This window comes from Onychostoma macrolepis, chromosome 22, assembly GCF_012432095.1.
Source record: "Onychostoma macrolepis isolate SWU-2019 chromosome 22, ASM1243209v1, whole genome shotgun sequence".
Lineage (NCBI taxonomy): Eukaryota > Metazoa > Chordata > Actinopteri > Cypriniformes > Cyprinidae > Onychostoma > Onychostoma macrolepis.
In genome coordinates, this window is record NC_081176.1 from 10,538,284 (window position 1) to 10,610,372 (window position 72,089).

The 72,089-nt window shown below is 38.7% G+C and overlaps 1 protein-coding gene, 2 long non-coding RNA genes and 1 pseudogene across 4 annotated transcripts; 1 reads left to right on the forward strand and 3 right to left on the reverse strand.

The window, feature by feature from the left end:
• Window positions 1–14,296: 14,296 nt before the first annotated feature.
• Window positions 14,297–18,402, reverse strand: LOC131530684 (globoside alpha-1,3-N-acetylgalactosaminyltransferase 1-like; annotated as a pseudogene).
• A 5,438-nt stretch (window positions 18,403–23,840) lies between these two features.
• Window positions 23,841–26,250, reverse strand: LOC131531131 (uncharacterized). Its single transcript, XR_009268575.1, has 3 exons — window positions 26,096–26,250; window positions 25,455–25,520; window positions 23,841–24,500 (listed from the first exon to the last, which is right to left on the reverse strand). It is a non-coding gene; the product is annotated as an uncharacterized LOC131531131 (long non-coding RNA).
• Window positions 26,251–32,610: 6,360 nt separating this feature from the next.
• Window positions 32,611–34,608, forward strand: LOC131531122 (uncharacterized). Its single transcript, XR_009268572.1, has 3 exons — window positions 32,611–32,652; window positions 33,238–33,303; window positions 34,266–34,608. It is a non-coding gene; the product is annotated as an uncharacterized LOC131531122 (long non-coding RNA).
• A 26,074-nt stretch (window positions 34,609–60,682) lies between these two features.
• Window positions 60,683–66,442, reverse strand: LOC131529717 (globoside alpha-1,3-N-acetylgalactosaminyltransferase 1-like). Of its 2 annotated transcripts, XM_058759567.1 has the most exons (7): window positions 66,152–66,442; window positions 65,615–65,644; window positions 65,473–65,508; window positions 65,261–65,305; window positions 64,990–65,025; window positions 64,165–64,299; window positions 60,683–63,186 (listed from the first exon to the last, which is right to left on the reverse strand). In XM_058759567.1, exons 1-7 carry the CDS (start codon window positions 66,226–66,228, stop codon window positions 62,496–62,498), a joined length of 1,050 nt encoding a protein of 349 aa, XP_058615550.1. In that variant the 5' UTR covers window positions 66,229–66,442; the 3' UTR covers window positions 60,683–62,495. The 2 variants fall into 2 exon arrangements, with proteins under 2 accessions (XP_058615550.1, XP_058615551.1); XM_058759568.1 differs by lacking the exon at window positions 64,165–64,299 and having other exon boundaries at window positions 66,152–66,440.
• Between the last annotated feature and the right edge of the window lie 5,647 nt (window positions 66,443–72,089).

The following is a 72,089-nucleotide window of genomic DNA, read 5'->3' on the forward strand; positions in this document are numbered from 1 at the left end:
ATCATGTCTGCGGGTGTTTCTGCTGAAAACACACTGTTAAACAGTTCTAGGAAGATGTTGACCGCTGAAGTGAAAACAAAAAAAAATGTGTGACAGAGAATCTGAGAAGACAAACAACTGACCACAGACACACGGTCACAAAAATAAGTGTGTGAACATTCGTCATTTCTTCAGTTTATATTCCACTCTGCTCTAGTTTGATCTTTATCTCTCATCAGGACTATTTTACCATTTGTTTTTTCATACATGTTCTGTTAAATCCCATGATCTACAGATGTTGGATCTCTATTGTGTTCAGCTGTTATAATCATTGTTTGGGTCATTGTTCCTCTGCTTCCCACAAACCATAATCAAACTCCAGACCAACTAAACCACAGACACCAGCAGCATCAGTCACTGAATCACCATGAAAAGAGTTCAGCAAGAGATGAGTTCACTACAACAATCTGAATGATTCACATCAACAAAACATGTATTTTGTGTGAATATAGTAGCAAGTGATCAATTGAGAGCAGATGAGAGAGAAGAACTGCCAGCGTAGAGACACTTTAATCTTTAAACACACTGTGGTTTAATGAGCTTCTGCTAAAACAAATGCTGATAAACAGTCCTTTAAGAAACTGAAGCTCTCAGGAGCCAAAAAGATCCTGATACTTTATACATGTGAACATGTGAGAGAGAGATGGAGTGTGAAAACCAGAGAAGAAACTGAGCAGTGTATTTGCAATTTAGTTTTTAATAATAAACAATAGCATTCAGATCTGCATTATATCAAATCTGGTTGATATCACATTTGTTTTAAATGACAGAACTGTACAGAACAGTTCACAGATAATGAGAGCTTGTACAGGATCAGGATCTACATCTGTGTGAACTGAAGAGATTAACGAGTTCTGATGATCATCATCACTAGAAGCTGCTGTGAAAATCTCAGTATATTATTCAGTGATCTGTGTTTGATGAGGAAATATCAACAGACTTGTTATATAGCAGCTCAGTTTCCTCACTGAACTCTGATTAAATCTCTATCATAGTAAAAGTCATTAAAATCCTCTGTTTTGAGATGGATATATAATATTTGGAGGATTTTCACAGTTTATGTATTTTCATGGCTTTATTGTGTGTATTGTTTTCTCTCTTCTCTTCCGGTCCATGATCGCCTCTGCTGGAAGATGCTGTAACTACACTATCTGGAGACACAGAGCATCTTCTTCTTTGAAGGCCATTCAAACTCCCTGGGGGTGTGTATGTGTGTGTGTGTGTATGTATTCATTACTCACTGCTGTGTGTGTTCACTTGGATGAGATAAATGCAGAGCTCATGGTCACTTTCACTTTCTCTCTCCTGCTGAAGCTGCTGTATCTCCCTCTTGTGACTGAATATGAAAATCACTGCTCACTCTGATATTTTAGTCCTTTAGGAGTTCATATATGGAAAATCTGTTAATTATCACTTTACCTCTTTGATCATTTTTCTACTGATTGACAATCATGTCGATATCTTTCTCTTGTATTGTTTTCATTTTATCAGAATTATCCTCTTCCTCGTCCTTCTTCTTCTTCACTGAAAACGGTTGTGTTGCTTATTGAAATCTAAAATCTGTGTTTTTCAAGTTTTTGGTGATGAACCGAAATAGCAATGTTTATTAATTGTAAACGTCTGTACTGTTTTATTATTATTATTATTATTAATAATAATTTAATTACACAATTTGCACATTTGCAATACAAGACGGACTTACTAACATTATACATTTCTGTTTTCTTCTACTGCCATCGTGTGCTGAAAAAGATGAAGTGCATATAAAAGCCTTTTCATTGCAGCATTTGAATTGCAATAAAAGCATATCTAGATGTCTAGTCTACATTTAAAATAGTAAAATAATAAACAATAAATGTAATAAATATATAATTAAAACGTCACATTTCAACTGACACACAACCATTATTATTATTATTATTATGCGTTTTATTCAGTGAATAATTAAACACAATCTCATTATATAGCTCCCTGGGTGCTTGTGATTTACAACTAGAAAATAATTTTATGTATTTTTCCCCCTCAACTATATCTGGTCATATTCAGTTTACTCTGTAGATCTGATTTTGTAAATCAATCATAGAACATACAGTATGCAGAAACACATTTCACACAATTTGTCTTTTTATATTCAGGTACATTTTCATGCATTTCATGTGAAAACAGTTGTTAGGAGGCAAATGCTGTATCAGTGTTTGTCCACTAGACGACAGAAATGATCAGACATTAAGATCAGCCGCATATCAACATCTTGTGAATATTTATTCATCAAGCAGATGTTTTCGTCAAAATTAATAAAACAATACATTCAGACTTCAGCATGAATACAAAGGCACTATAAATTCAGATTGATTTTACAATTTAACATTCAGATCTGATTAAGACTAGAGGATGAGAAGTGTGTGTGTATGTTTGCTTGGTCACGTGTCACATCCTTTCCTTCAACTGTTGATGATGTCAGAGTGATTGACACTGGTGGGCGGGTCTTATATTATTAAAGTGAACTCTTCCCCTCCTGATCATTCACTACATCCACATCCTCTCCATTCAGTGGAACTTATAAAGTGGAATAAAAGTGGAATAAAAATACACAGATAATGAGAGAAAATAAAAAGAAAAGATTTGGAGGTCAAACTACAAATAAAATGTGCAAAATCATTTCAGTGTCATATTGTCAGTAGATCATTTGCTGAAAAGCTCACAATAAGCATAGAAACATATAAGTAGATGTCAGGACGTCTCTCTCTCTTCTCTGCTAGTTTTTGTTTTCATTTCCCCTCACGCTCCAGATGTTCATTGTCTCACAGCTGTCTCTCTCTTCTTGATTTCTCTGCTTTATATTCTTCCCCTTTGTCAGTAAGATTTGTGCTACTCACATTCTCAGTTCACACAGTCCAGCCTGTATATCATCATGTCACATCCTCATATAAACTATGCATATTTTAATCAATTAAATTTACTCAAACAATTCTTCCTAGGCTATATGGAGAAAAAAAGTAGCATGTTGATTTGCCAGTCATGTGTCTTTCATGCAAGTTCTTACTAAAAATCAACCATGGTTTTATTATAGTAAAAGTGTAGTAAGTGTATTTTTTTTTTTTTTTTTTTTGGTAAAATAAATAAATAAACAACCTACAAAAAAACAAGAAAAAAAAAACAGTAAATGGCAAAAATAAAACAAAATAAGCAAACAAACAAACAAAAAACAAGTGATGTTAGTAATCGTATGCTTTATAAAAGTCAGATGTTAATTATTAACAGCTCAAAAGCTTTCAGAGCGTCTCGGCGTCAGTCTCGCGAACATCCGCCATATTTGTAGTTCTTTTTTTCGTGTTTGTACTCCTAAACCAAATCAATCCTCCAAGCGTTGTGGGAAATATCAGCTGAGTGTGCGCGGATCCACACTTCGAAAACACTTCCGGTAGTTTTGGCATACTCTATTCAACTTACACTATGCTCTGAGACACATTCTGATCGCACATACTTAGACATTTTGCACATTGAGATGCAGAGTTGCACTCACTCACAAGCCTCTTCTCTTTCTCTACACGTTTCGATCATCATCCTCAGCAGAGCCTCTACAGACCCCTAGCGGTGCATTTCCACATTGCATATAAAATTAACTATCAACGTTCTCAACACAATACTCACATTGACAGCTTTTAATTTAAAAAAGGATCACGACTGTTTATATCAGCACAATAACATCAGAGAAACATCTGTCATTATCAGCGACTCCACAAAGTTCCTCATCACCAGAAAACTGTGTCGTCCAGCTGTGAAGTGAACAATTCAACAGTAAAACAGGCTGAGGATCTCAATGCAGATCCAGATACAGGTACGTCAGCTGTGATGTTTCAGACTCTTTGAATTTTTACCAGACTGATCTCTCATATCAACAGTGATATTGAATATTCCCTTTTTAAAAATCATATCATATCTAAATCAGGTAACGCAAGGCTATAAAAAGTTGATTAGAGACTAAAATCACACTGATTGTTTTGTCCAAACACAGCCTAATATTCATATTATTACATATCCATGGATGCTTGAGCTTTGAAAGAGACCCTAAATGCATAATTCAGATTCAGTGCTCTTTGTCTTTCCAGACTGTAAACTTATCAGACATATAATTATATAAATATTTCAACATTAATTTTAGCCATTTACTATTTTGATATATATATAAAAAAAATACACCTGATTTTTTTCTTTATTTTTTAGATAAATTAATTCTGATGAATGAAAATGACTTTCTGCAGTATTATTGTTCTGAACATGATTTTATGTGCATTTTGTATAATTCATAATTCCTCTAAGTGATTTTTGATGCATTTATAGTGATCTTGAATATCACTGTGTGAATGATTTACATCACGCACACACAAATCATCATGGGATATTATAAATGAATTCCTATTATGTTTAATGAGTGAAAGACATGATAATCTTTTTTTTAAATGTTCAGATTCAGTCATTTCAACTCAGTCGGAGAGCCAACAGGTGAACAAACATGGAAAAACAAGGCCTTAAAAATTTATTTTTTTAAAACACTCTGTATAATATTATTTAAATATTTCCAGTATCTCCTAAAATCTATAATTTCCTAAATGAGTTATGTGAAATATTAATGGAACATAAAACATATCAATTCTTAATATTATATTAATATTATATTACATTTTACCAGTGATTTTTTTTACGCTTTCAGTTATGCAGCAACATGACTCTCCTAATGAAGATGACATTTCTTTAGCTCCTCCTGGTGACTGAATATGGAAAACACATTCTGTTTTAAATGGCCTTTAAGAGCTGATGTGGCAGTTTCAACAATAACCATTTGCTTTTTCAAACATTTGTATATTAATTAACAAACATCTTTATGTGTATCACTTGTTTTTATTTTTATAATAATATACCTACAATAAAATATTAATAAAGTCAGAAACTCCATTCGCTTACTGCTGATCTTCCTCATCAATGTATTGAAGCTGTCGATGCAATTACAACCTAAAGCAATAGAGAAGGGGAGGGAGAAGGGCACGAGCCTTTAAAATATCAACAATCTGTTCAAACATTTTGTCTTAAGGCTTCTACAGCTGAAGCAGATTTTGCAACAATCCATCTGGATTCTGCATTTAGTTACATTTATTCATTTAGCAGACACCTACTATCTATAAAATATACCAGGCCATTAAAAAACTACTAGATAAAAATAATAAACTGGGTTATTTAGTGAATTTTCATTACAAAATAATAATAATAATAAATAAATAAATACTCTATTAAAAGGTGACAAACATAGACGCTGATCGAACTCTTGATCAAACTGTGATTCTGTTTAAGTGTTATTAACTTTCTAGAACCTGAATGCTAAATATAGGTGTTTTTGTTTCGTGTTTTTATTTTGTGTATGTTTGCATTGTTTTCAGATTCAGTCATGTTATAAAGTGTATACAGACAGTCCTGTGTGTCTCTGATACAGATGAACCTGATGGAGCGCCAGCTACTGGATGAACTTGTTATTTCACTAACATCTCTCTCCCACTGTGAAATTTTATAGTGATATGCAAGATATATCTTTTTGCTTTATGTCCCTTGTGTACTACATTTAAATAAACGTAGATATTTATTCTTCAACCTCATTATTGGGTTCTGGGGCAAAATAACTTTAGGTTTTCAAACAGCAACCCAACACAACATGCTTTTGTTCTGCTGTCTGTCATGGGCAATGCTCACAGTGTGTGTGTTCAGATGAAATGCAGCACACTGAATCATGCACATGGCCGTGGTGAAACATGAATGGCTGACTGTAGTTTGAATGGAAGTTCAAGTTGTGAATTTATTTCACGAGTTCACACTTTCATATAATAAACAGAGTAAAGGTTATGCATATTTGGGTGCTGTCCGAGGAGAGGGCTCCGAGCTCGGTAATTACTCCTGAACCCGTAGCACTCCCCCCCACTATCCAAGGACAGGGCTCCAAGCTCGGTATTTAGCTCCGACCCAGAGCGCTCCCCCCAAAATATGCAATTAACGCAGGACTGCAGTCAAAGCGGGGCGATGATAACCCTCCAAACTTGCAGAGCTTAAGGCTGGTGGGGTGCTGGATGTCACTTGGAGTAGAATTGTTGTGGCGTCCTCTGAAAAGAGAAAGTGGCTTCTGCGGAAGCAGGTTCTATTATTGGACTGCCTGTAATCACCTTTCATTTTTGGTGTCCCCGTTAAGAAAGAAAGAAAGATGGAGCAACAGTTTTTTTGACCGGAGTTTATTTTGTTTCTGTTTTGTACAAGAAGTCAAGAACATCCGGTAAACAGCTGAAACTTGAACAAAGAATGCCTGAAAAAATGAAGACAGATTATTGCTATAATATATACATATTGTTGAAAAGCTGTTATGTATAGTCAAGTTACCTTTATTTATAGAGTGCTTTATACAATATAATTTTTTTTAAAGCCGGTTCATCATTGATTCAGCGATGTCATCGTCCAGCTCACTTTAGTGTGTTATTATCTGTTAGTATTTATTATCTGTTAGTTATTATCTGCTTATTTATGTTAAGATGTATATTCTTCAAGTCTTACAAATATAAACAATACAATACAATTAAAAGGAATCATAATATAATATATATATATATATATACAGAGGTGGACAAAGTACACAACTTCATTACTTGAGTGAAAGTACAGATACTCCTGGTCAAATTCTACTCCACTACAAGTGAAAGTTGTAAAGACAGATTTTTACTTAAGTAAAAGTACGGAAGTACATGTTTTTAAAAGTACGTAAGTATCAAAAGTAAAAAGCAAATGCATTGTTTTATTGTCGCATTGTTGTATACTTACAATACCTTATGCCACTAATGCAACCTACTGAATACACTGATTAGCTTGTATTATCTCTGGAATTAAGAGCTTTTATGTTACCAAACATACTGAAATGGAACAACTGAATGAAGATAATCGTCTTTATTTTTTTTATTTAAAACTCCTACAACTACACTGAACTCATTTTAATATTTGTTTAAAAGTTACAAAGTTCTTTTTGAAAGAGATACTGAAGTCTATGATATGATTCGTTTTATGCAAACATTGAAAAGAAAACAATCCTTTAGTCTCTTCAGAAAACTGGAACACACTCTCTCAACTATCATTTTGAAATCAGAAATCAGTGAACTTCACAACATGTGGCTAGGGTTGGGTATTGTTTTAATTTTATCCATTTCGATTCTGATTCTGCTTATTGATTTCAGTTCTTATTGATTCCCAGTTTAGATTCCAAAGTTTTAATTTAGCCTACTTTTTGATCATTTGTTTGCAAAAAAATGTAAGTAGCTATTTATGTGCAGTGTTTTGACAATAAAATAATGGTTTAATAATGGTAATTTTAGATGACCTTTCGGATGTATTTAATTATAAAACACTTTATAATCTATAATTACATTTATTAACAACGTATTTAACATTTTCTCTAAACTTTCTTGTATATTTAGACAAGCACCTGCAATTCTGGCCAAATTAAAGATACGTTGTGTGTGAATTTGCACACATTACATTGCAAAAACGTTTGCAGTTAGTTTTTAATATTACATTCTTGAGGACTCTATGCTTACATTTCTTTTCAGGAGCACTAGAGCTCCTACTTAAAAAAATAAATAAAAATAAAATCTAAATACCCCACATCATTGGGCACAGATCAAACCTCCAAAAAATATTCATCATATTTTAATATATCATATTCAAAATATCATATTTTCCCACCTCAGGCATTAAAGACCTTTTATCAATTTGAGTTTTTTTCCAGCTTTTTTATTTTTGGGGAACCAAAATGGGATTGGTTTAAAAAGGATTTTACACAGAAATCGTTATAAAACAAACATCTACCTACTGCTCTTGTGTCCCTGATAACAATTTAACGATAACAAATGTAACATTTATCATCATTTTCACATTTTTATAGGACTGAAGCTAAAAATACACAAATTGTTTGTCTACAGTTGTCAGGGTTGGACTGAGAGACAGACACAGGTGAGTCGAATTACTTTTCTTTAATTCTCTCTTTACAAACTTAAACAGATTCGAAGGATAACAGAACCAAGTAGTAACAGTGCTGGAATCGTTTTCAACATAAGAGGTGAGTCCAACATAAAGACATTCTTCTTTCTTTTCAAACAGGTCTGAGTGCAAGGCTTACGGCACGGAGGAGTCCAGGAATCCAAGAGGTAAGTGAGGGAAGATGATAAGCTTACGACCTTGAGACCAACCAACGAAGGATTGTGGTGAGTGACTTTATGTAGGGTGTTTGGTGATTGGAGTCAGGTGGTAATCAGTATTCGGGTGATTGTGAATGGGTGTTGATGGTTGGTGTAGGTGTGGTTGTGGGCGGATCCGTGACAGTACCCCCTCCCCATGGGCGTCTCCCGCGCCTGGGACCGGGCGGCGAGGGCGACTGGCCCTCTTGGGGCTGGGCAGTTGGGGTGTGACTGGTGAAAGTCGGAAAGGAGCAAGGGTCCAGTACATCCTCTCGGTTCACCCATGACCTCTCCTCGGGCCGAATCCTCCCAATCCACTAGATATTGAGTCGGCCGCCCGCCGCCGGGAGTTTAGGATCTCTTTAACTCGGTAGATGGTTTCACTGGGTTCGGCTTCGGGAGGAGGAGGCACCGGGCTCTGTGGATGGAGGGAGAACGGGGTTAGTGAATGGTTTCAGTAACGACACATGGAAGGTAGGTGATATACGGTAAGTTGGGGGAGTTGGAGCTCGTAGGTGACTTCGTTGATTTGTCTTCGTATGGGGAAAGGGCCGACGAGCGAGGGCTTAGTTTCTTGCAGGGTAGACGAGGCGGATATCCCGCGTGGAGAGCCAAACTTGGTCGCCAGGTTGGTACAGCGGGGTAGCGGCGCCGAGAATCCGCATGCAATTTGTGTCTCCGTATTGCTTGTTGGAGGTGGACATGGGCCGAGTTCCATACCCTTCGCTCTCTCGAAACCAGAAGTCCACCGAGGGACTTGGAGGGTTCTCGGTCCAGGGAAGAGAGGTGGTTGAAATCCGAGGAAGCATTGAAATGGGGTTAGACCGGTGGTTTCCTGCCGCATTGAATTTTGGGCGTATTCGGCCCAGGGAAGGTATTGGCTCCATCGGTCTTGGTGTCGATGGCAATAGGCGCGGAGGTAACGTCCAATCTCCTGGATCTTCCGTTCTGTTTGGCCATTGGTTTGCGGGTGATAACCGGAGGACAGGTTTACTGAGACTCCCAACAGACGGAAGAAACTGCGCCAAACCCTGAGGTAAATTGGGGCCCTCGGTCGGAGACAATATCTTCGGTAAGCCAAAGTTCCTAAAGACGTGCTGGAAGAGGGCTTCCGCCGTTTTGAGGGCCGTGGGTAAGCCTCGTAATGGGATTAATTTACAAGCCTTTGAGAATCGATCGACTACAACCAGAATAGTAGTTGATCCATTTGAGGGGGGTAAGTCTGTGGCAAAATCAACCCCGATATGGGACCAGGGTCGGCGAGGAATGGGTAGTGGTAGCAGTTTGCCCTCAGGTAAGTGACGGGGGGTTGAAGTGATGGCACAGACGGAACAGCCTCGAACATAACGGGCCACATCCTGCTTCATGTTGGGCCACCAGTACTTGTTCCGGAGGAGCATGAGAGTGCGTGTGCGGCCTGGGTGACCTGAACCTGGAGACGTGTGGGTTGAATCTAGAAGGGGGATTCGAAGAGTGGTCGGGACATACAGTTTCCCTCGGGAGTTTCGGAGGAGCAGGTTCCTCTTGAGTGGCGGCACGGATCTGGTCATCCACCTCCCAGATGATGGGACAAGCAAAGATGTTAGGCGGCAGGATTGGCTCTGGGTTCTCAGGTGAGGGGTCTGGTTGGTGCAGACGAGACAAAGCGTCGGCTTTGAGGTTCTTATGGCCTGGACGATAAGTGATGGTAAATTTGAATCTCGTGAAGAAAAGGGCCCAGCGGGCTTGTCGGGGATTTAGGCGTTTGGCTTCCCGAAGGTATTGGAGGTTTTTATGATCCGTAATCACCTCGAATGGATGTTGGGCGCCCTCCAGCCAGTGCCGCCACTCCTCCAGCGCCAGCTTGATGGCCAGTAGTTCGCGGTTCCCGATGTCGTAGTTTTGCTCGGCCGGTGACATCTTCTTAGAGAAGTAGGCGCAGGGGTGAAGTACTGGGGGTTCGCCTTTCCGTTGGGACAACACTGCCCCCACTCACACTGTTGAAGCATCCACCTCTACCACGAAGCTGTGATCGGGATCCGGATGGGTGAGTATTGGAGCGGTACAGAAGGAGGATTTTAACTTTTCGAAGGCGAGTTCCGCTTGAGACGTCCAGGTGAGGGATTTCGGTTTCCCTTGAAGGAGAGAGGTTAAGGGGGCTGATAAATGGCTGAACTGGGCAATGAAGCGCCGATAAAAGTTGGCGAAGCCAAGGAACCGTTGGAGCTCCTTGATAGTGGACGGTTGAGGCCAGTTCTTTACGGTTTCCACCTTGGCCGGGTCCATTTGCACCCCATTCGCGTCGATAATGTACCCTAGGAAGTGAACCTGGGTCTGATGAAACTCGCATTTTCCAGTTTAAGGTATAGGTGGTGCTGGCGGCGTTGGAGGACTTGACGGACATGAGCGTGGTGTTCTTCAAGGGTGGCTGAGTAGATCAGGATATCATCGATATAAATGAGTGTAAATCGGTTGAGCATGTCCCGGAAGATCTCGTTCATAAAGTTTTGGAATACAGATGGTGAGTTGGAAAGGCCATACGGCATAACCTGGTATTCGTAGTGCCCGGTAGGTGTAATGAAGGCTGTCTTCCACTCGTCTCCTTTGCGTATTCTAATCAAGTTATAGGCGCCATGGAGATCCAGCTTAGTAAAGATTCGGGCCCCACGAAGCTCTTCCAAGGCTGCTGGCACCAGTGGCAAGGGTAGGCGAACTTGATTGTCTGGGCATTGAGCGCCCTGTAATCTATGCACGGACGGAGGCCTCCGTCCTTCTTGGCGACAAAGAAGAAGCTGGATGCTGCGGAGATGTGAAGGACGGATGAACCCCTGCTGCAGTGCCTCTTTCACGTATTCCTCCATGGCGGCTCGTTCTGGGATCGAGAGGGATAGACGTGGCCTTTAGGCAGTTTGGCCCCGGCAACAGGTTAATGGCGCAATCCCATGGTCGGTGTGGAGGAAGACGGTAGCGGCAGTTCTACTGAACACATCTTCATAAGAGAGGTAAGCTTGGGGAATACGGATTGAGGTAGGTGTGGTAGGACTCTCTATAGTGGTGGAGTTGAGTGGGAGAGATGGCACATACTGGTGAGGTACTGGGAGACCGGTGAGGCATTTTTCGAAGCATGAAGCACTCCAACGAAGGATTTCCTGAGCGCCAGTGCAAGTCGGGGTGGTGCTTTGCTAACCAGGGACGTCCCAGCACAACTTCCACAATGGCGCCTCCAGGATAAGGAAAGAGATTGGTTCCTCGTGAAAGTTCCCCATGCGGAGCGTGACCTCCGGGGTGCAGTGACGTACCAGCCCCTTACTCAGTGGTCTGCCTTGGATGGTGGAAATCCGATAGGAGGTGTTGTTTCGGAGCCGGGGTAATTGAATACGGAAAGGCAAGTCAAGAGATGAAGTTTCCGCGGCTCCAGAGTCGATGAGGACCTTTACTGGGAAGGAGTGGTGCAGGTGTAGTATCAAAGCATGACTATGAGGAATTTCAGAAACATCCGGTGAAGGCGAACTGTACCCACCGTTGAGTTCGCGGGTCGAACGGGGCAGGACACCAGAACGTGACTTCCTGAGCCGCAGTGCATGCACAGATTGAGCGTTCGTCGACGAGACCGTTCCTCCGGAGAGAGATGGTACTGGTCCACTTGCGTGGGCTCTGGTGCAGTTGGACATTGCTGGAAGGTAATTCTCGGGGTGGTATCTGAGCGGCAGGCCGTTAACTGTTGTGAGACATGTAACGCCTTTTGAAGCAGACTCTCCAAGCCCACCGAATCTTCGATGACCGACAATTGTTGTCTGATGGTTGGTTCCAAACCCCGTCGATAGGTGGCAAGAAGTGCCGTTTCGTTCCACCCACTGCTAGCGGCCAGAGTGCGAAATCGTATGGTATAGTCGTGAACGGACATGTTTGCTTGTCGCAGCTGAAACAGCTCTTCATGAACTGAAATGGAGGAGGCTGACTGACTGAATACTTCCCGAAAGTGGTCGACGAAGGCATCCAGGGACCGTACTAACGGGCTGTGGGAATTCCAGAGCGCTCCGGCCCACTGTAGGGCTCTTCCGGACAGCAGGGACATGATAAAGGCGATTTTCGCCGATCATTCAGGAACTGGTAGGGTTGAAACTCAAGTACAGCGAGCACTGAAGTAGGAAGCCGCGACAGGTGGCCGCCTCGCCTGAGTAGAGGTAGGTTTAGCCATGGGGCACCCAGATGGAGATGGCTGGGCTGGAGGTGGTTTCAGGGATTCACGGAGAGCGTGAACTAGCTCGGCGAATGGATCCGGCGTTGGGAGATTTTGACCTTCCATCTCAGATTTGCCACGTCTCAATATTTCTCTTTGGGGTTGGTCTTCTGTCAGGGTTGGACTGAGAGACAGACACAGGTGAGTCGAATTACTTTTCTTTAATTCTCTCTTTACAAACTTAAACAGATTCCGAAGGATAACAGAACCAAGTAGTAACAGTGCTGTGATCGTTTTCCAACATAAGAGGTGAGTCCAACTTAAAGACATTCTTCGTTTTTCAAACAGGTCTGAGTGCAAGGCTTACGGCACGGAGGAGTCCAGGAATCCAAGAGGTAAGTGAGGGAAGATGATAAGCTTACGACCTTGAGACCAACCAACGAAGGATTGTGGTGAGTGACTTTATGTAGGGTGTTTGGTGATTGGAGTCAGATGGTAATCAGTATTCGGGTGATTGTGAACGGGTGTTGATGGTTGGTGTAGGTGTGGTTGTGGGCGGATCCGTGACAACAGTCTCTTTATTTTTGTAAAAAAATATTTTTAATTTAAAATTTTAACTAAAACCACAATTGTATTGTTTTAGCCCTTAACATGTCAGATGGTAATCAGCAAGAAATACTTTTGTTCTTAATTGTCTTCCCTATATTTTTCTAAAAATATTAATGTGACAAGGTGTGATGGGGTTGAAGACTGTAACACATTTGAAGGGATACATTGCCTTAAATTTACATTTTTGGTTTTGTTTCTCTCTGCATGGCCAACACTGTTTTCTGCTGCAAATGTAGGCACAGTTTCTGATGTATGATGCTTGTCCACGTTTAAGTGGACATATGTCAAAAATTCTATTTAAAACTAAAATATGAGTTGTCATGATTTTGGAGTATATACAGTATATTTACTGAAACCATAACTATTTTAACTATTTTATATTTTTTCATTAAAATTATTAATAAATGAAGCAAATAACTCAAACCTGTCACAAGTTTACAACCCTGTAACAGTCAGAAATACATATATTTGTGATGGGGTTGAGTGTGACGGGGTTGTGGCCACTGCTGCTCATGTAGCATAGGAGAGTAGACCATATATGGCAGCAATAAAATAAAACACATTGTATATACTTATGAATGAAAATAAAATGTTGTAAAAGTAATAATTTTCCATCTTAATTTTATATGACGGGGTAGAGTTGTTAAGCTTGACAGTACCCTCCCTGACCATGACATGCCTCAAAAATATGAATAAAAAGTATGATACCACTAACCATTTTCTGCAGCACTATTAAAGAGACCTGAATGAAGTCACATATGAGTGGAGACTAAATTATGGGTGAAGAATGGTTAGTGTGACGGGGTTGAGTTCAGACTGAGAGACATAACTTTACAGTCTGTTTTTTTTAATCAAATATTTTGCTTTTTTTTTTTTATATATATATATATATTTTTTTACAAGAAAGGAACACAAGTAAGACTGAAATATTACCGAATCCCAGGAATGACCCAGAAGTTAACCTTCCTATTGTTATTTGACTCCTTGAAGTTTTTATTTTTGTTTTTTTAAAACCTTTGTAATGTCATTTTCTAACCTTATTAAATGTATGTCATCTTTTGTGCCAAAACATTTAGATATATAAACTTTTATCAAAAAAAATTAACTACACAATAAATTCAATTAAAATAATAAGATATAACAATAAAAATCAGGAAGAATAAGTTTCCAGTCAAATGAAATCAGCATCAACAATTCATCTTTGCATGGCACAGAAGAGCACAAATGTGGCATTAAACAATATTTACAGAATTTAAGAAATTTTTGACAAGACTCAGAGGTGGCATTAATGCATCTCATAATAACAATGTTATGAGATTAATGTTTTAAATATAGAAATTTCAATGAAATAAATGACTCAATTTATACTTTAAAAATGAAACAGAAACTGCCAGTAGGTGGCATCAAGGCACTGTCTTTATCACTGAATCATTCATTCAATCGATTCGTTCAAACGGCTGATTCGTTTAGGAACGAAGCAAGTGACTCTCTTCATGAACGGGTCATTGAATCATTGACTCACTAGATTTGTTCAAAAGCAAAGATTCATTCATAAACGAAACAGCGCTGTGTCAAAGACTTGCGCAGAGGCAGCTGTGACTTTGTTTTTTAACTATATTTTTGTTGACGAAATAGAGCAAAATAGACAGTGTTCCTAAAATGCAAGTCACTTAATATTAACTTTTGTATAAAATCAAAAATGTATAAACTGTTGTATAAATTCAATTTCACATTTGCAAACTCTCTATAATCATTAAAAAGCTGTTACCCTCCGTTCATCGCTATCTCACAAACTTCCATTTTAATGTAAAAAGCTCTCTACACAGCACACTTAATATATTATTTACATCGTCTCTACACTTTGTTTGTTACAATGAATGACAACAACTGCAGTCTGCCTTCACGGTCTGTGCTGTGAGGAGCAGCACGCGCAGCGATAGAGAAGCATTTCTATTGGCTGCAGTCTGCAGATATTAAGCAAAAGACCGCATTGTGCAGCGAACCATAAACACAGCGCTACATTTACTGGGATCGCTTTCGTAGTCTTTTGAATGGATATAATATAGAAATCACTTTAATTTCCAAATAAACCTAACCAGTTGGAAATGAAACGCCGTCCCCTCTCGAAATTCACTCCCCGGACTCCACATTGTGCTCATGAAGATCTGTAGATGTCTGTGATTATTCATTTTCTTGGTGGCAGATGTCGACTTCCCTGTTGTCAGTATTACTTGTTAACAGATTAACAATGTCTTATGGGAGGCCTGTGAGAACACACCATGTCAGTGTAGCTGAATACTGGCAACAGTTGCTACGGGTTTGGACGAACTTCAGCATAGTTTTTAGGTACATTAGTGAAGCGAATTATTTTTATTTGGGCTGCACCTTCATTGATGTCCCTCCACATATATTCAGGAGAGAGCAGTTTACTAGGTTTGTTCAAAAGGAAATACTTGTTCAAGTGAGACTCCTCTTGCCATACCGCCTCAATGGATCTTGCAGCATCAATGTTCAGGTTCTCCCTGCAGGTTTTGGTGAGATGATGTACATCCTTCAATGAGCCACCAAATGCAGCACCAGCATAATAATAATCACCTTCCTCAGCTGGAATGTATGCTTGAGACACTGGTCTACGTTCATATGTGAATCGATCCTTGGAGCATCAAAGAACCAAGGATGTATCACGCCTACCAGACGACCTAAAGACTCCGCACCCCAACGGCCATAGAACTTTGTATCTATGTCAAGACAAAAATATAGTCGGCCTCACTGGACAGTTCATCCTCTATTAGTTTTTCCAGTTTTTCCATCCTGTTCATACTGATGTCCTGCCATCGGTTCAAACTCGGGACCTTCGAACTGTCAAACTACGGTTTTCACCCATCTTCACTTCAGGAACTGATTCTGGTTTATCTGTGAACAAGTAGTAATGCACTCGAAATCCAACAAAATAATACTTCTCTGCTGACTCCAGAAAATCTTTGACAAAACGTGTATATCTAACAAACAGAGAAAACAAATACAGGGAGATATATTATGGTTAATTCATCATTTAATCATTACTATTTCCATTAAAAAAAAAAGGAAAAACAAAGGAGGGGAAACAAATGAAAATTATTAATACAAGATGAGAGGTATCATGAAGACTTACTTTCCCAAAGCAAAAACAGTGGTTGCTATGGTCAGATTTTGATGTTTGTAGATAGAGTCGATCAGTGTGGAGTCAAAGGTTCCCTCCCAAATTATTGGAGCTGACCATGGTGTCACAGGAGCAACATCTGTCCGACTTCATTAAAAACACGCATGGGTCATTTTTCATTTGTGGTGGCAAGTGTGTCCCTCTACTTTATAACACTTGAAATTAACTTTAAATACCAATAAAGTACATTCTTTCTCATTAATTTTCTTCTTAGCTAAAATTTTAAGTTAGCTACATTTCTGACAATTTCATGTGTCGCACTTTATTAGTGTCTGCGGTTTTATGTTGATAACTTGCAGATCTGACATATTTTAATCAAAATTTTGATAAATACAAACTTATTAATATTTCCAAAATGTCCCCTGATCTTGAAATCATCATGATGGCAGCCTCCGTTTTAGAAAAGTCTGGATTTATGCTGATTTGTTTGTGGAGTTACTGTCTTTTCTGGTAACACCACGGAGCCTGTAGTAACTTGAAATATAAAGTCTGAGGTGTTACTTCAGAATGACAGACATAAGTGGCTGTGTCATTGGTGTTTGATTTAAATTGTTTAAAAATCAAAATGTTCTTAAGCTTTCGTTTTAAAGGATATAGCATATTAAACTAATTTTAAATGCATAGCAATACATTTTATTAGAAAAAAACAAACAAACAAACAAGCATTTTTACAAATTCTGCCTCTCATTTGTCACCCCAATTGAAGAATGGCCCACATACAGAGCTGCAATCATTCCAATCATGAGTGGAAACGGGCTATAACAGGTTGATACTAAAAACATAATACTCACCCTAGTACCAAAACACTCGGCTGGTTGTAGAACAACCTATAATAAAAATGAATAAGCAGAAAGAACTACAGACATTTTATTTGTTCATAAAGTTAACACACATTTAATACATGGATTTCCCAGTTTTTTATTTCCATCTATGAACTGAAGACATCATCATTTAACTCTCACACAACCACAAAAACAACCATGAACCAACAATGTTTTTCTCTTGAGCAGTAGTCCTCATTAACTCTAGAGCCACTTAAAAATAATGTCACTTTTAAGAAGATGAAATTTTACACACCCTGACGATGAGCGCAATCCAAAGGTCTTTTGCTTCCATTTTGACCTGATAATAACAGAGTCAAACTCTTACTAATTTAAATTTGATTATGTTGTGTGTGTGTGTGTTGATGAATATGAGCATGCACATAAATACTAGCATATGTGTGCATTTGTTTTTGTTTTTTTGTGTGTTGAAGAGTGATGTATGTGTATGCACAGCATTACTCACTTGATGATGACTTGTTCTGTTATCTGCTGATTGCAGCTTAAAAGAATAAAACGTAAAATAATTCAATAATGCAATCTTCTCAAATCAAGAGAACAACACACACTACATCTGCACCATGTTTTTCTAACTCCACTAGACTCACCTGCACTGTATATTGTTCAGGTAAATCAGCCTGCAAAGAAAGACGCATAACTTTATGAGGAGAGATCTCTGTAAATGCGTAACTGTTTACTCTTCTTCTCATAGTTTAGAGTTTTATTTCTTATAGTTTTCATGTATACATGTATACACAGACAACGCAGAGTAATGAATTGCTTTATACTGTAGGGTTGAAAATCAACCAAGACTTTTCCTAACCACCCTTAATATGATACATCTTGAGAATAGAATAAAAATGAAAATTTTTTAAAGGGGTCATAAAATGCAGTTTCAGAAATGTATCATTTGCTTCTCAAGGTTAGTTCATAAAGATTTTTGCATTAAGCATAAGCAGAATAGAGTGGCAATACTATGTTTAATACTTCATGTACTCCTCCTGGACACATGTCTAGCAGTGGCAATGCTACCAACTTGAGAAATAATACTGCATTATTATAACATCAATTCACAACCCAAACACAAAGGCAAACCATCTAATATTTCTAAAGAGTAATTACATACCCACTCAATACAATCCCAAAGAAGACAAGAATGATGAGAAAATTCTGACGGAGCAGTATTATTCCTGGAATATTCATCTCTTTCTGATATGAAGTTAGAGACTGAAGTGTGTTGTGGCAAATTTCTACTTCAATGAAGGTATGAAAGTCTTCAAGTCTTTTGAAGATTTATTTTTCTGTACTGTCATACAGCCGTTACAGTCATGGCTGCGACCAAGAGAAATACGTTGACTCAGCATTTATACCCTAATCAAATCCGATGCTTCTGTTTTATCCAATCATAACACATTTTCAACATATTTGTCCATTTAAGGTATCTAACTATGTATCTAACTATGTCCCCTGGTTGCATTTCTAAGTATTTATTGCAAATCATTTCTTAGAAATGAGCATTTAGGAGCTGTAAAATAACACTTTTTTTCCCTCACCCTCAGCTACACACCCACACACAAACATGCATTTCCTGTTAGTCTTTTAGCAAATCAAAATAACTCACTCATACTGATGAAGCATTTAGACAGTTTAAAAGAACACTATTTAGTAAAGCAAATAGTACCTATAATAATAAAATGTCCCTTACAATCCTCTTCCCTTACTTTTTTATCACTCTTTGATAACAATAAAAACAGAAATAATAATACAATCTTCTGAAATTTTTGCTCACCGTGCTCTTCCTAATGAATTTTCAAATAGGAGGTTGTTAATGAGAAAAACTCAAGTTTTGCAGTTTAACCCTAAAACAGGCAACGTGCACCACGAGATACATAACCTACTCTTTAGCAGAGGTGGGCAGTAACGAGTTACATTTACTTCGTTACATTTACTTCAGAAAAATTTTTGGGTAACTAATACTTTTAGAGTATATTTAAAAATGGGTACTTTTACTCTTACTCAAGAACATTTTAGTGAAAAAACGGTACTTTTACATCGTTACTGTGGGCGACGCTCCTCTCGTTACTTTATCTTAATGCAATACAAGTTAAAAATCCTTCAATTTATTCCAAGCGCGCCGTCTACTTTTTTTCTGGGCAATGAGCGATGCCCGTTCGCGAATGATTCATTCTTTTGAGTCGATTCTGTTTGAAGGCTTGATCAAACCAGTTCGCAGACCAGTGAATCGGTTCGTGAATCAGTTTGTATGATTTGTTCAGGTCCCTGTCCAGTTTGTTGTACCTTACACATTAGATACATTGCATAATTTATTCATTAAATAAGCTGTCACAGAGTATGAAATAAAGGAGGAATGCCTTGCCTAGACACAAATAATATTGATATTTTCACAATATTTTTACGCTTGCAGAAATAAAGGCTACATTAATTTAATTTAATTTAGCGATGCAAATCAGAATTTTTATCAGCTGTTACTCCAGTTTTCAGAGTCACATGATCCTTCAGAAATCATTCAAATATATTGATTTATTACCAGTGTTATTGAAAGAAACAGCATATGCTGGTTAGGTATGTTTTGAAGCTGGGATGCTGGTTTAAGCTGGTGTTTAGCTGGTCGGACCAGTTTAGGACCAGCACATGACCAGCTTCAACCAGCTCAAACCAGTATACCATGCTTCAAAACATACCTTACCAGCATATGCTGTTTTTTTCAACAGGGAACAGTTTTGCTGCGTAATATTTTTTGGAACCTGTGACATTTTGTTCAGGATTATTTTATGAATAGAAAGCTAAAAAAGAACAGCATTGATAATAAATCAGGCTGATAAAAATGATTTGCATCACTGAAATAAATTACATTAAAAAACATTACAAGTATTTTGAACGACAGTGTGTGTGTGTGTGTGTGTGTGTGTGTGTATGTATATATGTATGTATATATAAGTTTTATCTAAATATCTATATATCTAAATAAAAATAGACTATATTCAATATATGATCCAAGTAGTTACTAAATACTTGAGTAGTTTTTTTTATCCGATACTTTTTTACTCTTACTCAAGTAACTATTCAGACTATTACTTTTACTTTTACTTGAGTAAATATTTCTTCAAGTACTTTTACTTTTACTTTTAGTACAGTTTTTGGGTACTCTACCCACCTCTGCTCTTTAGTCTCTTGTAGGAGGCACGAGGAAGAATTTTTCATCCAATACTGTTATCATTATCATAGTTGAGGTCAGGGACGGACTGGCCCGCTGCCCTATATATATTAGAAATTGCCAATGTGAGGTCACGGCACACTCACTGTGCGCTCATACTGTGCTCAATGTGAGGTCACTGTGCACTCACTGTGCGCTCATACTGTGGTCACTGTGTGCTCATACTGTGCTCAATGTGAGGTCACTGCACACTCACTGTGTGCTCATACTGTGCTCAATGTGAGGTCACTGCGCACTCACTGTGCGCTCATACTGTGGTCACTGTGTGCTCATACTGTGCTCAATGTGAGGTCACGGCACACTCACTGTGTGCTCATACTGTGCTCAATGTGAGGTCACTGCGCACTCACTGTGTGCTCATACTGTGGTCACTGTGTGCTCATACTGTGCTCAATGTGAGGTCACTGCACTCACTGTGTGCTCATACTGTGCTCAATGTGAGGTCACCGCACGCTCACTGTGCGCTCATACTGTGGTCACTGTGTGCTCATACTGTGCTCAATGTGAGGTCACTGCACACTCACTGTGTGCTCATACTGTGCTCAATGTGAGGTCACTGTGCACTCACTGTGTGCTCATACTGTGGTCACTGTGAGGTCACCGCACGCTCACTGTGTGCTCATACTGTGGTCACTGTGTGCTCATACTGTGCTCAATGTGAGGTCACTGCGCACTCACTGTGCGCTCATACTGTGCTCAATGTGAGGTCACTGTGCACTCACTGTGTGCTCATACTGTGGTCACTGTGTGCTCATACTGTGCTCAATGTGAGGTCACTGCACACTCACTGTGCGCTCATACTGTGCTCAATGTGAGGTCACTGTGCACTCACTGTGTGCTCATACTGTGGTCACTGTGTGCTCATACTGTGCTCAATGTGAGGTCACGGCACACTCACTGTGTGCTCATACTGTGGTCACTGTGAGGTCACCGCACGCTCACTGTGTGCTCATACTGTGCTCAATGTGAGGTCACTGTGCACTCACTGTGCGCTCATACTGTGGTCACTGTGTGCTCATACTGTGCTCAATGTGAGGTCACGGCACACTCACTGTGTGCTCATACTGTGGTCACTGTGAGGTCACCGCACGCTCACTGTGTGCTCATACTGTGCTCAATGTGAGGTCACGGCACACTCACTGTGTGCTCATACTGTGGTCACTGTGTGCTCATACTGTGCTCAATGTGAGGTCACGGCACACTCACTGTGTGCTCATACTGTGCTCAATGTGAGGTCACTGCGCAGAAAGAATTTCTACAATTCAGTTTCAGTTGTTTATTTTTATTCATTTTCAGTTTGGTGTTGGTATTTGACACAAACATTTCAATTTGACAGATACATTCTGCTTCTGGTGTTGTTTTGGTGACTCCTTTTCGATTCTTAACTTCTATTTCTTTGTCCCCTTGGAAAGACTTCACACATCCTGAAACACACAGTAACACAATATGTCATTGCAATCAGTTGCTAACAACCTAACAGGTAAAAATAATTAGTTAAAATATGAAACAAATCATGCATCCATGCTTCCACAAAACATGCTTGTATAGTTACTGAAATATGATCCTGAGTTAGTAATGTAGTCTAGTAATGATCTGATATGGGAAGTATAACAAATCATAAATACTGATATGCAACCTAAAGCCAGGAAACACTTACGAAAACACTTAGCTAAAACATTCTAACAAGACTGAACTGAACACAATTATGATTTTAAATGCTGACTGTAAACACTGACTGAACTTGCTCTGACAAGTTTGGGTGTGATCAGTTGTAAGTATCAAATTACATTCACAATCAGTCTAATAGTTGTAGTGTGTTCCTGGCTGAGCTGGCAAGATGGCTGGTTCACATGTACCTGGCTAATTTGCTAACCTGGGGTCAGGCCGCAGTGCATATTGGCATTATAATATCATATCAGCGAATGTGAATATCAAATAAAGAAACCACTCACCATTGCTCCAGAACAAAACGGCAATTCCACGGTCAAAAGACTCTGACACAAATGTAAATCACTGTAGTGATGTTCAATTCATGAACGAATTGTTCTTTAAGCCTGTTCATTCATAAGTAACTGAACTGAATCAAATTTTAGTTCGGGCTGATGACGCAAGACGCACACCTGACGTTTGCTGACCCGTTCGTTGAGTCGTTGATCCGTTGATAAATACAATTTTATTAAAACCTTCAAGTTCCTGTCGTCACCGATATCTGCGTGGGCAGCGCGCCAACATACAGCGCTGTGCGCTACGGGTGTCTCGAGTTCGAAGACCGATCCCCCTTTCCACTTCAGATCTAGTGTCCTATCATAAGAAAGGCAAAAACGCCTAAAATAAGTCTTGAACAAATACCCAGCAAAATGATTTATGTAAATGAATGTACTAGTTTGTGCAGATTAGGCTATATTTTAAGTTGTTACACGAAATCAAGGAGCTTAAGGAGTTTATCCCTCTATATACTTTAGACATGTAGAACATATCAGCGTTTCTGCATCAATGTATGTAATGTGTGCTGTAGGTGCGAAACTTTTAGGAATTTTTTCCAAGATGTAGACCCGGGGGCCAGTCGCGGATAGTTGGAACGCAGTGACAGCCAATGAAATTGAAGCATTTCAACAGCTAGCCAAAGAGCGGAAATGATGTCACAGCCAATCAGATTTTGTCATGCATTTATTTGGACCGGGTTGAATCCCACTCACGCAGGTCTAAACCATTACACAAACACAGCTTTGTGCTTTTTATCAAACACAATTGTAAAATTTAACATTACAGCTGCAAAGTATTTTAAATTTGTGTATTATGAATAGATGATTAGTATTAAAAGAAATACAGTAAAATAATAGTATACATTACATGGTTATATCATATGAAAACATGAATTATATAATAATGGTTATATTAAACATGAATGGTCTCTATTAAATGGCTTTTGAAATGAAAATAAGAGGCATTTAAATTTGACTCAAACTAAGTAATATTCAAGTACTAAATGAAAATTGATTGAGAGATGGAATAATTTAAGTCACACTTAAGTTAAATAATCAATTAAGTGTTTCCAAAACCATATTTGTCCTATGAAAAAGAACACAGCACTGATGAAGCAATTTGTAATTTTCAGTTGTTTTTATTAAATGCTTTAAGCACTTTTTAAGATTAGTAAATACTGATCCAAAATAATAAAGTATAAAGAAAAATAGAATTCTGACAAAATATACATATTAGTCTCACACTGAACAATAAACAAATCAAAATATACAGTATATACATGAGTTAAATATTATTAAGGGGCAAAAGATCAAGAAATGTCATTTATTTTATTTTTTTCTGCCACCCATCTCAGACTCATTCAACTCTTTCCAGGTCATCTTTCTGCATGTCCTGAGGTTGGTAAATGTAAAATACTTCAGCAGGGCAATGAACATATTTCCTGCTACACCAGGAAAGCCTGTGTGTATGTGAGGACTGTTTGGACCCTGCTTCAGCTCCATTTTACAAAATCTGCTGGCGACTAACGTGTTCAGTTTCAGGCCTTTTGTGTTTTTGCTGTCCTTTCTCCTGCACCCGTTTCTTTGTGTCCTCAAGTTCACTCTTAAATAACTCTGGGGTGTGTTAGTTCTTAATCACTGTAAGCATTAAAAACCTTTGTGGAACAGTAGAAGTACCTGACAGGATCTTGCTGATTAAGGAAAAAGTGGATAGAGGAACCATCTTTGGCTGTCCACAAGCAAGACAAGTCTTCTCCTGCTCAGGTTGCTGCTGCCGCTCCATAACACAATTGTCTCAATGGTCTCATGAGTTAGGAGTGTGGTCAGAGCAGGTGCTGGTGGTTTTACATCCGCAGGCTTCATTATAACCACTGGCACACTGGTTGTTTTACTGCCCGCTTTCAAGACGTTTCTCTGGAGTTGTTTAATGAAGAACTGGTGTTCTGCAGTTTGGCCAGGTGCTTGACATACTGTGAAATGTGCAGTTTTGTGGTCGAATGGAGCATGCTGTTTGGATCAGTAGAGGAATTGTGGAGCACTGCTGCATGCTCCTGAGGATGTGCTTCTTCCCACAGTGTTTAAGCAAGTTGTCAATTGGCTCTGTGTTTGTGCTCCAGTACATACACCCTGCCACCAGTCTTCACAGGACCAGGGGGTCTCAGGTGAGGCCAGCAGAGGCAGAGGTGGTGTATATGTACTTCCTACACAGAGGGAAAAATGAATTAATTTCTGCATTCTGATAATTCTGATAGAAGCTCCACATGAGAACAATGATATGAAAACAGCGAGGGCACGGGCAGTGTACCAGTGGTGTCTGCAACAAGTTGAATATTTAGTTTAATGTGTAAGAAAACAGAGTTTCTGCAGGTTTTATGAAGGTTAAGTTAAGACATTTTAAGACCAAGTAAAGCAAATTTGAGGAACAAATGAGAAAAACAAAAATATGTTTTGTAGAACGTAAATGTCTGGAGAGAAACATAATGAGTTGTATTAACTTCAGAGTTTGAAAGTACAATTTCAACATATATTCATAATTTTTTAATTCATTTTACAAAAACGCACTGAAACACTCTGCTCCAGATGCTAGAATGTGGAAATATCTTTTACTGCAGCTTCAGATCATGCTGCAAAAAGTGCTGTTCTTCCTCAGTATTTTTGTCTTGTTTTCAGTGCAAATGCCTAAAGATTCTTAAATAAAATACATTTAATGGAGAAACAAAATAACATAAAATACAAAGTCTTGTCTGAAGTGATTTAGTGATTAAAACAAGAACTAATATCTGCCATTTGGCAAAAAGTAACCTTAATTTAAAGAGAGGTTTTGATAGCTCATAGACTGATATTTGTTATTGTTTTAAGAATAAACTCATTTAATTTCATTACATTTTTCAAGACTTCATTAATATTTGCATCTGAAATAAACATATCTTAATTGAAAGATGCTTGATATTTGTATTGGAAGACAAGACAAAATACAGAGGAAGAGATTCATTCACTTTTTGCTTTGCATCCAACATTTTATGAATTTAAGACTTTCTGCTCTGATTTAAAACTTTAAGGCATTAATTTGTGTACGGGTAAATTAAGACATTTTAAGACTTAAAAACCTGCAGAAACCCTATGTGCATGATGTAGTTGATGTGTCCAATATTTACCTGCATCTGACTGAGGATCTGCATGGGTACCAGGAGAAGATGACAGCAGTGTAGAAACAGTGGTCTCTACAAGAACATCACAATAGAAATATTACAAAAAAGCAATAATTCTATTACAGACACACACACACACACACACGTGTCTGGTTTGCTGTCCTTGTGGGGACTCTCCATAGTCGTAATGGTTTTCTACTGTAAAGACCGTATATTCTATTGTCCTACACCAACCCTACACCTAAACCTACCCCTTACAGGAAACTACAGGTGTTTTAGATTTTCAAAAACTTAATTCAGTGTGATTTATTAGCTTGTTTATTTATTTATTAGCCGTGACACGAGTCCCCATGAGTCTGTGTGTATTCAGGTTTAAGTCCCCACCTGAATAGAAAAACAGGTGTACACACACACACACACTATAATACTTGTAATCAACAGATGACGTGTTAATGATGACAAACAATACACAGAACCGTAAATTACAGCCATGTTCATTCATAATTTGGCGTGCAAACAATCAACCTACGATAAGCTATGGTAAACAAAACAGGACAGGGTAAAGTTTGAAACGAACAAAGTTTACTAATGTGATTTCAGCATTAACGGTAACAAAACGTAAACTGATGTCACATAAAGTATCTCACCTTTGACAGATGCGCTGAGAATGCGTTGAATTAAACAGTCGTCTTCTTCTGCGAATTCAAACTTCCCGCGGTGCCGAAACACGGAAGAGCGCCACGAGAGCGCTAGCGGCCGAAAGTATATTGCATCCGTAGTGGTTTAGCACTACCATTGAGAATGAATGGGAAACGGTTTAGGGCCGTTTAGCTAAAGGGAGCAGCGGAGTTTGCCAAAGACGACCATCAGCCATCAGATTCAGTGGCGAAGATGGTAAACCGTGTGTCAAGCTCCTTTTGACACAATCGACCGGGGTTCGAATCTGCCTTATGGCGAACTTTTTTCTCCCTTTTCAAATTTCAAATCACATCAGAAAAGCATTTTTTTTTTTAATATATAAAAATGAAGGAAATAATCAAAAAGTTGAAAAGAAAGTATCGGGTAGGGTTAGGGTAGGTGTAGGGAAGGCTTTGTCCCAATAAGGTGGCATCCATTGAAAAATGTAAAATAAAATTTAAAAATCACACTCAATAAGTTATTGCATACTGATTTATAATGTATTACAATGCTGAGTGCAGATAATTGCCACTATTTGCAATAAGTAATTAGCAGAATACCCTGCTATTTTAACATAGAATAAATAGAATATAAAGCTATTTGCACTGTGTAAATAGCATATCACTAAAAAATACTGCTATTTTCACTTAGTGTCGATAGCCCCCAACCCCACCCACATACATGGTGAGGATCATAGTATGAGGATCACATGAACTCACAATGAGCTCACGCTTTACTCACATAGTGAGGATCACAGTATGACGATCACGTGAACTCACAATGAGCTCACATACTACTCACATGGTGAGGATCACAGTATGTGATCACATGAACTCACAATGAGCTCACATACTACTCACATAGTGAGGATCACAGTATGACGATCACGTGAACTCACAATGAGCTCACATACTACTCACATGGTGAGGATCACAGTATGACGATCACATGAACTCACAATGAGCTCACATACTACTCACATGGTGAGGATCACAGTATGAGGATCACATGAACTCACAATGAGCTCACATACTACTCACATGGTGAGGATCACAGTATGAGGATCACATGAACTCACAATGAGCTCACATACTACTCACATGGTGAGGATCACAGTATGTGATCACATGAACTCACAATGAGCTCACATACTACTCACATGGTGAGGATCACAGTATGAGGACCACATGAACTCACAATGAGCTCACGCTTTACTCACATGGTGAGGATCACAGTATGAGGATCACATGAACTCACGCTTTACTCACATGGTGAGGATCACAGTATGTGATCACATGAACTCACAATGAGCTCACATACTACTCACATGGTGAGGATCACAGTATGAGGATCACATGAACTCACAATGAGCTCACATACTACTCACATGGTGAGGATCACAGTATGAGGATCACATGAACTCACAATGAGCTCACATACTACTCACATGGTGAGGATCACAGTATGAGGATCACATGAACTCACAATGAGCTCACATACTACTCACATGGTGAGGATCACAGTATGTGATCACATGAACTCACAATGAGCTCACATACTACTCACATGGTGAGGATCACAGTATGAGGATCACATGAACTCACAATGAGCTCACGCTTTACTCACGGTGAGGATCACAGTATGACGATCACATGAACTCACAATGAGCTCACGTTTTACTCACATGGTGAGGATCACAGTATGAGGACCACATGAACTCACAATGAGCTCACGCTTTACTCACATGGTGAGGATCACAGTATGAGGATCACATGAACTCACAATGAGCTCACGCTTTACTCACATGGTGAGGATCACAGTATGTGATCACATGAACTCACAATGAGCTCACATACTACTCACGGTGAGGATCACAGTATGACGATCACATGAACTCACAATGAGCTCACATATTACTCACACGGTGAGGATCACAGTATGAGGATCACATGAACTCACAATGACCTCACGCTTTACTCACATAGTGAGGATCACAGTATGACGATCACGTGAACTCACAATGATCTCACGTGTTGACTGGGAATGTTTATAAGCAGAAATTGACTTTGGCATGCAAAAGACTGATACATTCATTATGGCATGGCTGGTTCAGTCGACAGAAATACGGGACACAGGGGCCTATAATTCACTGCTGAAATGTTTGCGGGGCAAATCTCAGGTAAGTCTGAGCGCTCATCCCAGTCAACACGTGAGATCACGCGATGATCACAGTGACATCACACAATCCTCATACTGTGATCCTCACCGTGTGAGTATGTGAGCTCATTGTGAGTTCATGTGATCCTCATGCTGTGATCCTCACTATGTGAGTAAAGCGTGAGGTCATTGTGAGTTCATGTGATCCTCATACTGTGATCCTCACCGTGTGAGTAGTATGTGAGCTCATTGTGAGTTCATGTGATCACATACTGTGATCTCACCGTGTGAGTAGTATGTGAGCTCATTGTGAGTTCATGTGATCCTCATACTGTGATCCTCACCATGTGAGTAAAGCGTGAGCTCATTGTGAGTTCATGTGATCCTCATACTGTGATCCTCACCATGTGAGTAGTGAGCTCATTGTGAGTTCATATGGTCCTCATACTGTGATCCTCACCATGTGAGTAAAACGTGAGCTCATTGTGAGTTCATGTGATCGTCATACTGTGATCCTCACCATGTGGCGTGAGTTCATGTGATCCTCATACTGTGATCCTCACCATGTGGCGTGAGCTCATTGTGAGTTCATATGGTCCTCATACTGTGATCCTCACCATGTGAGTAGTATGTGAGCTCATTGTGAGTTCATGTGATCGCATACTGTGATCCTCACCATGTGAGTAGCGTGAGCTCATTGTGAGTTCATGTGATCCTCATACTGTGATCCTCACCATGTGAGTAGTATGTGAGCTCATTGTGAGTTCATGTGATCATACTGTGATCCTCACCATGTGAGTAGTATGAGCTCATTGTGAGTTCATGTGATCCTCACTATGTGAGTAGTATGTGAGCTCATTGTGAGTTCATGTGATCCTCATACTGTGATCCTCACCATGTGAGTAGTATGTGAGCTCATTGTGAGTTCATGTGATCCTCATACTGTGATCCTCACCATGTGATCCTCATACTGTGATCCTCACCATGTGAGTAGCGTGAGCTCATTGTGAGTTCATATGGTCCTCATACTGTGATCCTCACCATGTGAGTAGTATGTGAGCTCATTGTGAGTTCATGTGATCGTCATACTGTGATCCTCACCATGTGAGTAGTATGTGAGCTCATTGTGAGTTCATGTGATCCTCATACTGTGATCCTCACCATGTGAGTAGTATGTGAGCTCATTGTGAGTTCATGTGATCCTCATACTGTGATCCTCACCATGAGTAGTATGTGAGCTCATTGTGAGTTCATGTGATCCTCATACTGTGATCCTCACCATGTGAGTAGTATGTGAGCTCATTGTGAGTTCATGTGATCCTCATACTGTGATCCTCACCATGTGAGTAGTATGTGAGCTCATTGTGAGTTCATGTGATCCTCATACTGTGATCCTCACCATGTGAGTAGTATGTGAGCTCATTGTGAGTTCATGTGATCCTCATACTGTGATCCTCACCATGTGAGTATGTGAGCTCATTGTGAGTTCATGTGATCGTCATACTGTGATCCTCACCATGTGAGTAAAGCGTGAGTTCATGTGATCCTCATACTGTGATCCTCACCATGTGAGTAAAGCGTGAGCTCATTGTGAGTTCATGTGATCCTCATACTGTGATCCTCACCGTGTGAGTAGTATGTGAGCTCATTGTGAGTTCATGTGATCGTCATACTGTGATCCTCACCATGTGAGTAGTATGTGAGCTCATTGTGAGTTCATGTGATCCTCATACTGTGATCCTCACCATGTGAGTAGTATGTGAGCTCATTGTGAGTTCATGTGATCCTCATACTGTGATCCTCACCATGTGAGTAGTATGTGAGCTCATTGTGAGTTCATGTGATCTCATACTGTGATCCTCACCATGTGAGTAGTATGTGAGCTCATTGTGAGTTCATGTGGTCCTCATACTGTGATCCTCACCATGTGAGTAAAACGTGAGCTCATTGTGAGTTCATGTGATCCTCATACTATGATCCTCACCATGTGAGTAAGCGTGAGTTCATGTGATCCTCATGCTGTGATCCTCACCATGTGAGTAGCGTGAGCTCATTGTGAGTTCATATGGTCCTCATACTGTGATCCTCACCATGTGAGTAAGCGTGAGTTCATGTGATCCTCATACTATGATCCTCACCATGTGAGTACAGCGTGAGCTCATTGTGAGTTCATGTGGTCCTCATACTGTGATCCTCACCGTGTGAGTAGTATGTGAGCTCATTGTGAGTTCATGTGATCGTCATACTGTGATCCTCACCATGTGAGTAGTGAGCTCATTGTGAGTTCATGTGATCCTCATGCTGTGATCCTCACCATGTGAGTAGTATGTGAGCTCATTGTGAGTTCATGTGATCCTCATACTGTGATCCTCACCATGTGAGTAGTGAGCTCATTGTGAGTTCATGTGATCCTCATACTGTGATCCTCACCATGTGAGTAGTATGTGAGCTCATTGTGAGTTCATGTGATCCTCATGCTGTGATCCTCACCATGTGAGTAAGCGTGAGTTCATGTGATCCTCATACTGTGATCCTCACCATGTGAGTAAAGCGTGAGCTCATTGTGAGTTCATGTGATCCTCATGCTGTGATCCTCACCATGTGAGTAGTATGTGAGCTCATTGTGAGTTCATGTGATCGTCATACTGTGATCCTCACCATGTGAGTAGTATGTGAGCTCATTGTGAGTTCATGTGATCCTCATACTGTGATCCTCACCATGTGAGTAGTATGTGAGCTCATTGTGAGTTCATGTGATCCTCATACTGTGATCCTCACCATGTGAGTAGTATGTGAGCTCATTGTGAGTTCATGTGATCGTCATACTGTGATCCTCACCATGTGAGTAGTATGTGAGCTCATTGTGAGTTCATGTGATCCTCATGCTGTGATCCTCACCATGTGAGTAGTATGTGAGCTCATTGTGAGTTCATGTGATCCTCATACTGTGATCCTCACCATGTGAGTAGTATGTGAGCTCATTGTGAGTTCATGTGATCCTCATACTGTGATCCTCACCATGTGAGTAGTATGTGAGCTCATTGTGAGTTCATGTGATCGTCATACTGTGATCCTCACCATGTGAGTAAAGCGTGAGTTCATGTGATCCTCATACTGTGATCCTCACCATGTGAGTAAAGCGTGAGCTCATTGTGAGTTCATATGGTCCTCATACTGTGATCCTCACCATGTGAGTAGTATGTGAGCTCATTGTGAGTTCATGTGATCGTCATACTGTGATCCTCACCATGTGAGTAGTATGTGAGCTCATTGTGAGTTCATGTGATCCTCATACTGTGATCCTCACCATGTGAGTAGTATGTGAGCTCATTGTGAGTTCATGTGATCCTCATACTGTGATCCTCACCATGTGAGTAGTATGTGAGCTCATTGTGAGTTCATGTGATCGTCATACTGTGATCCTCACCATGTGAGTAGTATGTGAGCTCATTGTGAGTTCACGTGATCGTCATACTGTGATCCTCACTATGTGAGTAGTATGTGAGCTCATTGTGAGTTCATGTGATCGTCATACTGTGATCCTCACCATGTGAGTAGTATGTGAGCTCATTGTGAGTTCACGTGATCGTCATACTGTGATCCTCACTATGTGAGTAGCGTGAGCTCATTGTGAGTTCATGTGATCCTCATACTATGATCCTCACCATGTATGTGGGTGGGGTTGGGGCTATCGACACTAAGTGAAAATAGCAGTATTTTTAGTGATATGCTATTTACACAGTGCAAATAGCTTTATATTCTATTTATTCTATGTTAAAATAGCAGGGTATTCTGCTAATTACTTATTGCAAATAGTGGCAATTATCTGCACTCAGCATTGTAATACATTATAAATCAGTATGCAATAACTTATTGAGTGTGATTTTTAAATTTTATTTTACATTTTCAATGGATGCCACCTTATTGGGACAAAGCCTTCCTACACCTACCCTAACCCTACCCGATACTTTCTTTTCAACTTTTTGATTATTTCCTTCATTTTTATATATTAAAAAAATGCTTTTCTGATGTGATTTGAAATTTGAAAAGGGAGAAAAAGTTCGCCATAAGGCAGATTCGAACCCCGGTCGATTGTGTCAAAAGGAGCTTGACACACGGTTTACCATCTTCGCCACTGAATCTGATGGCTGATGGTCGTCTTAGGCAAACTCCCGCTGCTCCCTTTAGCTAAACGGCCCTAAACCGTTTCCCATTCATTCTCAATGGTAGTGCTAAACCACTACGGATGCAATATACTTTCGGCCGCTAGCGCTCGTGGCGCTCTTCCGTGTTTCGGCACCGCGGAAGTTTGAATTCGCAGAAGAAGACGACTGTTTAATTCAACGCATTCTCAGCGCATCTGTCAAAGGTGAGATACTTTATGTGACATCAGTTTACGTTTTGTTACCGTTAATGCTGAAATCACATTAGTAAACTTTGTTCGTTTCCAAACTTTACCCTGTCCTGTTTTGTTTACCATAGCTTATCGTAGGTTGATTGTTTGCACGCCAAATTATGAATGAACATGGCTGTAATTTACGGTTCTGTGTATTGTTTGTCATCATTAACACGTCATCTGTTGATTACAAGTATTATAGTGTGTGTGTGTGTGTGTGCACACCTGTTTTTCTATTCAGGTGGGGACTTAAACCTGAATACACACAGACTCATGGGGACTCGTGTCACGGCTAATAAATAAATAAACAAGCTAATAAATCACACTGAATTAAGTTTTTTGAAAATCTAAAAACACCTGTAGTTTCCTGTAAGGGGTAGGTTTAGGTGTAGGGTTGGTGTAGGACAATAGAATATACGGTCTTTACAGTAGAAAAACCATTACGACTATGGAGAGTCCCCACAAGGACAGCAAACCAGACACGTGTGTGTGTGTGTGTGTGTGTCTGTAATAGAATTATTGCTTTTTTGTAATATTTCTATTGTGATGTTCTTGTAGAGACCACTGTTTCTACACTGCTGTCATCTTCTCCTGGTACCCATGCAGATCCTCAGTCAGATGCAGGTAAATATTGGACACATCAACTACATCATGCACATAGGGTTTCTGCAGGTTTTTAAGTCTTAAAATGTCTTAATTTACCGTGCACAAATTAATGCCTTAAAGTTTTAAATCAGAGCAGAAAGTCTTAAATTCATAAAATGTTGGATGCAAAGCAAAAAGTGAATGAATCTCTTCCTCTGTATTTTGTCTTGTCTTCCAATACAAATATCAAGCATCTTTCAATTAAGATATGTTTATTTCAGATGCAAATATTAATGAAGTCTTGAAAAATGTAATGAAATTAAATGAGTTTATTCTTAAAACAATAACAAATATCAGTCTATGAGCTATCAAAACCTCTCTTTAAATTAAGGTTACTTTTTGCCAAATGGCAGATATTAGTTCTTGTTTTAATCACTAAATCACTTCAGACAAGACTTTGTATTTTATGTTATTTTGTTTCTCCATTAAATGTATTTTATTTAAGAATCTTTAGGCATTTGCACTGAAAAACAAGACAAAAATACTGAGGAAGAACAGCACTTTTTTGCAGCATGATCTGAAGCTGCAGTAAAAGATATTTCCACATTCTAGCATCTGGAGCAGAGTGTTTCAGTGCGTTTTTTGTAAAATGAATTAAAAAAAATTATGAATATATGTTGGAAATTGTACTTTCAAACTCTGAAGTTAATACAACTCATTATGTTTCTCTCCAGACATTTACGTTCTACAAAACATATTTTTGTTTTTTCTCATTTGTTCCTCAAATTTGCTTTACTTGGTCTTAAAAATGTCTTAACTTAACCTTCATAAAACCTGCAGAAACTCTGTTTTCTTACACATTAAACTAAATATTCAACTTGTTGCAGACACCACTGGTACACTGCCCGTGCCCTCGCTGTTTTCATATCATTGTTCTCATGTGGAGCTTCTATCAGAATTATCAGAATGCAGAAATTAATTCATTTTTCCCCTCTGTGTAGGAAGTACATATACACCACCTCTGCCTCTGCTGGCCTCACCTGAGACCCCCTGGTCCTGTGAAGACTGGTGGCAGGGTGTATGTACTGGAGCACAAACACAGAGCCAATTGACAACTTGCTTAAACACTGTGGGAAGAAGCACATCCTCAGGAGCATGCAGCAGTGCTCCACAATTCCTCTACTGATCCAAACAGCATGCTCCATTCGACCACAAAACTGCACATTTCACAGTATGTCAAGCACCTGGCCAAACTGCAGAACACCAGTTCTTCATTAAACAACTCCAGAGAAACGTCTTGAAAGCGGGCAGTAAAACAACCAGTGTGCCAGTGGTTATAATGAAGCCTGCGGATGTAAACCACCAGCACCTGCTCTGACCACACTCCTAACTCATGAGACCATTGAGACAATTGTGTTATGGAGCGCAGCAGCAACCTGAGCAGGAGAAGACTTGTCTTGCTTGTGGACAGCCAAAGATGGTTCCTCTATCCACTTTTTCCTTAATCAGCAAGATCCTGTCAGGTACTTCTACTGTTCCACAAAGGTTTTTAATGCTTACAGTGATTAAGAACTAACACACCCCAGAGTTATTTAAGAGTGAACTTGAGGACACAAAGAAACGGGTGCAGGAGAAAGGACAGCAAAACACAAAAGGCCTGAAACTGAACACGTTAGTCGCTTGTGCAGATTTTGTAAAATGGAGCTGAAGCAGGGTCCAAACAGTCCTCACATACACACAGGCTTTCCTGGTGTAGCAGGAAATATGTTCATTGCCCTGCTGAAGTATTTTACATTTACCAACCTCAGGACATGCAGAAAGATGACCTGGAAAGAGTTGAATGAGTCTGAGATGGGTGGCAGAAAAAAATAAAATAAATGACATTTCTTGATCTTTTGCCCCTTAATAATATTTAACTCATGTATATACTGTATATTTTGATTTGTTTATTGTTCAGTGTGAGACTAATATGTATATTTTGTCAGAATTCTATTTTTCTTTATACTTTATTATTTTGGATCAGTATTTACTAATCTTAAAAAGTGCTTAAAGCATTTAATAAAAACAACTGAAAATTACAAATTGCTTCATCAGTGCTGTGTTCTTTTTCATAGGACAAATATGGTTTTGGAAACACTTAATTGATTATTTAACTTAAGTGTGACTTAAATTATTCCATCTCTCAATCAATTTTCATTTAGTACTTGAATATTACTTAGTTTGAGTCAAATTTAAATGCCTCTTATTTTCATTTCAAAAGCCATTTAATAGAGACCATTCATGTTTAATATAACCGTTATTATATAATTCATGTTTTCATATGATATAACCATGTAATGTATACTATTATTTTACTGTATTTCTTTTAATACTAATCATCTATTCATAATACACAAATTTAAAATACTTTGCAGCTGTAATGTTAAATTTTACAATTGTGTTTGATAAAAGCACAAAGCTGTGTTTGTGTAATGGTTTAGACCTGCGTGAGTGGGATTCGAACCCCGGTCCAAATAAATGCATGACAAAATCTGATTGGCTGTGACATCATTTCCGCTCTTTGGCTAGCTGTTGAAATGCTTCAATTTCATTGGCTGTCACTGCGTTCCAACTATCCGCGACTGGCCCCCGGGTCTACATCTTGGAAAAAATTCCTAAAAGTTTCGCACCTACAGCACACATTACATACATTGATGCAGAAACGCTGATATGTTCTACATGTCTAAAGTATATAGAGGGATAAACTCCTTAAGCTCCTTGATTTCGTGTAACAACTTAAAATATAGCCTAATCTGCACAAACTAGTACATTCATTTACATAAATCATTTTGCTGGGTATTTGTTCAAGACTTATTTTAGGCGTTTTTGCCTTTCTTATGATAGGACACTAGATCTGAAGTGGAAAGGGGGATCGGTCTTCGAACTCGAGACACCCGTAGCGCACAGCGCTGTATGTTGGCGCGCTGCCCACGCAGATATCGGTGACGACAGGAACTTGAAGGTTTTAATAAAATTGTATTTATCAACGGATCAACGACTCAACGAATCAACGAACGGGTCAGCAAACGTCAGGTGTGCGTCTTGCGTCATCAGCCCGGAACTAAAATTTGATTCAGTTCAGTTACTTATGAATGAACAGGCTTAAAGAACAATTCGTTCATGAATTGAACATCACTACAGTGATTTACATTTGTGTCAGAGTCTTTTGACCGTGGAATTGCCGTTTTGTTCTGGAGCAATGGTGAGTGGTTTCTTTATTTGATATTCACATTCGCTGATATGATATTATAATGCCAATATGCACTGCGGCCTGACCCCAGGTTAGCAAATTAGCCAGGTACATGTGAACCAGCCATCTTGCCAGCTCAGCCAGGAACACACTACAACTATTAGACTGATTGTGAATGTAATTTGATACTTACAACTGATCACACCCAAACTTGTCAGAGCAAGTTCAGTCAGTGTTTACAGTCAGCATTTAAAATCATAATTGTGTTCAGTTCAGTCTTGTTAGAATGTTTTAGCTAAGTGTTTTCGTAAGTGTTTCCTGGCTTTAGGTTGCATATCAGTATTTATGATTTGTTATACTTCCCATATCAGATAATTACTAGACTACATTACTGACTCAGGATCATATTTCAGTAACTATACAAGCATGTTTTGTGGAAGCATGGATGCATGATTTGTTTCATATTTTAACTAATTATTTTTACCTGTTAGGTTGTTAGCATTGATTGCAATGACATATTGTGTTACTGTGTGTTTCAGGATGTGTGAAGTCTTTCCAAGGGGACAAATAGAAGTTAAGAATCGAAAAGGAGTCACCAAAACAACACCATAAGCAGAATGTATCTGTCAAATTGAAATGTTAGTGTCAAATACCAACACCAAACTGAAAATAAATCAAAATAAACAACTGAAACTGAATTGTAGAAATTCTTTGAAGGAAATAAAAAATGAAATTCTACATGTTTGTGATATAACTTTTAGATCACAGTTAACTCACACTAAACTAACAGATTGAATTTAACACAATGACATGAGCTCACATGTTGAGCTTACAATATGAACGCACAGTGAGAGCGCAGTGACCACAGTATGAGCACACAGTGAGTGTGCCGTGACCTCACATTGAGCACAGTATGAGCACACAGTGAGTGTGCAGTGACCTCACATTGAGCACAGTATGAGCACACAGTGAGTGTGCAATGACCTCACATTGAGCACAGTATGAGCACACAGTGACCACAGTATGAGCGCACAGTGAGCGTGCGGTGACCTCACAGTGACCACAGTATGAGCACACAGTGAGTGCGCAGTGACCGCACATTGAGCACAGTATGAGCACACAGTGAGTGTGCCGTGACCTCACATTGAGCACAGTATGAGCACACAGTGACCACAGTATGAGCACACAGTGAGCGTGCGGTGACCTCACAGTGACCACAGTATGAGCACACAGTGAGTGCGCAGTGACCTCACATTGAGCACAGTATGAGCACACAGTGAGTGTGCCGTGACCTCACATTGAGCACAGTATGAGCACAGTGACCACAGTATGAGCGCACAGTGAGTGCGCAGTGACCTCACATTGAGCACAGTATGAGCACACAGTGAGTGTGCAGTGACCTCACATTGAGCACAGTATGAGCACACAGTGACCACAGTATGAGCGCACAGTGAGCGTGCGGTGACCTCACAGTGACCACAGTATGAGCACACAGTGAGTGCGCAGTGACCTCACATTGAGCACAGTATGAGCACACAGTGAGTGTGCAGTGACCTCACATTGAGCACAGTATGAGCACACAGTGACCACAGTATGAGCACAGTGAGCGTGCGGTGACCTCACAGTGACCACAGTGAGCACACAGTGAGTGCGCAGTGACCTCACATTGAGCACAGTATGAGCACACAGTGAGTGTGCAGTGACCTCATTGAGCACAGTATGAGCACACAGTGACCACAGTATGAGCACAGTGAGTGCAGTGACCACAGTATGAGCACACAGTGAGTGTGCAGTGACCTCATTGAGCACAGTGAGCACACAGTGACCACAGTATGAGTGCACAGTGAGTGCGCAGTGACCTCACATTGAGCACAGTATGAGCACAGTGAGTGTGCAGTGACCTCACATTGAGCACAGTATGAGCACACAGTGAGTGCAGTGACCTCATTGAGCACAGTATGAGCACACAGTGACCACAGTATGAGCGCACAGTGAGCGTGCGGTGACCTCACAGTGACCACAGTATGAGCACACAGTGAGTGCGCAGTGACCGCACATTGAGCACAGTATGAGCACACAGTGACCACAGTATGAGCACACAGTGAGCGTGCGGTGACCTCACAGTGACCACAGTATGAGCACAGTGAGTGTGCGTGACCTCACATTGAGCACAGTATGAGCACACAGTGAGTGTGCAGTGACCTCACATTGAGCACAGTATGAGCACACAGTGACCACAGTGAGCGCACAGTGAGTGCGCAGTGACCACAGTATGAGCACAGTGAGTGCAGTGACCTCATTGAGCACAGTATGAGCACACAGTGACCACAGTATGAGTGCACAGTGAGTGCGCAGTGACCTCACATTGAGCACAGTATGAGCACACAGTGAGCGTGCGGTGACCTCACAGTGACCACAGTATGAGCACACAGTGAGTGCGCAGTGACCTCACATTGAGCACAGTATGAGCACACAGTGAGTGTGCCGTGACCTCACATTGAGCACAGTATGAGCACAGAGTGACCACAGTATGAGCGCACAGTGAGTGCGCAGTGACCTCACATTGAGCACAGTATGAGCACACAGTGAGCGTGCGGTGACCTCACAGTGACCACAGTATGAGCACACAGTGAGTGCGCAGTGACCTCACATTGAGCACAGTATGAGCACACAGTGAGTGTGCCGTGACCTCACATTGAGCACAGTATGAGCACAGAGTGACCACAGTATGAGCGCACAGTGAGTGCGCAGTGACCTCACATTGAGCACAGTATGAGCACACAGTGAGCGTGCGGTGACCTCACAGTGACCACAGTATGAGCACACAGTGAGTGCGCAGTGACCTCACATTGAGCACAGTATGAGCACACAGTGAGTGTGCCGTGACCTCACATTGAGCACAGTATGAGCACACAGTGACCACAGTATGAGCGCACAGTGAGTGCGCAGTGACCTCACATTGAGCACAGTATGAGCACACAGTGAGCGTGCAGTGACCTCACAGTGACCACAGTATGAGCGCACAGTGAGTGTGCAGTGACCTCACATTGAGCACAGTATGAGCACACAGTGAGTGTGCAGTGACCTCACATTGAGCACAGTATGAACACAAAGTGAGTGTGCCATGACCTCACATTGAGCACAGTATGAGCACACAGTGACCACAGTATGAGCGCACAGTGAGTGCGCAGTGACCTCACAGTGACCACAGTATGAGCACAGTGAGTGCAGTGACCTCACATTGAGCACAGTATGAGCACACAGTGAGTGCGCAGTGACCTCACATTGAGCACAGTATGAGCACACAGTGAGTGTGCCGTGACCTCACATTGAGCACAGTATGAGCACACAGTGACCACAGTATGAGCGCACAGTGAGTGTGCAGTGACCACAGTATGAGCACACAGTGAGTGTGCAGTGACCTCACATTGAGCACAGTATGAGCGCACAGTGAGCGCGGTTACCTCACAGTGACCACAGTATGAGCACACAGTGAGTGCAGTGACCTCACATTGAGCACAGTATGAGCACACAGTGACCACAGTATGAGCGCACAGTGAGTGTGCAGTGACCACAGTATGAGCACACAGTGAGTGTGCAGTGACCTCACATTGAGCACAGTATGAGCGCACAGTGAGCGTGCGGTTACCTCACAGTGACCACAGTATGAGCACACAGTGAGTGCGCAGTGACCTCACATTGAGCACAGTATGAGCACACAGTGAGTGTGCCGTGACCTCACATTGAGCACAGTATGAGCGCACAGTGAGTGCGCAGTGACCACAGTATGAGCGCACAGTGAGTGCGCAGTGACCACAGTATGAGCACACAGTGAGTGTGCAGTGACCTCACATTGAGCACAGTATGAGCACACAGTGACCACAGTATGAGTGCACAGTGAGTGCGCAGTGACCTCACATTGAGCACAGTATGAGCACACAGTGAGCGTGCGGTGACCTCACAGTGACCACAGTATGAGCACACAGTGAGTGCGCAGTGACCTCACATTGAGCACAGTATGAGCACACAGTGAGTGTGCCGTGACCTCACATTGAGCACAGTATGAGCACACAGTGACCACAGTATGAGCGCACAGTGAGTGCGCAGTGACCTCACATTGAGCACAGTATGAGCACACAGTGAGCGTGCGGTGACCTCACAGTGACCACAGTATGAGCACACAGTGAGTGCGCAGTGACCTCACATTGAGCACAGTATGAGCACACAGTGAGTGTGCCGTGACCTCACATTGAGCACAGTATGAGCACACAGTGACCACAGTATGAGCGCACAGTGAGTGCGCAGTGACCTCACATTGAGCACAGTATGAGCACACAGTGACCACAGTATGAGCGCACAGTGAGTGCACAGTGACCTCACATTGAGCACAGTATGAGCGCACAGTGAGTGTGCAGTGACCTCACATTGAGCACAGTATGAGCACACAGTGAGTGTGCTGTGCCCTCATATTTTGACCACAGTATGAGCTCACTGTGCATGTGCAGTGACCTCATGTTGTGAACATAGTATGAGCACACAGTGAGAGCGCTGTGTGGTTACACTTTTAGTTCACTGTGACACACACATTGTGACCACACCATGAGAATATTGTGAGCTCATAGTGACATCATTGTGAGATCAAATTGTTGACTGGGTTACGTCAAATAGAAAGAGAAAATCGTGCTACACGCACTTTCATGAGATCGGGTTAGTCTATAACAAAATTTGTAGCCTATTTTACAAATGGGAATACAAAAAATTCATGACAATGTTTTACATTCAAGCTACCCTAAAATTTATAGTGAAAAGTTCTTTAAAATCATCTGGAATGCAATAAAGTAATTTTAAAGCTAGTTTTAAAGCCGTTTTTAAAGCATTTGCTGCATGGATTAAAAAATAGGCTAATAAATAATTCACATATCAGACAAAATTGCATTGCAGAAAATCCTTTAAATTTTAAGGAATTCAGAGCATAGCAGCATACAAATCAGAAAAAAATATAAACGGGCCTGTTTTAGGCTTTTCCTTATTTTTATATTTTAGACTGACGAAAAATGACTTGCCATCTCCTCATTGGACGTGCCTTTAGAGAGAAATGCATCTTTATGGATTACATAATGAAAGAGTTTTTGTTTTCGATTTGAATTATTTCGTTTTAAAGTATATTTAAAGCTTTCTATAGATATATTTATCATATTTGTGACTAAATTTGTTGAGTTTCGGTTCATCATTGTGAAGTGCTCCTATTCAAGACGCATCCTCTGTTTTCTTATTTATTTTATAAAAGCACAACGTTTTGTTGATATTGTGAATGCACACAAATAAAAGTAGACCCTTTACAGTTCCGAATGATGTATTACTCTTACCTTTATGAGCAAAAATTACGGCATATTTTAAGTTGTTTCCACTATCAAGAAAAAAATGTAATGACCGCTCTGGGCCTCCATGTCCTGCAAAGTGCGCTTCAGCTTCCACTCTTCACACAAATGATTAGATATGCACCTAGCACACATTTATATAGTTCAAACATTTAAACTAACATTGTGATATTCATGAACTGTTTATATCCATAGATTTTATTTTAGGCAAGTCGTGATGATTTGAGAAGGCTAAATTGATCAAACATATAGGCTATGATCAGCTCACTGTCTGCCGCTGGCCGCTTGGTCGTTACTTAAAATAAAAAAATAAAAAAACTTACATTTAACCTTGTAAAAATTCAAATTAAACCTTGTATCCGAGCTGTCTGGAACGCAGCATTAGGTTAACATTTCAATTAAACGAGCGTTTAGGCCAACTACAAATACGAGCCATTCTATGACATTTCAGCACTTGACCAACGATAGCGACTCCTAAGTAGCACTTAAAGCACGGCTACGTGCGATTGTGTTAAGTGCATTTTTGGGAAACGCACGTGAAACAATAATGAACGTTCGTAAATTGACTCATAGAAAACGCTCTTAAGCGCTAAGATAAATTGTTACCGGGAAACCTGGCCCTGAACAGTTTATGTTTTTGTATATGGTATCACTGTAATCCTTGGCCATCAAAACATAGGTGTAGACATCACCTTTTCTGTGTTATCATGTTTAGTTCAGGAGATATGACACAAAATACATAATTTGGTTATGGCAGAAAGTAAAATGGTCGCCATGGCAACCACGATTTGTTTTTGCGCTGGCTCCATTTCTGAAAATGTTCAGGGCCCTAACCTGTACAACTGTACCAAGCTTCATGCTTTTATGAAAAATGAACATATCACCTCTAATTTTGCACATATCACCTGGACTAAAATTAGTTATCATACTGATGATTGTAAATCTTTTTGTTGATTTCTCTCTTCTCTTCTGGTTGATATACTCTGTTTGCCTCTGCTGGTTAGATGTTGTAATGACATAGACGTCTTCTTCCACTGAAGTCCATTCAAACTTATTTGTGTATTTTGATGGAACATCAAACATTTAAATTGAAAATATCGTATTATATTACATTTTACCAGTGACTGATTCATTTTTCTTTTTCTTTTGATGCTTTCAGGATGATGTTGTACAGCAACATGACTCTCCTAATGCAGATGACATTTCTTTAGCTCCCCCTTGTGACTGAATATGAAAAACACATTCCATTTTAAATGGCCTTTAAGAGCTTATCCTTGACAATTTTAATAATCATTTGCTTTTTCGAACATTTTTAAATTAACAAACATCATTTTTTTATTATTTTTATACATGCAATAAAATATTAATGCAATTACAATTACAACTGTTGAGCAAACTGTTGCTAACGAGAGAACAGAGTGGAGGGAGAAGGGCACAAGCCTTAAAAATATCCACAATCTGTTCAAACGTTTTGTCTTAAAACTTCTACAGCTGAAGCAGATTTTGCCAAAATCCATACATTTAATGCACCCAATTGCATTTGGATTCTGTATTTACTTACATTTATTCATTTAGCAGACTTTTTTATCTTAAGAAAAATACTAGAGACACTCTATTAGGCCATTGAAAAACTGTTAGATGAAAATAATGAATTGGGGTGTTGACTGGTTGGGGTGATTATAAAAATTAAATAAATAAATAAAAATTCTGTTAAAGGGTGACGATATCTCATCCTGGCTGCATGTGTTTCTGTTAAAGGCTTGCTGTGAAACATTTCTAGGAAGATGTTGACCACTGAAGTGAAAAAAAAAAAAAAAAAAAAAATAGTGTGAAATGAGAAGCTGAGAAGAAAAACTGTCCACAGTCGCTCAGTTGCAAAAATAAATGTAACATTCATAATTTCTTCAATTTGTCTTTCAATTTGCTCTATAGTTTCATCTTTATCACGACTATTTTAGCATTTTTTAATACATGTCTGTTGAAGCCTATGATCCACAGATGTTTGGTCTGATCAGGTATCTCCATTGTGTTCAGCTGTTATAATCATTGTTTGGTCCAGTGGTTTTCTTCTTCCCACAAACTATAATCAAACTCCAGATCAACTAAACCAGCGACACCAGCTGCAGCAGTCACTGAATCACCATGAAAAGAGTTCAGCAAGAGATGAGTTCAATACAGCAATCTGAATGATTCACATCAACAAAACATGTATTTTGTGTGAATATAGTAGCAAATGATCACTTGAGGGCCAATGAGAGAGAAGAACTGCAAGTTTTAGAGACACTCTAACCTTTAAACACACTGTGGTTTAATGCACTTCTGATAAAATAAATGCTGATAAACAGTCCTTTTTAAAAAACTGAAGCTCTCAGGAGCCAAAAAGATCCCGATACTTACTTCTACTTTTCTGCATGTGAACGTGTGTGAGAGAGAAATGGAGCGTGAAAACTGACCAGTGCATTGGAAATGTTGTTTTTAATACAAAACAATAGCATTCAGAACTGCAGACATGTATTTTTTTTTTAATTCCAGAACAGAACACAGATAATGAGACCTTGTACAGGATCTACACATCTGTGTTGACTGAGGAAATAAATAAATTCTGATGACTCAATATGACTCACTTATGCAGGATTACTGTTTTGAACAATTTTATGTCAATTTTGAACTATTTACAATTGATTTTTGACAGTTTATCGTGGTCCTGAAAGTCACTGTGTGAATAAAAGGTCAAAAGGTCAAACATTACACTCTACTTTTTTTTTTTTCTTTGACCAACATATATGCCAGAATCTTTCAGATTCAGTCATTTTAATGTGGACAGTTTTTTGGAAGTGTATACGAACAATTTTATATTTCCATAATCCGATAAAAAAATATATTTTACTAAATTATTTTATGAGTAATGTGAACACACTCAATTATATTCAATTATATAGTCATAGTGCTGCTGTTTGACATCCTTTGTTTCCAGAAATGGATTTCTCATAATAACACTGTACTGCAATGGACATTCATAATACTTGCATTTTTCAGCATTTTCATTGTATATGCATTTTCAGTGGCTCATTATATGAATTTTTTTTCTGTATTGGTTAATACTTTATGGCCTGTTCGCCCCTGCTGGTGGATGATGTAACTATACTTATCTAGGAACACAAAGTAACATCCTCCTCTGAAGGGCATTCAAACATACAGTGGGTACGGAAAGTATTCAGACCCCCTTAAATTTTTCACTCTTTGTTATATTGCAGCCATTTGCTAAAATCATTTAAGTTCATTTTTTTTCTCCCTCATTAATGTACACACAGCACCCCATATTGACAGAAAAAACACAGAATTGTTGACATTTTTGCAGATTTATTAAAAAAGAAAAACTGAAATATCACATGGTCCTAAGTATTCAGACCCTTTGCTCAGTATTTAGTAGAAGCACCCTTTTGATCTAATACAGCCATGAGTCTTTTTGGGAAAGATGCAACAAGTTTTTCACACCTGGATTTGGGGATCCTCTGCCATTCCTCCTTGCAGATCCTCTCCAGTTCTGTCAGGTTGGATGGTAACGTTGGTGGACAGCCATTTTTAGGTCTCTCCAGAGATGCTCAATTGGGTTTAAGTCAGGGCTCTGGCTGGGCCATTCAAGAACAGTCACGAGTTGTTGTGAAGCCACTCCTTCGTTATTTTAGCTGTGTGCTTAGGGTCATTGTCTTGTTGGAAGGTAAACCTTGCCCAGTCTGAGGTCCTGAGCACTCTGGAGAAGGTTTTCGTCCAGGATATCCCTGTACTTGGCCGCATTCATCTTTCCCTCGATTGCAACCAGTCTTCCTGTCCCTGCAGCTGAAAAACACCCCCACAGCATGATGCTTCACTGTTGGGACAGTATTGGACAGGTGATGAGCAGTGCCTGGTTTTCTCCACACATACCGCTTAGAATTAAGGCCAAAAGTTCTATCTTGGTCTCATCAGACCAGAGAATCTTATTCAGGTGTTTTTAGCAAACTCCATGCGGGCTTTCATGTGTCTTGCACTGAGGAGAGGCTTCCGTCGGGCCACTCTGCCATAAAGCAGGGCTGGTGGAGGGCTGCAGTGATGGTTGACTTTCTACAACTTTCTCCCATCTCCCGACTGCATCTCTGGAGCTCAGCCACAGTGATCTTTGGGTTCTTCTTTACCTCTCTCACCAAGGCTCTTCTCCCCGATAGCTCAGTTCTAGGAAGGGTTCTGGTCGTCCCAAACGCCTTCCATTTAAGGATTATGGAGGCCACTGTGCTCTTAGGAACCTTAAGTGCAGCAGAAATTTTTTGTAACCTTGGCCAGATCTGTGCCTTGCCACAATTCTGTCTCTGAGCTCTTCAGGCAGTTCCTTTGACCTCATGATTCTCATTTGCTCTGACATGCACTGTGAGCTGTAAGGTCTTATATAGACAGGTGTGTGGCTTTCCTAATCAAGTTCAATCAGTATAATCAAACACAGCTGGACTCAAATGAAGGTGTAGAACCATCTCAAGGATGATCAGAAGAAATGGACAGCACCTGAGTTAAATATATGAGTGTCACAGCAAAGGGTCTGAATACTTAGGACCATGTGATATTTCAGTTTTTCTTTTTTAATAAATCTGCAAAAATGTCAACAATTCTGTGTTTTTCTGTCAATATGGGGTGCTGTGTGTACATTAATGAGGGAGAAAAAAAAATGAACTTAAATGATTTTAGCAAATGGCTGCAATATAACAAAGAGTGAAAAATTTAAGGGGGTCTGAATACTTTCCGTACCCACTCTATATGTGACCCTGAACCACAAAACCAGTCTTGTCAATTTTTCAAAATTCCATTGATGTATGGTTTGTTAGGATCGGACAATATTTGGCTGAGATACAACTATTTGAAAATCTGGAATCTGAGGGTGCAAAAAAATCAAAATATTGAGAAAATCACCTTTAAAGTTGTCCAAATTAATTCTTAGCAACATATATTACTAATCTAAAATTAAGTTTTGATACATTTACGGTAAGAAATGTACAAAATATCTTTATGGAACATGATCTTTACTTAATATCCTAACGATTTTTGGCATAAAAGAAAAATTGATAATTTTGACCCATACAATGTATTTTTGGCTACTGCTACAAATATACCCCAGCGACTTAAGACTGGTTTTGTGCTCCAGGGTCACATATGTGTAGTCTGATGAAATAAAAGTATTTTGTAGCAACATATCCAACTGCAAATATTTCAATATTTTATATTTAACCAGTGACTGATTCTTTTTGGTTGCTTCACGACTATGTTGTACAGCAACATGTGGCTCTCCTAAAGCAGATGCTGCTTTAGCTCCCTGTGACTGAATATGAAAACACAACATTAATAACCGCTCTCACTGATGTTTTAGGCCTTTAAACACTGATGTATGGAAATTTGCATTTACATTAATTCATTTAGCAGATGCTTTTTATCCAAAGCGACTTACTGTTGAGGAATAAAACAAGCGATTTACCATAAGATGCTAGTGGAAAATGAGAAGGGCCCGTTATACAAGGGTTGTCATCATTAAAAATAGTAAAAGCTAGGACAAGAAGGGTTAAAGGATAATAAGAGAATAGAAAAAGTGAAGGCATAGAGGTTGAGAAACCATGTGCCTGAATGATGGGCCCCAGTGATGTAGTGTATATAGAGAAGAAGAGGGGCCCAAGAACTGATCCCTGAGGAACCCCTATAGTCTAGTCTTTAAAAAGCTTTATTTATTTATTTATTATTATTTTTTCAACGCTATTTGAACATAAGAAATGAAATTTATGAGGCAAATATGATATTTAATCCTAAACTTGGTGAACAGTTTAGGAGAATTTGAAGATTCCCCATTCAAAGAGATAGGAGCTTAAATGACTTAAAAGGACTTTGGTTCAAATCAATCTCCAAAAACCACACTCAACTCAGGGGCTGTTTACACAGCACTGTTTTCAATTAAAAACAGAATTTTTTTTAGCTATTGGTCATTCATTTACAGCATTTTGAGGACCTGAAACAATGTTTGAAAATGATACTGTTGTCATCTCTGTGTGAACTACAAAAACATGAAATTGTTAAAATGGTGACATAATGAACATGGGTATTATGTGTTCAGTCTATAGGAATGTGAAGAAAGAAAAAAAAAGTCTATAGAAATGTGTGAGTGTCTTTACAAAGTTACATCGCCTACTAATGGCCTGGCATGCATAATACAGAATTTTTTTGTAATTTTCAAAGATCCTCTGTACTTGAAACTTCAATAAAAATGCAAAGGAAAAACTTCAACTGCATCGGTCAACAGACTCAGCACAAGAAAAGCTTTTCAGCAAAACAACCAACCAGTTTAATACAATGATCTGAAGCTTTTTCTGAGGATTTCAGTTTTTATATAAACAAAACATGTATTTCTGTGCAAAAGAAAGGACTGATTGAGTCCAGATTGAGTCCAGATGAGAAAGTGAATAAAAAGCACTTTAGACACTGTAGAGACATTTTAACCGTAAACGGCTGCGGTTTAATGTGCTTCTGCTAAAATAAATGCTCATAAGCAGCCCTTCATGAAACTGAAGCGCTCAGGAGCCCAAAGTGTCAAAAAAGCTGCAGTTACTTCTGCTTTTTTGCATGCGAACGAGTGTGAGAAAGATAAAGTGTGAAAAACAGAGCAGAAACTGACCAGTGCAATGGAAAGTTTGCTTCTAATACTGAACAATGATATTTAATTTGAAGATTATAGAACAGATAGATTTAGTTTTTACTTTGTTAAACTTCAGATTCTAAAATTTGAACTCTTAATCCTGGTCCTGGGAACCCCTGCTCTGTACATTTTGTATGTCCCCATTATTTAACACACCTGATTCAGATCATCAGCTCATTAGGAGAGAGATCCATGAACTGAACTGAGTCTGTCAGATAAGAGAGACATACGAATTGTGCAGAGCAATGGGTTCCTCAGGACCAGGAACCGCTGTTTTAATTTAATGTACAGAGAACACGTCTCCTGAGCGCCAACTACTGACTGAACATGAAAAAACAAGGCCTTAAAACTTAAATATATTTAAATAATGTAAATAATGACTTCACTTTTTTTAAGTGTATATTAACTTTTTAAAATGTACATGTGATAAAAATATTCCATGAAGATATTTTGTACATTTCCTACCATAAATATATCAAAACGTAATTTTTAATTAGTAATATGCATTGATAAGAACTTCATTTGGACAACTTTAAAGGCAATTTTCTTAATATTTTGATTTTTTGCACCCTCAGATTCCAGATTTTCAAATAGTTGTATCTCAACCAAATATTGGCCGATCACAACAAAGGACATTTCCACACATCAATGGAAAGCTTATTTATCTCAATCTCATTGTGCTTTTAAAATAAATGGACATTCACAATACTTGCATTTTTGGACATTTTTCTTGTATATGTAGATGTTGTAACTACACTCTGGGAAAAGGAGACAACCTCCTCATCTGAAGGCCATTCAAACGCTTTTGTGTATTTTGGTGAAATTAAATTATTTGCAAGCAACATATTAATTGAAAATGTTTTACTTTGTAATATTTGTTGTTTATTTATTTGGATGCTTTTTTGCTGGTGTTTTACAGAAACATATGACTGATGCACATGATGCTGCTTTAGCTCCTTCTTGTGACTGAATATGGAAACACATTCTGTTCAGTTAACATTCCTCATGTAGGCTTAAACTACCATTTATTTTTGCCAGTAGGTGGAGAAAATTGAGTGTTTTAATGTGTGACACCCATGCAGGGGCATTTCTAGACACAGACAAACCCTTTAGAAGATTTTTATTGATATTAATCAGAATTATTTAGACTTAATCAAGGTGAATTTTGCCAAAAATTTATCTATTGAATCTACCAATATGTTCTGAAGGCCTTTTTGTCAAAGTGTGTTCGTGGCAAAGCACATCTGGAAGGAGTGAGGAGGGGGCTTTTTTCCCTTTACCATAACAAAGTCAGGATGGTCTTCTCTCCTATGGGACAGATAGAAGTATGTACACTAGTAAAATATAGGATGGTACACGTGGGGTTCAATGTATAGAGACCCCCTCCCTTATGTTAATTTTTTGAGTATATATACGAGAGACGACAAGTTCTCGGGAGGACTCCTTTGCAAACGAGTTTTCAGGTTTTATGCCATTAAAAAATAAAACCTACTCTGGAATCAAATTCTGGCACTGCGTCTTGTTCTTTGAATTGAAGGCTGGAATATTTTTAAATGAATAGAAATGGTCTGCTTTTGACGCACATACAGTACATTTATTGTAATGCTGATGTTATTGATTCTGTATGTCAGTCAAATGCTGGCAATCATTTATAAAAATAATTCATTATAAATAAAATACGCCATAATGTGCTGTTATTTTCTTACCAACATGTTGTTGTGGACCACTATTTCAAATTAAATTATCTATCGATTTATTTGTGACTTAAATAAATAAATAAATATAAGGCAACTTGATGCGTTCAGTTCTCTGTCTATTGTCTTAATAATTGTAAAACACTACTTTGTCAGTTGGTAAAACAAAATAAATAAACAAACAAACAAAAGGGCTGTTCGTATGCTTTATAAAAGATCACAATGATGAGATACAAGATAACATGAATTTGGTTTCACCAGGTCAGATGTTAATTATTAACAGCTCAAAAGCTTTCAGAGCGTCTCGGCGTCAGTCTCGCGAACATCCGCCATATTTGTAGTTCTTTTTATTCGTGTTTGTAGTTCTAAACCAAATCAATCCTCCAAGCGTTGTGGGAAATATCAGCTGAGTGTGCGCGGATCCACACTTCGAAAACACTTCCGGTAGTTTTGACATACTCTTTTCAACTTACACTATGCTCTGAGACACATTCTAATCGCACATTTTGCACATTGAGATGCAGGACTGCTCTCACTCACACGACTCTTCTCTTTCTCTACACGTTTCTATGATCCTCAGCAGATCCTCTACAGACCCCCAGCGGTGCATTTCCACATTGCATATAAAATTAAATAACGTTCTCAACACAATACAGTACTCACACATTACACATTACAGCTTTTAATTTAAAATAATGATTACGACTGTTTGTAACATCAGAGAAACATCTGTCATTATGCTGTGCGGTGAACAATTCAACCCTAAAACAGGCCGAGGTTCTCAATGCAGATCCAGATACAGGTACGTCAGCTCTGATGTTTCAGACTCTTTGAATTTTTGTTAGTGTTTATTCACCAGACTGATCTCTCATATCAACAGTGATAATGAATATTCCCTTTTTAAAAGTCATGTCATATCTAAATCAGGTAACGCAAGGTTATAAAAAGTTGATTAAAGTCTAAAATCACACTGATTGTTTTGTCCAAACACAGCCTAATATTCATATTATTACATATCCATGGATGCTTGTGTTACGGGGCTGACGAGACGTGAGACGTGCGGATCCATATGCAATCTTTATTGAATCAGAGACGTGGTCAAACAGGCAGGGTCAAACAATGGCAGACAGGTATATAAAGGCAATGCAAAGAGTTAATTGAAACAGGTGTGGGTCAGGCGACAGCGAACAGTATCAAAAGGGGCTAGACAAGAGAGATAATCCAAACATAAGCAAGAGTCCAGGCAGGGGAAAACACAATCCGAAACAGGCAAGACTAGGGAACTAACAGGGCTCTGTAGGGCAGCGATAATGCATACAATACTCGGCCGTGAGGGAAACAAAGTCCAGGGTTTAAATAGAATGTGTGATTAGTGAGAGCGGTGTGATCAGTGCCTTCAGCTGTGTGTGCAATCAGTGCAATGGATGATGGGAAATTGAGTCCAGTGTGATGTGTGCTGTGAGAGTCAATGTGGTGAGCGAGTGACCTCTGGTGGTGAATGAACGGAAGTGCAGAGACAGGATTCGTGACAGAGCCCCCCCCCAAAGAGCGGCTTCCAGACGCTCCAAACAGTCTATAATCCAGGAGGGAGGTGGAGCGGAGGCGGAACAGGGGGAGGGATGGAGGGCCAGGTCCATGTGGAAGCGGAGTGGTCTGGAACCGAGGTAGAGCCGGCAGAGCAGGAAACCTGGGCGGAGCTGGCCGGACTGGAGTCCACCAGGGTGGAGCAGACGGACCCGACCACCACGGTGGAACAGATAGAGCAGGAGCCCACCACGATGGATCAGGAACCCACAGCCGAGCCTGGGACCTAGGGAGAACGGAGACATAAAAAGGAGAGAGAACATGCACAGACCCAAGGACCGAGGCAGGGAACACAGAAAGTTCATAATTAGTCTCCATAGCTGTGACAGGACAGAACGAGAGTTCATTGATGGCCTCCATAGCCGTGACAGGACAGAACGAGAGTTCATTGACGGCCTCCATAGCCGTGACAGGATAGAGCGAAAGTTCACCGACGGATACTGCTGACACCTCTGGAGGTTCTACAGCAGTAAACTTAGGACACAGGGAGAGTTTAGTAACGGTCTCTTCGACCGCAACACAACAGGTTGAGAGTACATTACTGGGTGCCACCACCATACAAGGGGCTGAGGTGAGCCCTGTCGCTTCTGGAGGTTCTGCAGCATGTGCCACCACCTCTGGAGAGGCTGTGGCAGCTGCTGCCACCTCAGACAGTTCTGCGGTGGTGTACGCAGCCCAAACACAACATAAAGCAATTCCCATCAGGGGAAGCGTTTCGGACAGGGGAATAGGAACAGGAACAGGAGTGTTATAGTGAGCTGATTTAGGGATACCAGCCGTGCGTGCAGACACCAGCGGTACATCCCTCACACTAGACATCAAACCGGGATAATGGGCGACTGACCTTGATGATCTGGGTGTGTCAGCCCGGACGTGACGTGACTCTGGAAGGTCAGCGGAGACGTGACGTGACTCTGGATGATCAGCGGAGACGTGACGTGACTCTGGATGATCAGCGGAGACGTGACGTGACTCTGGATGATCAGCTTAGACGTGAAGTGACTCTGGATGATCAGCGGAGACGTGACGTGACTCTGGATGGTCAGCGGAGACGTGGCGTGACTCTGGATGGTCAGCGGAGACCTGACGTGACTCTGGATGGTCAGCGTAGACGTGAAGTGACTCTGGATGATCAGCGTAGACGTGAAGTGACTCTGGATGATCAGCTTAGACGTGAAGTGACTCTGGATGATCAGCTTAGACGTGAAGTGACTCTGGATGATCAGCTGAGACGTGAAGTGACTCTGGGTGATCAGCTGAGACGTGAAGTGACTCTGGGTGATCAGCTGAGACGTGAAGTGACTCGGGGTGATCAGATGAGACGTGACTCGGTTGATGACGACCAACTGTGACTTGGCTTGACTCTCTGACATCAACTGTGACTTGATTTGACTCTTTGACATGAAGATCAGCTTTGACTTGATTTGACTCTTTGACATGAAGATCAGCTTTGACTTGGCTTGACTCATGAAGATCAGCTTTGACTTGGCTTGACTCATGAAGATCAGCTTTGACTTGGCTTGACTCATGAAGATCAGCTTTGACTTGGCTTGACTCATGAAGATCAGCTTTGACTTGGCTTGACTCATGAAGATCAATGGTGACTTGATTTCGCACTGACTTGAAGATCAGCTGTGACTTGAAGATCAGCTGTGACTTGACCTGATTCGTGAAGATCAACGGTGACTTGACTTGGCTCATGAATGGCAGCAATGACATGAAGGGGTGATTTTGTGGCCGCCATTTTGCAAACGGGCTCCGCTGTCGCAGCCATTTCGTCAGCGTGCACTGGTTCAGCCACCATTACACATGCGGAATGAATAACTGGCGTAGCAATCATTGAACTAGAATATCCCGGAGCTTGTGACTGACTGAGTTCAGCAGCCACCATTTCAGGCACAGACGCAGTTTCGCGTTCATCCTCTGCGACACCCACAGTGAAAGTAGAGCCGACAGATATAAGAGCATAATCAATAAATTGACTAAGTGAAGCCCGAGGTCCCTCTCGAATGAGTTGTGACTTTAACGGCTGATTAATGCCCTCGCAAAAAAAGTCTATCAGGGCAGAGTCTGGCAGATCAGAAAAATAAGCGACATCTAAATACTCTTGCACATAGTCCTCTTGCGATCGCGTGCCCTGCTCGAGGGCTAATAATAGGCTAGCCATATTCATACCTGGCCACTGTCCGCGTGAAAAGCTGCTGGATCCTGGGGCGGCCGAGTATTCTGTTACGGGGCTGACGAGACGTGAGACGTACGGATCCATATGCAATCTTTATTGAATCAGAGACGTGGTCAAACAGGCAGGGTCGAACAATGGCAGACAGGTATATAAAGGCAATGCAAAGAGTTAACTGAAACAGAACATGATTTTATGTGCATTTTGTATAATTCATAATTCCTCTAAGTGATTTTTGATGCATTTATAGTGATCTTGAATATCACTGTGTGAATGATTTACATCACGCACACACAAATCATCACGGGATATTATAAATGAATTCCTATTATGTTTAATGAGTGAAAGACGTGATAATCTTTGGTCCCACTTTATATTAGGTGGCCTTAACTACTATGTACTTACATCTGAATTAATCATTTGGTACAATGCACTTATTGTGTACATACATGTTTTTACATTGTACTTATATTTTTAAAAATACCTATATGTAATTACATCTGTAATTAGTTTCTGTAATTACATTTATAATTACACTGGTGACCATCCCTTACACCTTAACCCACCCGTAAACCTAAAGTAAACTGATACCACCAAACCTGTCCCTAACCTTACCCATATCCCACCTCAATAGCAGCGATAGTGTTTTGCAAATACAGTATGAACACAATAAGTACATTGTACTTATTTTTTGATGTAAGTACATAGTAGTTAAGGCCACCTAATATAAAGTGTGACCTAATCTTTTTTTTAATCTTCAGATTCAGTCATTTCAACTCAGTTGGAGCGCCAACAAGTGAGCAAACATGGAAAAACAAGGCCTTAAAAATTTATTTTTTTAAAACACTCTGTATAATATTATTTAAATATTTCCAGTATCTCCTAAAATCTATAATTTCCTAAATGAGTTATGTGTAATATTAATGGAACATAAAACTTATAAATTCCAAATATTATATTACATTTTACCAGTGATTTTTTTTACGCTTTCAGTTATGCAGCAACATGACTCTCCTAATGAAGATGACATTTCTTTAGCTCCTCCTGGTGACTGAATATGGAAAACACATTCTGTTTTAAATGGCCTTTAAGAGCTGATGTGGCAGTTTCAACAATAACCATTTGCTTTTTCGAAAATTTGTATATTAATTAACAAACATCTTTATGTGTATCACTTGTTTTTATTTTTATAATAATATACCTACAATAAAATATTAATAAAGTCAGAAACTCCATTCGTTTACTGCTGATCTTCCTCATCAATGTATTGAAGCTGTCGATGCAATTACAACCTAAAGCAATAGAGAAGGGGAGGGAGAAGGGCACGAGCCTTTAAAATATCAACAATCTGTTCAAACATTTTGTCTTCAGGCTTCTACAGCTGAAGCAGATTTTGCAACAATCCATCTGGATTCTGCATTTAGTTACATTTATTCATTTAGCAGACACCTACTATCTATAAAATATACCAGGCCATTAAAAAACTACTAGATAAAAATAATAAACTGGGTTATTTAGTGAATTTTCATTACAAAATAATAATAATAATAAATAAATAAATACTCTATTAAAAGGTGACAAACATAGACGCTGATCGAACTCTTGATCAAACTGTGATTCTGTTTAAGTGTTATTAACTTTCTAGAACCTGAATGCTAAATATAGGTGTTTTTGTGTCGTGTTTTTATTTTGTGTATGTTTGCATTGTCTTCAGATTCAGTCATGTTATAAAGTGTATACAGACAGTCCTGTGTGTCTCTGATACAGATGAACCTGATGGAGCGCCAGCTACTGGATTAACTTTTTATTTCACTAACATCTCTCTCCCACTGTGAAATTTTATAGTGATATGCAAGATACAGGTGCTGGTCATATAATTAGAATATCATCAAAAAGTTGATTTATTTCACTAATTCTATTCAAAAAGTGAAACTTGTATATTATATTCATTCATTACACACAGACTGATATATTTCAAATGTTTATTTCTTTTAATTTTGATGATTAGAGCTTACAGCTCATGAAAGTCAAAAATCAGTATCTCAAAATATTAGAATATTACTTAAGACCAATACAAAGAAAGGATTTTTAGAAATCTTGGCCAAATGAAAAGTATGAAAATGAAAAGTATGAGCATGTACAGCATTCAATACTTAGTTGGGGCTCCTTTTGCCTGAATTACTGCAGCAATGCGGCGTGGCATGGAATCGATCAGTCTGTGGCACTGCTCAGGTGTTATGAGAGCCCAGGTTGCTCTGATAGTGACCTTCAGCTCTTCTGCATTGTTGGGTCTGGTGTCTCTCATCTTCCTCTTGACAATACCCCACAGATTCTCTATGGGGTTCAGGTCAGGCGAGTTTGCTGGCCAATCAAGCACAGTAACACTATGGTCATTGAACCAGCTTTTGGTACCTTTGGCAGTGTGGGCAGGTGCCAAGTCCTGCTGGAAAATGAAATCAGCATCTCCATAAAGCTTGTCAACAGAAGGAAGCATGAAGTGTTCTAAAATTTCCTGGTAGATGGCTGCGTTGACTGTGGACTTCAGAAAACACAGTGGACCAACACCAGCAGATGACATGGCAGCCCAAATCATCACTGACTGTGGAAACTTCACACTAGACTTCAAGCAACATGGATTCTGTGCCGCTCCACTCTTCCTTCAGACTCTGGGACCTTGATTTCCAAATGAAATGTAAAATTTACTTTCATCTGAAAAGAGGACTTTGGACCACTGAGCAACAGTCCAGTTCTTTTTCTCCACAGCCCAGGTAAGATGCTTCTGTCGTTGTCTCTGGTTCAGAAGTGGCTTGCTAGCCCTTTTCCTGAAGACGTCTAAGCGTGGTGACTCTTGATGCACTGACTCCAGCTTTAGTTCTCTCCTTGCGAAGCTCTCCCAAGTGTTTGAATCAGCTTTGCTTGACTGTATTCTCAAGCTTGCGGTCATCCCTGTTGCTTGTGCACCTTTTCCTACCCAAATTCTTCCTTCCAGTCAACTTTGCATTTAATATGCTTTGATACAGCACTCTGTAAACAGCCACACCTTTCAGTAATGACCTTCTGTGACTTACCCTCTTTGTGGAGGGTGTCAATGTTCGTCTTCTGGATCATTGCCAAGTCAGCAGTCTTCCCCATTGTTGTGGTTTCAAAGAACAAGAGATACCCAGAATTTATACTGTAGGGATGGTCATTTATTCAAACTCAAATGTAAATATTCTAATATTTTGAGATACTGATTTTTGACTTTCATGAGCTGTAAGCTCTAATCATCAAAATTAAAAAAAATAAACATTTGAAATATATCAGTCTGTGTGTAATGAATGAATATAATATACAAGTTTCACTTTTTGAATGGAATTAGTGAAATAAATCAACTTTTTGATGATATTCTAATTATATGACCAGCACCTGTATATCTTTTTGCTTTATGTCCCTTTTGTACTACATTTAAATAAACGTAGATATTTATTCTTCAACCTCATTATTGGGTTCTGGGGCAAAATAACTTTAGGTTTTCAAACAGCAACCCAACACAACATGCTTTTGTTCTGCTGTCTGTCATGGGAAATGCTCACAGTGTGTGTGTTCAGATGAAATGCAGCACACTGAATCATGCACATGGCCGTGGTGAAACATGAATGGCTGACTGTAGTTTGAATGGAAGTTCAAGTTGTGAATTTATTTCACGAGTTCACACTTTCATATAATAAACAGAGTAAAGGTTATGCATATTTGGGTGCTGTCCGAGGAGAGGGCTCCGAGCTCGGTAATTACTCCTGAACCCGTAGCACTCCCCCCCACTATCCAAGGACAGGGCTCCAAGCTCGGTATTTAGCTCCGACCCAGAGCGCTCCCCCCAAAATATGCAATTAACGCAGGACTGCAGTCAAAGCGGGGCGATGATAACCCTCCAAACTTGCAGAGCTTAAGGCTGGTGGGGTGCTGGATGTCACTTGAGTAGAATTGTTGTGGCGTCCTCTGAAAAGAGAAAGTGGCTTCTGCGGAAGCAGGTTTTATTATTGGACTGCCTGTAATCACCTTTCATTTTTGGTGTCCCCGTTAAGAAAGAAAGAAAGATGGAGCAACAGTTTGTTTGACCGGAGTTTATTTTGTTTCTGTTTTGTACAAGAAGTCAAGAACATCCGTAAACAGCTGAAACTTGAACAAAGAATGCCTGAAAAATGAAGACAGATTATTGCTATAATATATACATATTGTTGAAAAGCTGTTATGTATAGTCAAGTTACCTTTATTTATAGAGTGCTTTATACAATATAATTTTTTTTAAAGCCGGTTCATCATTGATTCAGCGATGTCATCGTCCAGCTCACTTTAGTGTGTTATTATCTGTTAGTATTTATTATCTGTTAGTTATTATCTGCTTATTTATGTTAAGATGTATATTCTTCAAGTCTTACAAATATAAACAATACAATACAATTAAAAGGAATCATAATATAATATATATATATATATACAGAGGTGGACAAAGTACACAACTTCATTACTTGAGTGAAAGTACAGATACTCCTGGTCAAATTCTACTCCACTACAAGTGAAAGTTGTAAAGACAGATTTTTACTTAAGTAAAAGTACGGAAGTACATGTTTTTAAAAGTACGTAAGTATCAAAAGTAAAAAGTAAATGCATTGTTTTATTGTCGCATTGTTGTATACTTACAATACCTTATGCCACTAATGCAACCTACTGAATACACTGATTAGCTTGTATTATCTCTGGAATTAAGAGCTTTTATGTTACCAAACATACTGAAATGGAACAACTGAATGAAGATAATCGTCTTTATTTTTTTTATTTAAAACTCCTACAACTACACTGAACTCATTTTAATATTTGTTTAAAAGTTACAAAGTTCTTTTTGAAAGAGATACTGAAGTCTATGATATGATTCATTTTAGGCAAACATTGAAAAGAAAACAAACCTTTAGTCTCTTCAGAAAACTGGAACACACTCTCTCAACTATCTTTTTGAATTTTGCCATCAACTGATCAGTGTTCATAAAATGCTCAGAAATCAGTGAACTTCACAACATGTGGCTAGGGTTGGGTATTGTTTTAATTTTATCCATTTCGATTCTGATTCTGATTCTGCTTATTGATTTCAGTTCTTATTGATTCTCAGTTTAGATTCCAAAGTTTTCATTTAGCCTACTTTTTGATCATTTGTTTGCAAAAAAATGTAAGTAGCTATTTATGTGCAGTGTTTTGACAATAAAATAATGGTTTAATAATGGTAATTTTAGATGACCTTTCGGATGTATTTAATTATAAAACACTTTATAATCTATAATAACATTTATTAACAACGTATTTAATATTTTCTCTAAACTTTCTTGTATATTTAGACAAGCACCTGCAATTCTGGCCAAATTAAAGATACGTTGTGTGTGAATTTGCACATTACATTGCAAAAACGTTTGCAGTTAGTTTTTAATATTACATTCTTGAGGACTCTATGCTTACATTTCTTTTCAGGAGCACTAGAGCTCCTACTTAAAAAATAAATAAAATAAAATCTAAATACCCCACATCATTAGGCACAGATCAAACCTCCAAAAAATATTCATCATATTTTAATATATCATATTCAAAATATCATATTTTCCCACCTCAGGCATTCAAGACCTTTTATCAATTTGAGTTTTTTTCCAGCTTTTTATTTTTGGGGAACCAAAATGGGATTGGTTTAAAAAGGATTTTACACAGAAATCGTTATAAAACAAACATCTACCTACTGCTCTTGTGTCCCTGATAACAATTTAATGATAACAAATGTAACATTTATCATCATTTTCACATTTTTATAGGACTGAAGCTAAAAATACACAAATTGTTTGTCTACAGTCTCTTTATTTTTGTAAAAAAATATTTTTAATTTAAAATTTTAACTAAAACCACAATTTTATTGTTTTAGCCCTTAACATGTCAGATGGTAATCAGCAAGAAATACTTTTGTTCTTAATTGTCTTCCCTATATTTTTCTAAAAATATTAATGTGACAAGGTGTGATGGGGTTGAAGACTGTAACACATTTGAAGGGATACATTGCCTTAAATTTACATTTTTGGTTTTGTTTCTCTCTCATATTGTCCCCTTGTTTCTGGGTCAACATATCTGCATGGCCAACACTGTTTTCTGCTGCAAATGTAGGCACAGTTTCTGATGTATGATGCTTGTCCACGTTTAAGTGGACATATGTCAAAAATTCTATTTAAAACTAAAATATGAGTTGTCATGATTTTGGAGTATATATATTTACTGAAACCATAACTATTTTAACTATTTTATATTTTTCATTAAAATTATTAATAAATGAAGCAAATAACTCAAACCTGTCACAAGTTTACAACCCTGTAACAGTCAGAAATACATATATTTGTGATGGGGTTGAGTGTGACGGGGTTGTGGCCACTGCTGCTCAAGTAACATTGGAGAGTAGACCATATATGGCAGCAATAAAATAAACACATTGTATATACTTATGAATGAAAATAAAATGTTGTAAAAGTAATAATTTTCCATCTTAATTTTATATGACGGGTAGAGTTGTTAAGCTTGACAGTACCCTCCTGACCATAACATGCCTCAAAAATATGAATAAAAGTATGATACCACTAACCATTTTCTGCACCACTATTAAAGAGACCTGAATGAAGTCACATATGAGTGGAGACTAAATTATGGGTGAAGAATGGTTAGTGTGACGGGGTTGAGTTCAGACTGAGAGACATAACTTTACAGTCTGTTTTTTATCAAATATTTTGCTTTTTTTTTTTTATATATTTTTTACAAGAAAGGAACACAAGTAAATGCTTATATTGTTACCAACAATCACAGACACTATGTACATTTTGTTAATAATTTTCTAAGTACAAACTCAGGGACATTACAAAATGCTTGGTTCAAGATAGATACAAGACATTATTTTATGCTAAAAATATAAAAATGCAATAATTATTTTTATTAATTATAATGGGAATCCCAAAGTTTTGTGAAAAGCTTCTAACAATTTTGGTGAACCACCACTTTAGAAACTCTGGGGGACTGAAATATTACTGAATCCCAGGAATGACCCAGAAGTTAACCTTCCTATTGTTATTTGACTCCTTGAAGTTTTTTTTATTTTTATTTTTTTTATTTTTTTTAAACCTTTGTAATGTCATTTTCTAACCTTATTAAATGTATGTCATCTTTTGTGCCAAAACATTTAGATATATAAACTTTTATAAAAAAAAAATTAACTACACAATAAATTCAATTAAAATAATAAGATATAACAATAAAAATCAGGAAGAATAAGTTTCCAGTCAAATGAAATCAGCATCAACAATTCATCTTTGCATGGCACAGAAGAGCACAAATGTGGCATTAAACAATATTTACAGAATTTAAGAAATTTTTGATAAGACTCAGAGTTGGCATTAATGCATCTCATAATAACAATGTTATGAGATTAATGTTTTAAATATAGAAATTTCAATGAAATAAATGACAAATGATTCATTTATACTTTAAATGAAACAGGAACTGCCAGTAGGTGGCATCAAGGCACTGTCTTTATCACTGAATCATTCATTCAATCGTTTCGTTCAAACGGCTGATTCATTTAGGAACGAAGCAAGTGACTCTCTTTATGAATGGGTCATTGAATCATTGACTCACTAGATTTGTTCAAAAGCAAAGATTCATTCATAAACGAAACAGCTCTGTGTCAAAGACTTGCGCAGAGGCAGCTGTGACTTTGTTTTTTAACTATATTTTTGTTGACGAAATAGAGCAAAATAGACAGTGTTCCTAAAATGTAAGTCACTGAATATTAACTTTTGTATAAAATCAAAAATGTATAAACTGTTGTATAAATTCAATTTCACATTTGCAAACTCTCTATAATCATTAAAAAGCTGTTACCCTCCGTTCATCGCTATCTCACAAACTTCCATTTTAATGAATGAAGCTCTCTACACGGCACACTTAATATATTATTTACATCGTCTCTACACTTTGTTTGTTACAATGAATGACAACAACTGCAGTCTGCCTTCACGGTCTGTGCTGTGAGGAGCAGCACGCGCAGCGATAGAGAAGCATTTCTATTGGCTGCAGTCTGCAGATATTAAGCAAAAGACCGCATTGTGCAGCGAACCATAAACACAGCGCTACATTTACTGGGATCGCTTTCGTAGTCTTTTGAATGGATATAATATAGAAATCACTTTAATTTCCAAATAAACCTAACCAGTTGGAAATGAAACGCCGTCCCTCTCGAAATTCACTCCCCGGACTCCACATTGTGCTCATAAAGATCTGTAGATGTCTGTGATTATTCATTTTCTTGGTGGCAGATGTCGACTTCCTGTTGTCAGTATTACTTGTTAACAGATTAACAATGTCTTATGGGAGGCCTGTGAGAACACACCATGTCAGTGTAGCTGAATACTGGCAACAGTTGCTACGGGTTTGGACGAACTTCAGCATAGTTTTTAGGTACATTAGTGAAGCGAATTATTTTTATTTGGGCTGCACCTTCATTGATGTCCCTCCACATATATTCAGGAGAGAGCAGTTTACTAGGTTTGTTCAAAAGGAAATACTTGTTCAAGTGAGACTCCTCTTGCCATACCGCCTCAATGGATCTTGCAGCATCAATGTTCAGGTTCTCCCTGCAGGTTTTGGTGAGATGATGTACATCCTTCAATGAGCCACCAAATGCAGCACCAGCATAATAATAATCACCTTCCTCAGCTGGAATGTATGCTTGAGACACTGGTCTACGTTCATATGTGAATCGATCCCTTGGAGCATCAAAGAACCAAGGATGTATCACGCCTACCAGACGACCTAAAGACTCCGCACCCCAACGGCCATAGAACTTTGTATCTATGTCAAGACAGAAAATATAGTCGGCCTCACTGGACAGTTCATCCTCTATTAGTTTTTCCAGTTTTTCCATCCTGTTCATACTGATGTCCTGCCATCGGTTCAAACTCGGGACCTTTCGAACTGTCAAACTACGGTTTTCACCCATCTTCACTTCAGGAACTGATTCTGGTTTATCTGTGAACAAGTAGTAATGCACTCGAAATCCAACAAAATAATACTTCTCTGCTGACTCCAGAAAATCTTTGACAAAACGTGTGTATCTAACAAACAGAGAAAACAAATACAGGGAGATATATTATGGTTAATTCATCATTTAATCATTACTATTTCCATTAAAAAAAAAAAGGAAAAACAAAGGAGGGGAAACAAATGAGAATTATTAACCCTTTAACGCGTACGATCACACCGGTGTGATCAGTCTTGGCTGGTCCCAGGAGCGTACGATCACACCGGTGTGATTGGAACTTTCAGTGAGTCACGTCATCAACTGCTGAAATTCAAATCTGCTTTCTGGCGCGGAGCCAGATCAGACGCGCGAGCGCTTGTAATATTATCACTTATTCAGTGTTTTCAACCATATAATGCTTATTTCAGATTTCAGACATTTAAATACACATAAGTACTAGCAAAGCCATACATTTATAGTTTGTAAAATATGCACTGATGTCTATGGAAGCAGCAATAATGATCCTTACAAATATAATCTGACGACATGTTTTTATTGATATCATATACAGATTGTGTAGATACTTTAAAGTTTACTCTGCTCCTCTCCCAGTTTACTGGAGACTTACTTTAACGTGTTTCGGGAGGAGAGGATTAATTTACGTGTTATAAATCCCACAGCTGGATTCAGCGCGAGCAAACATGGCGGCGCCCATCACCCGGTATAGATCAACTAACACGATCATTATAAACGTGTTTAAACAACCAAACACATTTACTTGCATATATTTCAGAATCGGAATATCAGATATTTAATAATATAGCGAGTATGTTTGTGAATATTAATAATAAAAAAAGTAAAAACGAAATAAAAGCAATCCATGTGTCATACAGCGCTATTACGGCTGCGGTGTGTCACATGACAAGCATGACGCGTCGCCATGGAAACAATAAGGCTATAAGTTCTAAAATAACGGTCGCCTAAAAAAACTCACGCCGGGGGCTCAGATAGAATATTTTAAACTCACGTGTGAAAGGGTTAATACAAGATGAGAGGTATCATGAAGACTTACTTTCCCAAAGCAAAAACAGTGGTTGCTATGGTCAGATTTTGATGTTTGTAGATAGAGTCGATCAGTGTGGAGTCAAAGGTTCCCTCCCAAATTATTGGAGCTGACCATGATGTCACAGGAGCAACATCTGTCCGACTTCATTAAAAACACGCATGGGTCATTTTTCATTTGTGGTGGCAAGTGTGTCCCTCTACTTTATAACACTTGAAATTAACTTTAAATACCAATAAAGTACATTCTTTCTCATTCATTTTCTTAAAGTTAGCTAAATTTCTGACAATTTCATGTGTCGCACTTTATTAGTGTCTGTGGTGTTTTGTTGATAACTTGCAGATCTGACATATTTTAATCAAAATTTTGATAAATACAAACTAATTAATATTTCCAAAATGTCCCCTGATCTTGAAATCATCATGATGGCAGCCTCCATTTCAGAAAAGTCTGGATTTATGCTGATTTGTTTGTGGAGTTACTGTCTTTTCTGGTAACACCACGGAGCCTGTAGTAACTTGAAATATAAAGTCTGAGGTGTTACTTCAGAATGACAGACATAAGTGGCTGTGTCATTGGTGTTTGATTGAAATTGTTTAAAAATCAAAATGTTCTTAAGCTTTCGTTTTAAAGGATATAGCATATTAAACTAATTTTAAATGCATAGCAATACATTTTATTAGAAAAAAACAAACAAACAAACAAGCATTTTTACAAATTCTGCCTCTCATTTGTCACCCCAATTGAAGAATGGCCCACATACAGAGCTGCAATCATTCCAATCATGAGTGGAAACGGGCTATAACAGGTTGATACTAAAAACATAATACTCACCCTAGTACCAAAGCACTCGGCTGGTTGTAGAACAACCTATAATAAAAATGAATAAGCAGAAAGAACTACAGACATTCTATTTTTCATAAAGTTAACACACATTTAATACATGGATTTCCCAGTTTTGAACTGAAGACATCATCATTTAACTCTCACACAACCACAAAAACAACCATGAACCAACAATGTTTTTCTCTTGAGCTGTAGTCCTCATTAACTCTAGAGCCACTTAAAAATAATGTCACTTTTAAGAAGATGAAATTTTACACACCCTGACGATGAGCGCAATCCAAAGGTCTTTTGCTTCCATTTTGACCTGATAATAACAGAGTCAAACTCTTACTAATTTAAATTTGATTATGTTGTGTGTGTGTGTTGATGAATATGAGCATGCACATAAATACTAGCATATGTTTGCATTTGTTTTTGGGGTTTTTTTGGTGTGTTGAAGAGTGATGTATGTGTATGCACAGCATTACTCACTTGATGATGACTTGTTCTGTTATCTGCTGATTGCAGCTTAAAAGAGTAAAACTTAAATTAATTCAATAATGCAATCTTCTCAAATCAAGAGAACAACACACACTACATCTGCACCATGTTTTTCTAACTCCACTAGACTCACCTGCACTGTATATTGTTCAGGTAAATCAGCCTGCAAAGAAAGACACATAACTTTATGAGGAGAGATCTCTGTAAATGGGTAACTGTTTACTCTTCTTCTCATAGTTTAGAGTTTTATTTCTTATAGTTTTCATGTATACATGTATACACAGACAACGCAGAGTAATGAATTGCTTTAAATCAACCAAGACTTTTCCTGTCCCAAACCTATCCTACAACCTGAACCACTCTTAATATGATACGTCATGAGAATAAAATAAAAATGAACTTTTTTTTTAAAGGGGCCATAAAATGCAGTTTCAGAAATGTATCATTTGCTTCTCAAGGTTAGTTCATAAAGATTTTTGCATTAAAAATAAGGTGCATAAGCAGAATAGAGTGACAATATATGCTAAATACTTCATGTACTCCTCCTGGACACATGTCTAGCAGTGGCAATGCTACTAACTTGAGAAATAATACTGCATTATTATAACATCAATTCACAACCCAAACACAAAGGCAAACCATCTAATATTTCTAAAGAGTAATTACATACCCACTCAATACCATCCCAAAGAAGACAAGAATGATGAGAAAATTCTGACGGAGCAGTATTATTCCTGGAATATTCATCTCCACACTGATATGAAGTTAGAGACTGTGTTGTGGCAAATTTCTATTTCAATGAAGGTATAAAAGTCTTCAAGTCTTTTGAAGATTTATTTTCATGCAAGAAAAGGTGACAGTCACACAGCCATTACAATCATGGCTGCGACCAAGAGAAATACGTTGACTCAGCATTTATACCCTAATCAAATCCGATGCTTCTGTTTTATCCAATCATAACACATTTTCAACATATTTGTCCATCTAACTATGTATCTAACTATGCCCCCTGGTTGCATTTGTATTTATTGCAAATCATTTCTTAGAAACGAGCATTTAGGAGCTGTAAAATTTCCTTCACCCTCAGCTACACACCCACACACAAACATACATTTCCTGTTGGTTTTTTAGCACATCAAAATAACTCAGTCGTACTGATGAAGCATTTAGACAGTTTAAAAGAACACTATTCAGTAGAGTAAAGCAAATAGTACCTATAATAATAAAATTTCCCTTACACTCCTCTTCCCTTACTTTGATAACAATAAAACCAGAAATAATAATAATACAATCTTCTGAAATTTTTGCTCACCATGCTCCTCCTAATGAATTTTCAAATAGGAGGTTGTTAATGAGAAAAACTCAAGTTTTGCAGTTTAACCCTAAAACAGGCAACGTGCACCATGAGATACATACTCACATAGCGACAGAACCACATAGTGATGCACGTAGCCTATCTGATGTGGCGGTAATGAAAAACATTCGGGGAAAAATGTTGGGGAAAACATTAGCTGGTCAAAAACTTCATATTTGAACTTGATTTTGGTGAAATGTTAATAATATAATGACACATGCAAGGATGCAAATAAACGTAGCCTATCTGTTTGCCTATACATTTATATGGTAACACTATACAATAAGATTTCATTAATGTATTAACTAACAGGGAACAATGAACAATACATTACAGTATTTATTATTACAGTATTATTAGTATTATTTTCATATCTTTATGAAATACAGTCGTTCATTGGTAGTTCACTTTAGTTCACAGTGCATTAAACTAATGTCAACAAACAACTTTTGATTTTAATAATACATTAGTAAATGTTGAAATTAACATTAAGATTAATTAATGCTGCAGAAGTAGGCTATTGTTCATTCTTAGTTCATGTTAACTACACTAATTAGCTAATGTTAACTAATTAACCTTATTGTTAAGTGTTACCCTTTGTATAAATGTATCTGTATACAATAAAGCCACAATAGCCTACTTCCAGCCGACAGCAAAAATTTATTTAGCCTATGTCACAATATGAGGTAAATCCGTCCCTGTACATGATGATTTTTGTTGACAAATTGGTTTGTAACAATTGTTGAATAAACCATTAACCAGGGGCCTGTACCATGAAGCCGGTTTAGCTGGCTAGCCAGGTAAGTTTCAGTTTAGTTTGCATCAAACCTGGGTTTTAGGTACCATGAAAGTGGCTTGGCTTTTAGCTGCGTTCATTGCCATAGTAACTTACGACATATCAGAACTTAATTCCCCAGCCCATGTCACACCCCAACGGGGGTGCCAGGGAAGGATGCTGCTAGGCAACAGGGCCCAGAGCATTAAAAAAGTGAGACGTGTAGTGCAGCCCAGGTCAGGGACCCGGCCCACCCACACAGCCCACTTGCCCTGTATGTTTTTTTTTATTTTTTTTTAACTTTCCTTTTCTTTCTTTTATTTAAAATCATGTATAGGTCTCAGCTATTTTGTGATGCATTAAAACAGTGAGACGTATGGTGCAGCCTAGGCCAGAGACCCAGCCCACCCACACGGCACACTTACCCTGTATATGTGTGTATTTATTTATTATTATTTTTTTTTTTTCTTCTTCCTCATTTTCCTTTCACCTCCTATATATATATGTAACAGGTGTGCATGTTTTTCAGCTGATATGTGGTGCATTAAAAAAAATGTGGTATGCAAGTCAGAACCAGCCAGGGCAAGTGGCAGTGGAAGCCACACCAGATACAGACCTGGATGTCACGGCCTACTGGGGACCGGAGGCCAAACTAAAAAATGATGAAGAACAGAAAGAAAGAGAGAGAACGAGGGAAGAGAGAAAAAAAAAAGCACACACACACACACACACACATATATATATATATATATATATATATATATATATATATATATATATATATATATATATATATACACATACATATATACACAATATAAAACCTATTAAAAAATATACCATATACATGCACGTTGTAACATTACGTGTCCGCTAATGAGGTGCACGATGAGGAGTAGGACAAATGAAAGTATTTTATTAATAATCCACAGTAGAATTCCAGGAGCAAGGGGTAGCAAAACACATAAGGTAAACATATAATAGCAGACAAAGAAAGATGGGGGAACACAGGCTTTAAATAATCAACGTAATCAAGGGAGAACAGAAACAGGTGTGGGGCTAATTAACCAATGAGGGAACAGAGGAAAACTGGGTCAACATGTGACACACGTAGATTAACCTTTTCTTAAACCCTTTCTCAGTGTTTTCTCATCGATGTTGTCCTCCACCCCCTCCCAAAACTCAAAGGTTAATATTCAAATTAAGTTCAAATAGTAGTGTAGGTGGAGATGTGTTGTTGTGATTGGTCTCAGACAAAGAAGGTCAACAGATTTATGACTGCTGGAGGGTAATGAGAGATGACAGAAGGGGTGTAATTCTACTGTATTATGAGATGAACAGGATAGATTTTCCATTGAGATATAATCAATTAGTAGATTTTTCCAGGATGCAATATGTATGGATTTTCTTGATTTCAAGTTCATGAGGATAGTTTTCTTGGCGATAGCTAGCGCCACCAGGAGTAACTGACTGTTTATAGTGTCTAAACTGATTATGGATATATCGCCTAGTAAACAAACTGATGCCGAATTTGGGATGTGACATCCCATACGATAGTGATTCAATGACCTTTTCCCAAAAATTTTTAATTGGGGTACAATACCAAAGGGCATGAACATATGTATCTGTTTCATTTTGGGTGCAATGTGAACATGTTTCTGAAGTGAATCCCATTTTAAACAATTTCTGTCCGGTTAAGTGAAATCTGTGAAGTACTTTATATTGTACAAGTTGCAAGTTGGCATTTTTTGTCATAAAGTAGATATTTTTGCAGATTTGTGTCCAGAAATCGGCATCAGGAGCAATAGATAGGTCTGATTCCCACTTAGCATGTGGTAAACTTAATGTGTTGTCTGATTTTTAATATTATTCTATATATTTTGGAGAGTAGTTTTTTTGAGGACGATATATTAATTAACTCTGAGATTAAAGGTGAGAGTTCTAGATTAACGGTTCGAATATTAATTTTTGATTGGATATATGATTTGATTTGTAGATATTCCAAAAAACTATTACTCCTGATGCCGTATTCCCGGACCAAATATGAAAATGAGGCCAGATTATTTCTGTGAAAGATGTGTTGGAGTTGTGTTATACCCTTTTCTGCCCATGTGTGTAAATTAAGTGGCTTTTTATTAACTGTATAATCTGGATTATTCCAAATGGAGGTGTATTTAGATGGAGCAAGAGGAGTGTTTGTTATTTGGTGAAATTTCCACCAGGCTGTCAGAGCTGCTGCTATAGTTGGTGCTTTAAAACAGGGGTGTTTTTTGATTGTCTGACTATAGAATGGTAAATCTGAAATTAAAATATCCTTACAAATTGTTTGCTCAATATCTAGCCATATGTTTTCTGATGAGTTTGGGTGATTCCATTTGTATATCTGTTGAAGCTGATTAGCCAGAGGGTAGTGGTAGAAATGTGGTGCTTCCAATCCTCCTTGTGTTTTTGGTTTCTGTAGAGTAGATAGTTTAATTCTTGGGGTCTTATTTTTCCAGTAAAATTTGGTAATAATTGAGTCTAAAGATTTAAACCAGGCGAGGGTGGGTTGTGTTGGGATCATTGAGAATAAATAATTTAGTTTAGGGAGTATAGTCATTTTGATTACTGATATTCTGCCCATAATGGATAGTGGTAATTTCATCCAGCGTTGAAGATCATCATTTATTGTTTTGAGTAATGGGGTGAAATTAAGACCAACCAGCTCTGACAGCCTGGGGGAAATATTAATGCCTAAATATGTGATGTGATTGGTGCATAGAGGGATAGGCGATGTCTGGGATGTCCCATCCAAGCTATTGTGATTTAATGAAAGAATAGAAGATTTACTCCAGTTGACTGAATATTCAGAAATGTGAGAAAATTAGTCAATAAGTTTAATTGTTTCTTGTAATGATGATGAGGGATCTTGCAAATATAGTAATTTGTCATCTGCATAAAGACTGATTTTGTGCTGTATGTTTAGTGTTTGAACTCCTTTAATGTAGCTGTTTTGGCGGATGGCTGCTGCTAACAGTTCGATAAAAATGGTGAATAATGAGGGAGAGAGTAGGCATCCCTGTCTAGTTCCCCTGTGCAGTGTGAAGCTAAGTGATGTTCGTCCATTAGCGATGACAGTGGCTGAAGGTGATGTATATAGAATTTTAATCCAATTAATGAATGACTCCCCAAAACCAAACCTCTCTAATGTGGAAAACAGGAATTTCCAGTTGACCCTGTCAAAGGCTTTTTCCGCATCCAGAGTGGCTATGATGGCTTTTGCTTTTTGAATTGAAGAATAGGTCATTAAGTTAAATAATCTGCATGTACTGGTGGATGCTAATCTACCTTTAATGAAACCGGTTTGATCTGGGTGTATTATAGATGGTGTGACCTTTTCTATTCTATGAGATAATACTTTGGCGATGATTTTAATGTCAGCATTGATCAGAGAAATGGGACGGCAGCTTGATGGTAATTTTGGATCTTTATTGGGTTTGAGAAGAAGTGTAATTGTGGCAGTATTCATATTAGCTGGGAGTTTTAATTTTTGTTGTGGCTGTTCGCCACTGATGTCACACATTCATGTGCACACACTCCATTAACTCAGGATCAAAGCCTGGGTTGACAAAGAAAGCTGATGATCAGCATCATGGTACCAGTAAAGCCAGACTAGAGTTGTTTGGTTTTGTCAACTCAAAACTAATCCTATAACTCTGAATTTGTTCATCTGCCATCATGCTACAGGCCCCTGAACTATTATAACTGTCTATCTGCTTGACTGACAGTTTTATTGATCACTGAGAGAGCATTGACTTGGCATGATGTTAGTTCAATATAAAATTTATTATTATTATTTTTTAAATAGCTTAGATGTAGTAAACTACTTTTGGCATGTTGCTTTAGCTTAGCTTGCTACATTTCCCTACACTGGTGCTGCACCTGCTGCCTACTTATACTCACGCTATATTTATTCAGTTTTCAGATGATGTATTAATCTCAATTTCGAAATCGACCCTTATTTTTGTGGTCTAGGGTCACATATGTGAAAACTATCACATAGTTCTAATTAAACTATAGTATCTAATGCTTGTGTTGGTAACAGGGTTAAAAAAAATATCAAAACATGAGGTAGAAAAATAGTCATAAAATAATAAATTACATAGGCTGAGATAGCACTTTGTCATTCTTGTCATTTTGAGGTGTCATCATTTCATGGATATTTAAAAAATAAAAATATTATGTTAGTTTATTTTGTAATTTTTGCAAGTGGAAAAGGCATTGATTTCGTAGAATGACCCAGGCCTATATGCCTGCATTTACAATAAATAAATAAATAATCAGTGTTGGGCAAGCTACTTGGAAAATGTAGTGAGCTAAGCTAACAGTTACTCTTCTTTAAATGAAGCTTAACTACACTAAAGCTACAGCCCTGGGAAATGTAGCAAGCTAAGCTACAGCAACATGGCAAAAGTAGTTTACTACATCCAAGCTATTTAA

Coding starts and splice junctions, on each gene's coding strand:
- LOC131529717 (XM_058759567.1), bottom strand. CDS start 66,228: ATGAATATTCCAGGAATAATACTGCTCCGTCAGAATTTTCTCATCATT. Junction 65,306..65,472: donor ACAGAACAAGTCATCATCAA/GTGAGTAATGCT, acceptor TGTTATTATCAG/GTCAAAATGGAAGCAAAAGA. Junction 63,187..64,164: donor ACTGTTTTTGCTTTGGGAAA/GTAAGTCTTCAT, acceptor TCTGTTTGTTAG/ATACACACGTTTTGTCAAAG.